The 70221-nt window shown below is 41.4% G+C and overlaps 6 protein-coding genes across 29 annotated transcripts in view; 5 read left to right on the top strand and 1 right to left on the bottom strand.

The window, feature by feature from the left end:
* Positions 1-19821, bottom strand: part of LOC111250475 (uncharacterized) — a 67087-nt gene extending 47266 nt beyond the window's left edge. Inside the window, exons 1-2 of one of the 4 annotated variants that reach the window (XM_086988997.1) lie at positions 19623-19821; positions 14737-14864 (exon numbers count right to left, since the gene is read on the bottom strand). Coding sequence is in view for 1 of the 4 variants with exons in the window: in XM_022805802.2 (XP_022661537.1) it covers positions 983-1046 (64 nt within the window). In the remaining 3 variants the exon portion in view is untranslated. Of the gene's footprint in view, positions 1-982; positions 1262-1961; positions 2439-14736; positions 14865-16109; positions 16246-19622 lie in introns of those variants that run through there. The other 3 variants (XM_086988998.1, XM_086988999.1, XM_022805802.2) reach the window with 3 other exon arrangements.
* On the top strand, positions 1442-13213 carry LOC111250476 (uncharacterized). Of its 3 annotated transcripts, none has more exons than XM_086989002.1 (5): positions 1442-1632; positions 3166-3256; positions 4675-4810; positions 11527-11668; positions 12083-13213. In XM_086989002.1, exons 2-5 carry the CDS (start codon positions 3169-3171, stop codon positions 12548-12550), a joined length of 834 nt encoding a protein of 277 aa, XP_086845128.1. In that variant the 5' UTR covers positions 1442-1632; positions 3166-3168; the 3' UTR covers positions 12551-13213. The 3 variants fall into 3 exon arrangements, with proteins under 3 accessions (XP_086845128.1, XP_022661538.1, XP_022661539.1); XM_022805803.2 differs by having other exon boundaries at positions 1448-1753; XM_022805804.2 differs by lacking the exon at positions 1442-1632 and adding an exon at positions 2685-2831.
* Positions 19397-24358, top strand: LOC111250477 (uncharacterized). Its single transcript, XM_086989004.1, has 6 exons — positions 19397-19417; positions 19679-19811; positions 21608-21658; positions 22427-22645; positions 22828-22860; positions 24072-24358. The coding sequence occupies exons 2-6, from the start codon at positions 19695-19697 to the stop codon at positions 24198-24200; spliced, it is 549 nt and encodes a 182-aa protein (XP_086845130.1). The 5' UTR covers positions 19397-19417; positions 19679-19694; the 3' UTR covers positions 24201-24358.
* A 4220-nt stretch (positions 24359-28578) lies between these two features.
* LOC111250480 (uncharacterized) lies at positions 28579-35798 on the top strand. Of its 12 annotated transcripts, none has more exons than XM_086989013.1 (8): positions 28579-28775; positions 29547-29681; positions 30056-30109; positions 30693-30827; positions 31021-31079; positions 32725-32781; positions 33125-33178; positions 34009-35798. In XM_086989013.1, exons 6-8 carry the CDS (start codon positions 32731-32733, stop codon positions 34132-34134), a joined length of 231 nt encoding a protein of 76 aa, XP_086845139.1. In that variant the 5' UTR covers positions 28579-28775; positions 29547-29681; positions 30056-30109; positions 30693-30827; positions 31021-31079; positions 32725-32730; the 3' UTR covers positions 34135-35798. The 12 variants fall into 12 exon arrangements, 5 of the variants coding, with proteins under 5 accessions (XP_086845139.1, XP_086845136.1, XP_086845138.1 ...); XR_002673390.2 differs by lacking the exon at positions 31021-31079 and having other exon boundaries at positions 28581-28775; positions 32602-32781; positions 34009-34235; positions 35134-35798; XR_015327654.1 differs by lacking the exon at positions 28579-28775 and adding an exon at positions 28823-28946.
* A 4167-nt stretch (positions 35799-39965) lies between these two features.
* On the top strand, positions 39966-43629 carry LOC111250192 (carbonic anhydrase-related protein 10-like). 5 transcript variants are annotated; one of them, XR_002673216.2, is made up of 6 exons: positions 39966-40435; positions 41030-41077; positions 41291-41709; positions 41830-42207; positions 42344-42675; positions 42913-43629. XR_002673216.2 is itself a non-coding variant. In XM_086987361.1 (6 exons), the coding sequence occupies exons 1-6, from the start codon at positions 40180-40182 to the stop codon at positions 42960-42962; spliced, it is 1077 nt and encodes a 358-aa protein (XP_086843487.1). In that variant the 5' UTR covers positions 39966-40179; the 3' UTR covers positions 42963-43629. The 5 variants fall into 5 exon arrangements, 4 of the variants coding, with proteins under 4 accessions (XP_086843487.1, XP_086843490.1, XP_022660770.1 ...); XM_086987361.1 differs by having other exon boundaries at positions 39966-40227; positions 41407-41709; positions 42426-42675; XM_086987364.1 differs by having other exon boundaries at positions 41407-41709; positions 42426-42675.
* LOC111250199 (carbonic anhydrase-related protein 10-like) lies at positions 42940-56326 on the top strand. 4 transcript variants are annotated; one of them, XM_086987359.1, is made up of 7 exons: positions 51090-52272; positions 52830-52911; positions 53132-53179; positions 53280-53701; positions 53825-54199; positions 54553-54775; positions 55056-56326. In XM_086987359.1, the coding sequence occupies exons 1-7, from the start codon at positions 52264-52266 to the stop codon at positions 55124-55126; spliced, it is 1230 nt and encodes a 409-aa protein (XP_086843485.1). In that variant the 5' UTR covers positions 51090-52263; the 3' UTR covers positions 55127-56326. The 4 variants fall into 4 exon arrangements, with proteins under 4 accessions (XP_086843486.1, XP_022660791.1, XP_086843485.1 ...); XM_086987360.1 differs by lacking the exons at positions 51090-52272; positions 52830-52911 and adding an exon at positions 42940-43072; XM_022805056.2 differs by lacking the exons at positions 51090-52272; positions 52830-52911 and adding an exon at positions 48076-48598.
* Positions 56327-70221: the final 13895 nt, after the last annotated feature.

Here is a 70221-nt window from a genome sequence, read left to right as displayed (position 1 = left end):
TAGCCAAGATCTAAACTCGATCTAACCATTACATCGAATAGTTTCATGAATGGATCACTAAAACTCAGCCAATTACACATGGCTTTGCGTTAGTTCTGCTTGGCAAATTTAAGTCCACAACCTCTCTGGCTTACGTCATTGTTTCTGTTGCCTGCCTTCTGTTCTGTTGAAGCCTATCCAGTCAGAAGTCGCGTACAGACAATTGCAGTTAAAATGTTCGTTTTACCTGCCGTAAGTTACTTAGATATGTGTACGTATATGTGTAGAAAACGTTCACCAGTGTGGCTCCCTAAAATCAGCAAATGACATGATGTATATAAAGCACACGCGGGGTTAGTTTCTGTGCCATCTTCCTTATCAGGATGTGTAATTGTTGTTATTGGCTCGATTTGCTGCGTTGTCATCATTAACACTGCTACACACGTACATACATAAAATGGCAGGTCTGAACAGGGATACTTCAACGAATTCTTTGGCATGTTTAGAAGTGGCGTTCGTGCTCGCTCAATATGGCCACTATATACGACGATTATGGCTTCGATTTGATGCCCAAACCCCACACTGGTCACTTAAAGCAATCATTTCTTCAGTCCGCAAAGTACTTGTTACTAGTAACCGTACATTAAAGCGTCAAGTGTCACTCAAAAACACGTTACATAGAAAACAATACGGATAAAATTATACCTTCGAATGATCGCAGACTAAAAGTCCTAAAGATGCAAAGGCTCAAAACGGCGAAGAGATTCAGATTGTACAAGTGCGTGGGAAGGTGTCAAGAAGACTAGCCGTTAAAACCTATTTCAGTGATCCAAATGCCAATTAATATGTTATTCTCTCGAACGGTCGTAAATTTCTGTATCAAAAACTTAGATGTATCAAAGTAGCCCCTTGAGCCATTTTGGTCGATTTTCAACAGGATTTTCTATGATAGCTTTGCGATAACAGAAACGAAATAGGCAAAATATATAGGAGATTTTCTTACTGTTCTCTGGTTCTTCGAAACAAATAGAAGATGAACTACTGGCTACTGTAGAGGTAAATGGCATCTCGATATCCCAAGCGGTTGTCGAACTGCAGGCCCAATACACACAAGCGACGGTCTATGTGACATCAATTTATGAAGCGGGGTGACTTCTGAGCTCAACCCAACGACAGCATTCATTGGCTCAAAAAAACCCTTAACAGCTCCGAATTGCAGCGACGCTGCTATGGCTCGTCGCCGGTATACACAAATATCACGGCAGTCTGCCGTCAGTCTGGCTGGCGGTTTGATCTTCAACAAAGAGAAGAACACGACGCTGTTTATATGTACGTACGTGGAGTGTTCCCCTCCTTTCTCAGTTAGGTTCTTCTTGTTTATCTAGCCATCGTTGTCGACGTATTTCTTTTCATTGAGATGGCGAACAACGGACAGGAAAGGATAGCGTGTTCGAGACGGGGGGGAATTGCTTCGCGTAAGACGAAACGATATATAAAGCGTCCCAGTATCCGTCTGTTGGACTATCTGATTGGGGTCGTCTTAACCATGAAATATCTAGCAGTCGGCACGAGTGAGTGTGCGTAAAAATATCCGCGCAGTACGTGCCGATTGCATCCAAAGGCCTGGCGCACAAACCTAGTGAAGGATTCACGGTCAGATCATTTTGATTTATTGTGTGATTTATATTTGATACATTTCGACTGGTAAACGAGTGTGAATTGCTTCGGTGCTGTGCTTTTGGATAATCGAACGTGTACGAACATCGGTCTAAAAGTAAGCCAATCAATTTCTGAAAAGACTGTAACGTTGCAACAGACATAAACCTTGCTTCACAACTTGACTCTGGGCAACCCTTATGGTTGAAATATGGAGGGGCTAGACCTCCCAATCATAAACGCGGCCATTAAATTTGCCGTCGTTTGAAAACATATTGCTTTTAGGTGCTAATAAATCAATGATATCTACATTAAATGTTTCATACCATTAAAGTCGTCGTGTCACGACACGAAAGAGTTGTTGTTGTTTGTTATTATGTTCCGTATATAACTAAGTCACTCTACTATAAGACGCCAAAGTCACTATTGAAAATTCTTCACACATCTTTCGGAACACGGAAGGGAAATAAGCGTGTAATCGTAGATTGGCTGCTAGGACGTTCCGCCTCGGCTCATCTCTGTTCCAATGATAAATAAATGATAAAATTTCTCTATTACTTTTAACATGTACAGCGTTTTTGCTAGTGACATATGTTATGCTGTGCAGCATAATCGAGGACTGACTGGTATAACAGTAAGCGTAGCTCGATATTGTGCGTTACGTTAGCGCGGAAGGCCTGGCCCGTCTTTGCCACGATAGACGCAGCTTCTAGCAGGGACATTTCATTACGTGAGCGATCGGTTGACTAGCTTGCTCATGGGCGCTTAAATAGTGACGTCAGGAAACGACGGCAGATACATAGGCTAAGGGCCGAACTACCAACTATCAAACGACACCATTTCAATTCTCATATTTAAGGCGCTAATCTAGGAGACAGTTCTAATAAGAGGCGTCAGCTAGACGCCATTAGCGATTATACTGCTTGTACAAGTTAACTGAAGTGTGATATTTGACGGTAGCTATAGGCGATCCGACTATAGAAAGAAAAGCTCAGTGTCGCATAATTCTCGGATAGTGAAAATGCGGGAAAATTCAAATTTTGCCTTTGCTTCCTTGTCAGCCGCAAGCATACGTTTGAAATCGTTGTTTACCGTGTATTGTTTGCGTGTAGTCAGCGTAACACTGATAATTTCATGTTCCCCGTTGAATTGGAGATGTCACAGAAGATAGCACATTTAGCCGTGCACGTTTATGGGTAAGCATGTATATATGTGATTCTGTGGCGTACCGTTCTCCGATGAGTCTGTATTTTATGTTTCTAGTCTACGTCATCTGTATCTCTCTAACACGACGATTGTTAGAACGCCTAGTTGTATTTAATTTATTCGTGACGTTGGCAATCGTTGATTGCTAACGTCACGAATTGCAAAAATTGATGCCTGAATCGTGGGGCGGGTCAAGCTGCGTCCGCAGTCGTAGTCCCTGCTCTTGAGACTCACTCAACAGACAAATAATTAACTGCAGAATATGTCCTCTATCTTTCTTACTAGGTAAAGTTCGTTTCACAGTTAACCTAGTAACTTTTTCAGATTATGATGGGAGCTCGGTCTCTTATTATATCATGGCTATTAGGCGTGGCTGTACTGACTAGCGCACAGGATGCTTTGCGAGCAAGACCTCGTAAGTTTTATTTGAGCTTTTTCAATTAAAATAAATTTGATTGTTTGAATTTTGTCGCATAATTATGCAAGAGTTGCAAAAACCAATGCACAGGAACGAAGCTTACCAAAATCAATATTTTATTATTATTATTATTACTGTTGTCCTTATGTATATAAAACAAGGGATCGCCCTGAAAGGATAGCAACATAACTGAATGCGACGTTCAATAATGTAAATTTTAATAATCCATAACAAGTACCACACATTTAAGCAGTTGGTTCGCCGTAGAAAACGAACATGTATTATCAGTCTATCCGAATCAATGTACAGATACAATGACACCACGCTTTGAGGCGTTCTCATCCGATACAGGTCTCACAGCGTTTAAGCCCGTGTGAGAAATCCCCTAAATAAACGTCAAGCGACCGGAGTTGGGGGAGTCTGATGGGCTTAGCACCGAAATATGGTGAACACTGGGGCGTCTAAATGCAGTTCGAGCCGAATCTACCCCCACCACCTGAACGGAATAGCTTGTAGTTATTTTTTTACTTCAGTAATTTTTTTTTTGAAATGATTTCCACTGCACTGTGCCGTTGGAAAAACGAAAGTCGATGAATTGAAGCACAAAAATCGAAGATATTCCAGCTCGGAGAAAATGTCGAGCTGACAAAAGCTTTTTTCCCGTTCCGGAAATGTGTTTTGATTTACGATTTATACTGATTCGCTGGCATTTCCCACTCACTACACAGCGGAAAGAAAAAGGTCTTCTAGGCAGAAATAGCGACAATATCAAAATTGATCAACTCTCGAAAGTTGAGGGCGAAGAGCAACCATTGAAGCTTCACAACACATCGCAGTGCTTATATGCGTCGGAGGGTGATTCAACTAGTAGTAGCAGCACGAGAAGTCCAATAAATAGCCGAGGCTACGATATGGAGACATCGATGGATTCGGTTGAGACAGAACGTAGTTGGGATTTAAGTTCTGGATCGACTAATTCGTCTGAGGGCAAGGAACTTGAAACACGAAAAGTACTGAACGGAGAAAAAAAGATTAAGCGTGGTACTACATATATAATGAAACATAATAGAACTAAAGGCCAAAAGAAAGACTAAGCTATCATTTGCAGAGAAATTTCACATGCACTGACCTTGTACTGGAGGCTGGTTCAGGCAAACTGAGATTATGCTATGTACTATAGGAGAAACGGTAGAAGACAGCGCGGATATTGCGAATTACACAGATCTCTCCTTTTTGTTACTCGAAGGAACCGTGGGGTAGTAATCGAAATGTTATACGCAATTTGAGGTCATGATTTTGGTAGATGGTCCATTTCCATATGGGCTTATATATTTAGAATTATTCTGCGCACAAAGTTATGGTGATCTAATGACTGACATAGTGCTCATTACTCTCCTGTCCTCGTCTGCTGACAGCGCGAAGATCGACTTCAACGGAACACCTGGACAAACTGAGTCGCGATGAACTGCTGCATATTTTGGGCGAAATTGAAAGCTCAGGGTCTGTAAAAAGCACGAAGACCTCGACACCTGCGAAAACTACGGATTACAGGTAGGTTGCCTTCATTCTCGTTTACTTCGCTGTACATGCGGTCGCTACAAATATAACCTTCATCAGTCTAACATTAGTCAACGCTTCTCACTCAAAAATTGTCAAGCGAAAAATGAGACGGATTCATAGTTCTTTGAATTAGATATCAAAGGCGTATATTCTGTCGTTTAATGGAAGCCAATTGAGATGTAGTAGACGAGCGATGACTACGAGCCAATCCGGCGGACTCCGGAGCTGTACATCGTTGGCAGATGAAATGTGCTCAGTAAATACTCTAGTCTCCTAGGAACTACAAGAAAAAGGAGTAGGAACTAAAAATTGGCAGAGTTTACCCCAGGAGGAGAATCTTTTTTAGCTTTTACGCATAGTCGTCAGAGTCAGACGCTCAGCGGTCCGGTCTTTGTTGCTCGAAGGTTGCAGCGGAGCGAGAGTTCATCGAAAATTAGTGAAGGCGTTGAACATGAAAGCGTGAATAGTGATAAGGTTCCAAGAGCGGAGGAATGCAGTGTCGGAGACCAGCGAGGCTCTAATTAGATGTCAGTATCCGAAGGACAAGGATATTGGTGAAGTCATAGGAACTTCTCACGAAAATAGGGTTTGGAGGCTAAGGGTTCTGTTGGCCAGAAGATGGCATTTCACATGTAACATGTTACAGAACGATAACCAAGATGCTGAAAATGCGGAAACTAAAAAAAATGCTTCCCCCATAAGTGGACTTCGGGCCGGTAGAAGCGCGTGTGGTGTATTATACATGCGGAAACTTCATGCGGTCGCTATAGAGGAAGCATGACTCAATGTGTACCGCTAATCAGAGCAGGAGCATCATCCTGGTGCGAAATACGTTCGGTGGCATTTTCGAATAGGTTCGGCAGTAAGGTGATGATAGAATCTGCAAGGGACATCAGGGACACCTGTTACTCTCAGTTACTCGCCGAAATTGAAACAGTGAATATAGCCCGCTATTTCGAGTTGGCCATTGAAAGCATACAGTCTGGCTATCTGATGACAGCGCCAGGCTTTTCTGCTATGCCTCAACTAGCTTTTGGATTGAGCAAAGTAATATCTAACGTTGGTTCCAATCCGTCTAATCTAACTCCGTCTACTAACGGGGTTTTCGATGGTTTCGAGGGCGCTTGGTTGGCAAGCATACCCCACAATAGATTTACTTCGAGAAGCGACGGATAAGGAAATTACAAGTGGGAACGCAGATGTGGCTGTCGACAAGCTGCCAGAGCGCTGTGACAGGTATGTAAAGACAGAGTACTTCCAACAATAAAAAAATCATTGTTCTAGCTCAATTAGTTCAAGATCTGTTCAGGTTTGCCTACAACAGCTTTTTAGTACAACACCGGCCATGACGGTGAGACGAGGCCGCGTGGTTTCATCAGCAGCCAATTCGAATTAATTCAATCTTCGGAATGAACTTTTGCAATAGATAAACGATCAATAAACCTGACTCGGAATTAAAGTCGAGGACATAATATTTCCCTGTGTGAAATACCCCGTGCCTACAAACTGCTCATTTCATTTCTACTCGCTTCGATAGACCACCTGTAACCCATATATCCTCCATACTATCAATGCGATAAACACATGAAACGTGAAATAACATATTAATTTTAGCCCGGAAGCTTCGCCAAGAGAAGCGAGCTCTTTATGTGTTCTAACTTATGTTTGCTCCTTTCCTTATATACGAAGCAAATATATATGCCTATTCTGCGTTGGAAACATTTTCCCTTTAAATTTAAGTTGGATTTAAAATAAGGATCTAAGTTAAGATGGTTACTCGAGATATGGTTCGAAATTGTATAAACAGTACGAAACGAATACAGCTACAGCAACAGCTACAGCTGAAAAAAGTTTAAAAATCATCGCTTATTTTTAATTTCAGCAAATAAAATTAGTTGGATGCTTTTATTGTACTTAATCGATCACTACATATGCATAGACGGCTTTCATGGCAACCTTCGACAAAAATGCCGACATGAGAACATTGTTTAACCAGATAGACCAAAACCAATAAGACCAAACATGTGCAAGTACCTTATTCGTCTACAGGCTTAAGAACCTTCACGGTAGCTCGCACATACGGTTGCAAGTTAATAAACCTTTTCGTTCAATATATCTCAGTTTCGAGTCTTACATCCGGTATCGCTGTTAGGCATTCTATGGGGCAGACGTTTGGCTGGCTGGCGTCAACAGAGACGGATGTTGCCATCCGCAGTAGCTTTTTCGAGGTCGCTTCTTTAACAAATGCCGAACCCTATTAGAACATTATAAAGAGTCTTTCGTCTCAAGCAGTTTCGAATAAATTATGCATGTACGGAAAAACATGTAATGATGTGCATGTATTTAACTGGAACTGTGGTTAGATGTTAGTCAGAATTAAAATTTCGGGCTTGGAAATGCATGACTATCACATAGTATCAAACATCAACTTGATTTATCCTGTACGCAAGATCGTAGCCTACCGATCTGATAATCACGCCTGATTTAGTCATCCTAAGGCAAGATGGCTGTCAAAGGATAGCGGGCTACGTGAAACAGAACAATTGAAGCGGCGTGATTATTGGTGTATACTGAAGGCACGTTTTTTAGGTTAAGCTAAGTGTAGCAGTAACAAATAAGATTAGTAAAATAAACGGCAAAAGGGGTGCGGAGCATGACCCCTGAGTCAGGCTAGCCTATTTATCTATATGCCGAACCTATACTACTACTACTAATTTTCCGTCCGTCCGTCCGTCCGTCCGTCCGTCCGTCCGTCCGTCCGTCCGTCCGTCCGTCCGTCCGTCCGTCCGTCCGTCCGTCCGTCCGTCCGTCCGTCCGTCCGTCCGTCCGTCCGTCCGTCCGTCCGTCCGTCCGTCCGTCCGTCCGTCTGTCTGTCTGTCTGTCTGTCTGTCTGTCTGTCTGTCTGTCTGTCTGTCTGTCTGTCTGTCTGTCTGTCTGTCTGTCTGTCTGTCTGTCTGTCTGTCTGTCTGTCTGTCTGTCTGTCCATCGGACCCCCGATATCCCCGTCGAAATGGATCGCTTTGAGTTGGTTATCCTCCTTACCTATACATCCTTATATCGGAACTAGGATCCATGTCTGGGGAACTGCATCTGCGGTTGAACTGATTGGCCAAACGCTTTTCCAGCGTATAATTTCTCTCATAAGACGAAATAGAAATTTTGGCAATTGGACTTTTTATAGCAATTCAATCCACTTAGGGTTTTGCCCTTTGTTACATCCGTCCTAATGTTGCCAATGGCCCGTACCAAACTGTACATATCCCGCTGCTTGAAGAAGCAGTAGCCACGATTTTTTCCTGTTTTTAAAACTTTTCAGGTGCCACAATGTCGACACCTAATTTGACCTAGACGGCAAATTTGGACTTTTGGCATTTTTCTAGCTTACGGATATAAATTCTCAACTTTGCCGAAATTGCTGAGAATCGATAAATGTGTAATAGAATAAAAGACATGTCAGTGTGGTAATTCGGGAACAGATAAAAATAGTTGCACGGGCGTTAATGCGACATAGTATCGGGATTACGAGCGCGTTTCATCGGGAGAGCGGGAACAACTGTAACAGTGTATTTGACTAACGTAAAGCGTCAAACTGGCGCCGTATGTAGGGGTTGCAGTCAACTTTACGTACGTAAGTAGAAATAGAGTAACATTTGTTTGGTTCATACTGGCTCTTTTGAGGTCGAGGTCAATTATTTCTTTAAACAACTTATGATACGTGCAATGTGTACTAACAATACAATCGCGGAGAGAGGCAAACATAAGTAGGACAAAAAAGATAGCACTGATTAATGTCAGTCGAAGAACACGATCATTGGTACAGTGTAGCTGTAATAGAGCTGCAGGTTGTGACCGCAGGATGCAGCCGGTCACTCGAGCAATGTAATAGGGAAATAGAAAATAGACACTGGAAGTGACAGAACATACACTGATTAGTTAAATCAGGAGTGAGACGAGAGCGAAGCGAAGGACACAAGTCAGTCTGGTAGCCTTACTGAAATGTTCAGCGATGATTGTCTGGTGCTGAAATAGGGTGACAACACTACCTGCGTGGGTAGCCCTGGGCCGGGCTTCAATAGTAAGATCTTGCTTATTGTTTAATTTTGAGCAAGTTTAATCATCTCTTAGGCGCTTCACACAGAAAGCCCACGTGCAAAACTGATACACACAACGTTGTGGATTCAGGAATGAGGCGTTTTTTTTTCAACTTATGCTTTATAGGAGGTCATGGACATTTCTGAGAAAACGTTTAAAATTAATGAAATATGCGGATGCGATGTTTTTTTTTAGCTCTAAAAATACAGTAAAATGCTTGTAATAGGGAACCGAAATTATGGAAAGTACGGAAGCAGGCAAGCGAAAATAACTATAATAGCGCAGTTAAGTGATGTTTCAGAATAGAATCATGTGTAAGGAGGTTAACTTACATAACTTCCGTAAGTTGATACTGGACGTTTGAAAGTTGAAACCAGTAACTTTCAAGTAAGAGGGTACATGCGGCATGGCAATTAGTTATTGCGTCCGGGTGACGCCCGAGGGTGAAGCGACGCTGGTGTCATAGTTTGCCGGCTGTGTATAAGGCACATCCTTGAACCTACACATCCGCGTGAAAAAAATTAATGACGTTCTTTTTTGAAAAGAAAGATCCTTGTTATCGTGAGAAGCGAGGACCGTTATTTGCGATCTTGTATCCTCAGATGAAGGCTAAAAACCGGTATTGGGCCCTTTTAGGATAGTTATGTTATTTTCGACTAGGGCTACGTAAGGATCATTCACTCCGTCACTATAGAAAACTAAGACCCAGTCACTAAGGCGCAAAGCGCCGGTTTTTGAAGAAAGCAATGTAAGTGCTAAAATCCCTAAAAAGCGAGTGTAATTGTAGCCTAGGTTTCGGTCAACACGTTACAGTGCCCAAGAGACAAAATGCGACAACATACCCTCGCAGTCCCACTAGGCGAACCTTAGCATCTTGAAATGTTTGATTCGACTGAGTTTGGCTCCAGTCGCTGGTCCGCGAGCGATTCTCTCCTCAACCCGTTGGCAACCTGCAGGGCCCGATCCCATCTGGCCAGAGTTTGACTCACTACATATTATTAAGGATTCTATTGGAAAGAGAATAGAACCACTTTTGTTTATTGTAGTGAGACTGGTGGCTCCGAGCGTTCTGGCGACCTTAAGGACGGGGCTGCTCCTAATCCTGTAGCGAATGTACGAAGCTCACTTGCGACGGAGGTTGTGACTTCTAGAAGATGGTAGAGGGGTGGCGATGTCGCATTTCGCGACCCTTAGACAGGTTTGTAACAGTTCGTACCGAAACTTCGTGTTTCGTGCCCTTCTTGGTTTTTAAAGTTTTCAGCCCTAAAAAAGGTTTTACCCTTTTGGCAACGTTGTACATGATCTTTTTAGCGGCCTTGTAGCTATAACAACAGCACTCAACTATCTGTCGTTGTGGCCGAAAGGTTTTCTTCAATAACTTTTCGAGCGAAAATCTTCCTGCCACACAAGCGGTGGAGAGCACTGACACAGATAGCGCGTACAGGACTGACTCTGGCCGCAAGGGCTTTAACTTGACAGCGAATCTGTCAACCGCACGCTTTTTTTTAGCCCTACACGTTTACGGTGTCATGTTTGCAGAAAAGTCGCCACAGGGCCACCCGCATCCACAATCTGTCTGCAGAACTTTGCTATGACATTATTCACGTCCTTATTTATAACAGATCACACGTCAACAGAAGCTTTCCTCGATAGTAACTCTCGCCTAGCTAGTGCAAGCGGTTCTATTATATGGTCTTCGATCACTGGCCCAGTTCGTATAGGCCGGTATCTTCTTTGCTGTTCCGATGTTCAGCTACGCCCATCTAAGCTTTGATTTAATGCAAATTAATGCCTGTACTATTGTTTTCCTAGGCAAACCAGCTTCTGTTCTAGTCTTGAGATGCGATGGACAAACAAGTGGCTCTAATGCTGTCTTGAAGGTGAAATAGCCCACAAAATGATTGTCAAGAATTTTAATTTTGCACGAATATTTGAAATCGTTTTTTCTTGATTTAAACCAAGAATTTAAACTTGTTGGAGATTACAAGACCTTTTGCATTGAAAGGCACTATTCAGTCTGCAAGTGTTAGAATGAAGTTCGCATTTGGATCACGAGTGGCAAAAGGACGACGAATCTTAATTGGAGGCATTATATCCACTTTCTATTCAAATAGACACTCCACAGTCTCACTCAACTATTGTAAAAGCAGTACAGCTTGCCACAGAGCTGTCCTGTTGCCCAACTTCAAGGCTGCGCTTTCTAAACAAGTGTTTGCATGACGAGAATAAAACTTCAGCCCCACTACGACAGTTGGTTAGCTTCACATTTAAATCGAAAAAATTCAATTATATATTAAATACGCTTAGCAACGGTTGTTTTGAATACCATCAGTTAACTACAAAGTAAAGGTAAGAGCTTCGTCGAATTGAAAGACGACATAGTTCCTTTCTAGGTACAGTAGCACCTTTCATGGTCCTGCAATTATATATAGAAACAGACGTTTTTAATTGAATCCTCGGTGAAGAACCGAAGTAAATGTTGCTCGTTTCCGTGTTTCTCCATGGCACAAAACAATAAATAGCAATATTTATTCCAAGCTAAAACGTGACATAAGTTATCTAAGCAGTAGGTTCTGTGGGAGATGGCTTAAAATAATCTCATGTATTTTCTGCAGTACCTATCCCTCTGTAACAGCACCGCCGCGCAGGGCATATACCACTCCTCAGCCAAGCGCTCCGCGGTATTTTACGACACTAAAGCCTGTGCCCAGCTCATCAGATATTGATGACCTCATTAATAAATACAAGAACCGAAAGGTAAGTAGGTATAAAATAAAATTGCCATAAGATTTAATGTAACTATGTGCAGAACTACTGCTGCTGCTGCTTATTATATTGCAGTGTTATCCGTAACTAAGTCGTTATTGGCAGGTACATATGTCTAAGGACATACAGCTAAGGACTTTTCAGATATATTAGGTTCTTCAGTATATTAACTTCTTATTCTTAATTTATATTAACACAGCAATATTTTGCAAAGCTTACTATAAGTGTCGCGACATATATATTGCTCAAACATAAAAGGTATATCATGTTTTTTAAACGTTCGACGAATAATTCGATCTCACTACCCAACTCAGTTAATGCCAATATTCGACTCTACGTTTTTATTCCCCATAAGAACTGACCTTTACTTTATTGATACACATAATCATGCCGGTAATATTTTAGAATCAATCAGGATCAACGACGGTCGAGGACCTGCTGCGTCGTCTGCGGAATAGTAATCGCTATGCACCTTCAGCACCATCGTCCACATTCAACTTCCCAGGGCCAAACTACGCTTCAAGATATCCCGCATCATCCTCTGGATCTTCTTCTTCTTCGTCTTCACGAGGTTCACTCCCGTATCCCACTTCGTACAATCCAGCTCTCTACCCGACACAGCCCTCCTCTTATCCCCCATACCCGTCGTCGTATGGAAGCTCGTATCCGATCCCGCACGGAACTTTTGGAAGCAGTTCTTCCAGAGGTACATTCTACACTACACAACCGAGCTCCCGGTTATACCCGTCACTTCCTAGCAATATTCACTCAGATGGTTATTCCCCTTCGGGTACTTTTGGAGGCTCTGCGCCAAAATATGTGACTACAACTAAAAAGCCCAAAAAGAATTTCTTCAGCAAGATCTTTGGTTAAAGTAGTGATGTACGTTTTTTTCAAATGCCCGCTTTATGAACCAGCGAAAAGTGTTTAACCTGGGAGAACCGTCGAAGGGATAAACCAGGCGTTAAAAAGTTGATTATTGATACCATATTGAACTCATATCACAACACAACGAAGTGGAAAAAACTATGCAATCATATTAGCAGCCTATACTCTAGCAACACAACCTAGTGTCCTACCCATTTAGGCGTCACGACTCAAGTCCAACTTCTAGCTAAACGTAAATAAAAAGTAAGCGGATGAATATTTTCGCCCGAGGCGGCCTGCGTGCCTGATTTTACTTTGGCAGGGTATAATTTTATGGCGTGATGATGACAGTAAGATTGAAATGGCAGTCGTACGATCGATGCAAAAACTAATCGTATGTTTCAGTTGAGCTGGCCAATACAAAGTTAAGGCTTAAAAATAATTACTCATTGAATAAACTGCCGTAACAATTGATAGAATGTTGATCTTAGATACTTGAAAAGTCTAAAAATTGACTATGGCTCGAAAGAAGCACTAATTTTCCATTTGCTATATAGAAGTGAGGCGACGGATGACAGTGTAGCGAAGACGGTTTTTTTTTTCTATTTTTTTTTTGTGTAACATTTTATCGTCATTTTGTGGCCTTAAATAAACGAAATTTGTAAAAGACACGTTTTCGTATTACATTGATTTAACAAAAAGATAGTTAAGGCCGAATCAAATCTCAGATGTTACGTCCACCTACCGTTTACCTCCACCATTTTACTCAAACTTACAATAACAATTATCATGCTATTAGTAGTCAATTTTTTTTTTTTTTTGGTTTATTATGCTACGTATGCTACTGAAAGTAGTTCCTATACAATCGTAGCATTATTACAGATTTTTCAAGAAAACTGTTGACAAACAGGCTTGCACGTCCAGGCTTGCATAGACTGACTCAGAGCAAATAAGGCTCGTCACAGCAAAAAAAGTAGCTTTAAAGGTGGCGGAGCAAAGGAAAGCCAACCTGGTGGGCTGACCTGGATGTTCAACGAGTTACAGTTACTTCTCCACCACTCGCCACCACCGCCCATTTCCCCTCTCTTTCCTTCAAAGTGTAACCCCCTCATCGTCCGCCCAGTACCCCTGTAATTAGCTAATTCGCCGAAGGATTCTGTTTTTTTTGTTCGCGAATAGTAGTGGGAGATTTCTCTTCCTTCCTTACTGCTCGGAATACGCTTGGCGTTTCGTACGCGCCGTTAAAATTTGTTCATTAGCTAATTGTGATCGTTCTCTCGGTTTTAACAATCCGTGCCTGATTCGACGGGTGTGTACAGGCAGATATCCGCTTCTCGTAACGGAAGCTGCAATGAATGCAACATCAAGCACTAGCACAAGTGGGGTGCTCACATGGCAGGAGCGGGCCAATTGTCTCAATTTAGTTAATCGCTAACTGTCACGGTACGCATAAGGCATTTCCAATCCACGCTTTGGTTAATATATATATATATATATATATGTCTACATAGAATCAGTCTGTGTAATATCTATAATAACATCTAGTGCCATAAAAACATCTCCTTATAGCGGTTGAGTTGCTTTGAGTGACTCTTCGTGTTTCATCACATTACAGCTTGTTTAAGATCAGAGCAACGCTAATTCGAAAATCATACTCTACATTTCGATGGTTGTACTCAAACTCATTTAGTAATAATAAAAAACACTCTGCATAGGTTATACAGGCAGCCCTCAAGCAACACAGTAGTATCTTTGTCTTTCTTCAAATGGCTAGGATGTAGGAACAGGAAAAATAAAACGTGGGGAAGGCGTCAGGCCAAACTGATCGAATAAGACACAGTAGCGGGGGCAATAGTGAATAACGGACGGGTGAGGAAAATGCGATTGTGATGAAACGGAAGCAAGTGGAAGAAAACGCGTGTGGATGTAACAGCAGCTGATTAAAACAAATTTAAAGCTTAATTAACAATGCAAAGTGTCCACCCTCGGTGGAGAGCGCACCGCTCAGCCGGGAGAAGGCTCGTTTTGGCTTGCGCGCAGGCAATAGCACTGCCCTACTTTAGCAGGCGGATAGGAAGACGGCCAGGGCTGCGGGGGACGCTTGGCAAGGTCTGAAGAACTAATAAATGAGCTAACTCAGTCAAACGATGCTTGTTTAGTAGTTACATTCGGGCATCAGTCGATTTACTTACCGAACGCTGTCGGCTGTTTTGGCGGCCGGGTGCTCGACGATGAGATGGGGCTGGAAGGCGGCCGACGCTAGCCCGTCTCTCCATTCGGGTTGTTCAGAAACGCAAAAGGCCGACCGAGCTTCGACAAGCTGAAAGAGTTGAAAGACCATTGAAACGCCGTCGAATATATTATCGTTATTAGTCTTTGAAGTTCGAACAAATACAGGGGTAAGTACAATGCAAGTTGGCCGTTCCGGAGGCGGCATAGGCGGAGAGCAGAAAGTGTAGGGGAGTCCGAGAGAAGATCCTGATTAAGCGAGCGCTGTGCTACAGTCGTCTATATACACAAACACAGACAAACGCACACCTGTGTATAGAATAGGTGCCACCCATGGCACCTGCCCAAGAGTAAGCCGGTCAACAGTTAGTAAGGCTAATTTAGCAAAAATTAATATATTCATTGTATGAATACTCGAGAATATGAGTAGATTCGGGTATGGACTCCGGGCGAGCTCATTGTAGATTTGAATAAAAAAAATGTCACACAGGAATAACGCAGCAACGTATGTATACATTTAAAGTTCTACTATTTAGCTGTTTGGAAAAAAAAACCGTAAAAAGCCATGTACCGTATACCTTCACGTACCTAAATGATATAACAAGTGGAAAAATCAAAGTTTTATTGAAAAACAGAAAAAAAAACAACGATAACAGAATGAACCAAGCGGGACAGGTTAACGTCCGACGTATTGAATGTAATTGTATTCCCTCATCGAGGTTATGAAATCTTATGAAGGTTATGAAAAGACAAATATTCTGCTTTTGAAATGACAAATATCAAATATATGAGTAAAGATTTTTCTTAATAAGAATGCTGAGTAAGAGAGATTAAGAGAATGCTCTTTAATACCCATTTCAATAAGCCTTTGGCTTTTTTTAAATTTTTTTTTTTGATATTTTTATTTGATAAGTTACTAACGTGCATGGTTCGGGTGAAGACGACAGTTCATCCGTTTCCTGCGTCACGCTGCTCAACATTTTCCAGCTAACTGTTTATTATACAATACCCGTGAACAAAGTGTATTGCCTGGTGTTCCCACCTTGTGGTATGGTCTACATAGAGCATTATTCCAACACACATAGACCTCGATATGTATATGGCAGTAGAAATTTACACCTGCTCGAGCTAACGTAAGCCTGTAGCTAATTAAAGTTAACTAGACTTAAGCACTATTGCCCAGCTAGTGTACAGGAGCGCTCACAACTTTATACTTTGTCCTGCACAAATATAGCGCCAATGATTTTCATAGTTATCTATATGTAGCTACTCTTACCATTTAATCAAAAAAAATGTATGTCATCTATAGAATTTTACATTTTATAAGTTATAATACCGATTCTGCAGTATCAATATTGTCGAGTGACATCTGGTGGTCCGATATCGAGCGAAATCCTAATGACGTTAACCGCGAACGAGGTAGCTTCGAAAGGCCGAAGGAACGCGGTGCATCAGGGCTTATCCAGACACGTCCACTTACTCTTTGACCTGCTTCGTCCAGCAACGCTATGCCAATCATATATTCACAATCAACTATTTACGCATATATTTACATTCAGCAGGTGATACAATTGTTCGCCTCACTGTCTTTATGTAAAGCAGCAGCAAGCACAAGGAACCACTTTCGATCCCGCTCCGAGCTTCGACGAAGGCGTTTCGCGCACGCATAGCAAAAGGGTGACATCCTGCACATTTTCAGGCCAAGCAGGAACCGAATAAAGAATCGTTGGGGGGGGAGTGGGGTCAACAACACTAGCATCATTTGGCCCCCTCTCCTCTTATGGCTTCGATATGCTCGTTTCTATCCGCCGTTGCAGTCGCGTGTACTTCGACCCCCCCCATTGAGAATGGTAGTTGCGACAAGACAGCTGTATAGGGAAATAAACGCTATCTGCAAGTTCACATATGCTAAGTAATACTTGCATGTATTTGTAGAAAAAGATAAAGACATTCACACACGCACCGACATGTATAGCTTTTGAAGTCTTCTGGTGTAGGGTATCAAACCTATATACGAATGAAGAACTTGGTATCACTTCTTTTTTGTGGTTTAAAATTTAGCGGCTTTAAACACACAAGGCTCGATCCTTTGAGCCGTATCTCAAGACCAGATATCGTCACTTTTAAAAAATGCAATAGTGCATTGCACCAAACACTGTGTCATAGGCTGGAAGCACTGATCAAGCTATTACGAGACGCTAAAAGGCAGCGCTTCAGAGTATGGTCAAGTTCACGTGGTCAGCTTTATATTGCGTCGAGCAAAATCGGTACGTGGTGTCTTTTCAAATACAGTATCTTCACTAAATTTAGCTTATTATTATTATTATTATTATTGAGTATAGCAAACTCTTTATCATTACCGTTTTCTAACTTTGTCAGATACACGAAAAAACACTTAATGAATTAATGCAGCCATCTCTGCAGAGAAGCCAGAACAGTCGTATCGTCACATTCACCATTTATTCTTCCGTCGACGCAAACGTGTCGGCACTACGCTTCCAGGAAATCTTATTGGACAGCAGCTTTGCATAGCTGATTACAGATGGTCGAGGCGATGGCGCAGAACTGTGAAAGGAACAAGCCAATGCTGAATGGTAAATCGTGTCAACTCCAATTGAATGAGTGTCAACCTTTGCTTGCTGCCTTCGATTGTTCCGTTACCTCAGTCTTTTTATTCCTTTGTTTTATCGGGTATATTTCTGTCCGCTGCTCCGTCGCAGTCATTCCCACGAGATCAGCAATCCTCGTACGAAGTCGTGCGTTAACTTCTCTAAGACAATGACGTTGATGATAGATTACGTTAAATTAAGTCAAATCATTCAATGTTTGTACAGCTAATCGTTCGTGTTAAGCATGAGTTTAACACTTACGTCTGCGTAAAACTTATTCAATAGGTTTTGTATTATTTACAGTTGATTTGCGATAGATCTAGCCATAGACGTTGCGTACAAGTATCGGCTTGTTAGAAAATCTATGCGATCTAGCGATTTGGCACGAAACGTCTAATCAGTCACTGGTAAAGTTCTCTGAATTAGAAGGCTACGCTTCTCTTTTAACCAGATTCTACCTTTTGATCGTTCAGCCATGAGATAATGGCTGATTTTTCGAACGGTTTTCGCTAACGAGACTTCTCGCTCGCTTCTTCACATATTAACCACAGCGCAAACTCTAAACTAATTCGGTTTAAGCTTGTTCTTCGGCAATATCTAGCAACAAATTGAATCCTTTCGATTCAATGTTTTACCAGACAACACCTCTAACAAATCGTTTCAGCTTCATGCAGCTTCAGTGCAGATGCGCTGGGTCTTTTAAAATACATCTATGATTACTTCCGCGCCGAACGGCCTGAATCTACTCAAGCCAAGATCTGTTCATGTCTAGTCGTTGCCCCTAAGCCAGACCTATCGCAAGTTACTATGTTTCGTTCCTATGATAGTAGAAGCACATATTGGGCTGACCTTAGCCCTTTCAGCACACTTTTGAATGTGCACCTTTTATTTTCGCCTGAACACTAGTTAGTACTATATACAGTTATCGCTCAAGTGTTAAGCCATACAGACGTTTCTTGAAGACGCCTTAGTACAAATCATCCCTGTGAAATCTGGTACATCACAAATCATCTTAGATTTAAGTCTGTTTCCTTATATATTCCTATATATAACGTTCTCAATATCAATTATATTTCAAATAATATCGGATAGATAGGCCACCATGCTCATTAGATCAGCTACACAGGTTCTTTAAATAATCTAAGAACGGTAGTAAGATCGACAACATTCGTCAGTGCGCCCGTTAACTTTCTAAAATGTTTCAAAGGACTTAATAAAATAAAGGTATGCATGTCATATTTTGTGTATCTAGTAGAAAATTATTTTGATTTCTCACGGCCTCTTCGGATCGCATCGCCGGCTAGTTTGTGAACACAAATCGGCCAACGATGCTATCAAACGGTAAAGTCCGCCTTGAATTATTAGCGTACATTGTGATTAAAACTATATATCAATTGAACGGTAACCGCACGGTCAATAGGCAGAATTCATTGATATTTTTTTTTAATTTATTTCAGGGCGTAAATAACTTGGGCTGAGACAAATACGCAAGCAGAAAGTAATTCCGAAAACTATTTTGCTTCTCAAACGAAATTCGACATCTACGTAGCACCCCCAAAAAGCTTTCTCTAGCACAACATTGTGGAACGAAGATCGTTCGGCTAAAGTTACAAGCCCAAATTACTCATTGTTTTACTTATACACAATACATCTCCATAGGATACCATGTTACGTTAATATGAACCAGTCAGAGTGTAAACGGTCGAATAAAGGCAGGATTGCACCTGCATGGCGCCTTAAATTGTATTTTGCGCTTGAATTTTTTAGTCGAATTGTCCAAAAGTTCATGCTGAAATAAGGCCCTAATCGCTCATAAAAAAAAAGAACTGCAAATACATTTTTGTTTTGGCTCTGGCAACTTAGAGAAGTGAAGTTAATACCTAACGAACCGCAACGTCTCACAAAGTAAATGAGTCAATTTATCTCGAAAACGATGCATATTCCTGGGTAAATCCCATAGGTTTAGAGGAGCCATATTGTCACAAGTAGAGTGTACGCATAGAATTTCACGGTTTGTTTCAACTTGCCTACATATGTACATATGCATTACTTTGGCTGAATTTTATGACCTAAGCTGCCCCCAACCATATTCCGACTTTTTAGCGTCTTTTTCGCAGGTCATTTTAGCTCTGATTGAATTAGTAACATATTCTTCGTATACGACGAGATTTTATCCATGTGTAGTTTCAATAGCAGCAGCAGCAGCAGAGAACTTAACGAAGTTTTCAGAAAAGACTTACCGTAGTCTGTTAAAAAAGGAAGAGCGTGCGATGTGTGTTCTTGCTTGTCATTTCAGTAATCTGCACTCAACAATGATTCGTCGATTGTTGATTGCCCTGGCATTTATTGGCGCAGCGTTTTCCTTTCAAAGGGGTGACCCACATGTTGCATGTTATACGAACGACCAGGAATCCGAATTCATCGAATGGGCAAGTTCTGTCAAACTTCCTTAACGAGTTTTGATTTTTCATACAGATACTTGCTGTTGCAGCCAGTATAGATTAGGTCGTGCTTGCACCTGTGTGCACGCAGTTATTTGTAGCTAGGCATAGTTCATAGCACAACCTGCTTAAGATTGCTAGATTTGGTCACGAATTTTGCGAGCGTGAGTGTATCCGTTCTTAATGTAGGGATTTGATTCGCATCTTGGGATTGTCGCCGATCCAAGTGAGCCATAGAAACATCGTTTCCACTGCAAAGCACCAGCAGACAATATTTACAAACGTTAAGACTGCCGGCTTTTCCAAAAAGGGAAGAGCGTTTTGTCCGCTACCTAAATTCTTGCCTCTACTAAAGCCGACCGTATCGGACGATTCTAATTAGTCGCTTAAATTACCAGCCGAAGCTTCAACCGAATGTTCAATACTAGTGGGTTGACAGAGGTAAAATAATATCTCGTGTAAGTTTTACCCGGGGCGTTTTCTGCTTTCGTTAAACATCAGTCTTATTGGAAGAAGACGGAGCACATACGAATAAATATCATAGCCTGGATAGTGCTCATTTGATTCTCAGCAATAGTTCAGTGACGTGGTTCGGTAGATTTCCAAAGGGAGGATTCTTACCTGCACAACTGGACATGCAGAGAATCACGAGTGCGATAACTTGTTGTTAAGTTAGAGGAAAGTAGAAGAACAGGTTCTGCTCAACCTCAACTTCAGCAAGAACTTGCTGGTCAGTTGCAAGTTGTAGCTGACAGAACATTTTGCATCATCTTTACAGATGCCTGAAAAGTGGTTTGCTCATAAGCTTCATGACCAGGGGACGACAGGCACAATCTTAGGCATCAGATTTTTATATACCAAATACCATACTCCGATCCTGGGCAAGCAAAAAACGGTAAAGACGTCCTTGCGGGACTCGTGAGCTTTGTTTTTTAATGAGTTTTTGCGAAAATAGCGCTTCTTACAGGGTTTATCTGCCAGGTCCCAAGCTCCCAGGTTATTGCTTGTTTAGATCGATTCCGAATCTCTTAGCTAAAATGGGGTTTCGAAATTTCGAATTCAAATGGAGCCTGTAACTTAAAACAAACGAATTACGCCAGTCTGAAACACGTCGAAAATCACTAATTATTTTTTATTATAGCTTTTAACCAAATTTGTATCTCTATCCACGGATCGATAGGTCCACAGATCTATAGGATCACAAAAGTTCGTTCAAGTAATCGTCCGTACATACGAGCAACACGCGCATTGCTAATGAAATGGCAGCAGAATATTTGATAGGAAAGGTTGATACTATAAGAAAATGGAACTGGAAGGGTTTCATATAGTACATCCTGTTCTTTATAAATGTTATATACCATTAGAAAATGTTTGTTACGCATCCCCAGTGGAACTGACTTTTATCCCTTGTAAGGACATCCAGATTCTGAGGTAATATTCTGTCGAACCTATAAATTTATCCCAGAATAGAAAATGTTTTGTACTAGATGTTGCATCGAGTCTTGCAGCGTCCTGCATCGATGGCGTAGCTCGATTAGGCCACACATAGATCAGTTGAAGACTTGCTACAGGCAAGAAGACTTGACTTGCTACAGGCAAGAAGACTTGACTTGCTATAGGCAAGAAGACGTTATAGGTAATCAAAAGTAGTTGTTTCACGTCATTTTGTGTGTAAACAACTACACTATAGTAGTAGAAAGTTGAGAATCGTATTGCCACTTCCTATTGTTATACGATAATAACATTTGTAATAATAACTATTGTTCGTTGTTATTCATTTTTAGTGGAATGAGTGCACAGCTCTGTGCAGCTCGACAACAGCTCCGTATAACCTGGTAAGTTTCTTTACTTTATGATCCCTTCATACCTGACGGCGTTTTTAGCAAAATCCGTTCGATCAGGTTGATTTAGGTATATAAATATTAGGAAATGCCCCCAGTAACATAAAATAATAATAATAAAATAATGATCTTCGAACTAAGGAACGTACTATGCTCAAATCTTCTGAAATTTCGATCAATCGATTATATACGGTATAATTAGCACATCGTCAGTGTTTGACGTTAGAGAAAATATGGATACGAAAGCAACGTTCGAATAGTCATCTGCCATAAAGAGTTCCCACATTGGGAGCCTGAAGAAAAGGCGAGATGGTTTTAATTTGAATAAAAGGATAACGGAGTTGGAGATGGAGAGAAAGAACCTTTGTGACAGTGTACAACATTTGTCAGCCATCAGCAAATGAAAAACGTAGAAAGAATTCTAAACGATAAACGTTTTCTGAAGAACATAATAACATTTGCGTGTATTACTGTGTTTGGTATATTGGCCTCTAGAGCTCGTGAACAAGCACCATGTTTGTGACAGCCATAGACGTAGACATAAATTTCGGAAGCCTAACATCGGTATAGGAAAATACACTGCATAGATCTATCTAGCTGCATCTATCTAGCCCCCGATTAGATGCTCGCAATGCCGATGAAGCTGTCTGCATTACGGGTCTCGTTGCGAAAAACCCTTAATAGCTTAGGTCAGTTGATTTTGGATGGAGTAATATATAATAACAGTATCTTTAATCCGCCTTGAACACAACGGGATCTTAGACACGCGTAGTGATAGAAGGTGCCACGTGTGGCCCCACTGAGCTATTCAAGTGCCGGGTAGCTACGGAGGACCCCGTACAGGATAAAGTTGAATTGTTGGGTGGTCAGGGGGAGTGTGTCTACGAAGGTACCGAACCAACGAAAAGTTGGATTCAGAAACAGTATAGCCCAGTCATCACCTGTTTCGAAGCGACCTCGATCGACTCATTCGCTGGTTGGGTACGTGGCCTACATCATATGTAGGCATATCACCATATAGGAGTGAGCGTATTCTCTACGTACACATATACGAAAATAGTTGTTGAAAAATTTTTCATAATATGTTTATGTTATTGAATTTTAGCAGTACAATATACTTCTTTTCTCTAAATGAACAGTATTGTTTGAAATTGAATTTACAGGTGAACGAGTGTACAGTGAACTGCTCTGTAAAAGTATGTAATTCGGATTCTTTGCATGTGATGGTTGCAAATGGTAACGATGAATGCACCCTTATATTGTGACCTATAGGATCAATGACGACCTAATGCAACAAACGGCGTTATCGATCCGATCTGGCCGCCTTACCTAAAATGCATGTTAATTGTTAGCTGTTCCAACACTATTTTTTTGCCTATTGCAAAACTCGTCCAAAAGATAGCGATCAATGCAGTCAGTTCCGATGGCCGAAGTCCGGCCCAAGGCAACAGCTTGCTCCTATTGCTCAATTAAAGAGATTCGCAAGGGTTACGACCGCATTTCTTTGTCACAGAGTTGTATAAATTGTCTTACGAATGCTTCTGTTAGAGGCATGTTTCGACCACAACTAAACGTAGTCCCCACTTTCCATCTGGTAAGTTATCAAGCTAGCTAGTGAGTGGATGATACCTAATCTCGCTCTTCCGATAATTACGTTACGGAGTAACGATCCTGCGTGGTGGAGCCTTGGTTTGCAAGTTGGAGCGAACGAATGTGATTTCGTTAACGCTAGAAATCCTTATTGCGCGAAACGGATTTTGCCAACAGAAGTTGTTTTCCGAGAAAAACCGACGAAATATTGCCGGGGCTTTTCATGGTCTTCTTGAAGGTTCGGGCAACATGCGGCTGAGCAGAGCGCCTCAGTCGTATGATTTGCTTCTTTCTCTTACTTCACTTAAGTCGCTTGCCATCCAAACCGATGCCACCTGGATCTGACCAGGCGTAGTTCGAGAAAGCAACATCTGAGCGTTCCTTATCGACAACTTATGGGAATCTTCAGAATCACTAAACCGATTGGTTGTGGTAAATCGAATTATGAGTCTTTACTGGCCTGTTTTACGTAAGAGTTGTCGTAAAACATCTCCGTACAAGCTCTGTGAGCGAAGATGATCTCTCCTAGTCATTAGAACTGCTAATCAGAGGCAAAGTAATTAGCTTTAGTCTCAAAGAGTTCATTGCTATCAATCACCATTGGCAGAATCGTCTGTAGAGAGCAGAATCGTGTGCTTGCATGTCTGTAGAGAGTAGAACCAGCTTGTACGGACTGACACCAGCTGCATACGGACTGACACCAGCTGCAAACCTATCAAATCTTGCATATTTGTCATCAATCGTGCATAGATAACCCGTCGTTTTTTTATCTGTCGCAGCGATATCTATAATTATTAATTTCATCATGAATATTTAGGGTCTCTCTGAGCTTGTCGTGCAAACTGGCAAGCCATGTGGTAAGAAAAGGAATCTGTTCGGCCATATGAAAGGAAGGTGCAGGACGACTTCTACCGACGAAGGATCTATTGGAAGCTGTAGCTGCTAATGCCAGTAGCAACCGACCCTCTTGAGCGAGATTTTCGGGACCCATAACAACTGTTTTCAACGGTTCTTTATTATACTAATGATTACGTGTACAGCTTCGCTGACGATATTTGTCTATTCACACTTACTCTGACCTAGTAATAAACTTTGCTATGGCCAGTTCTGCGTCGCTTTACTTTCTATACTTTTTAGTACAAAGAACTCGACATAGATTCGTGGTCCTTCATCTATCTTTGTAGTAAAAATATCTACGCTGCTATCGAGGTACAAAGATTGAGCATCTCATTAGCGTTGTGGCTTGGATATCCTACAGCCTTATGAAAACCATATTGTTCGTTTCCCGCACGAGCACCAAACGACGCTCTGTGTATAAAAATTACAATTTTGGGTTCTTAGGTACCACGTTACATTATTTATCGTAGACTGTAAAGATGATAACGTATATCGGTTATCTTATACTCCGTACGTTCTCGATGAGCAGATCTTAAAACCTAACTAACTATGGTTAAATCTATAGTGACTCAGTTGAATAGTTAGTTAGGTTTTAAGATCTGCTAATCGAGAACGTACGAAGTATAAGATAACCGATATACGTTATCATCTTTACAGTCTACGATAATATTATGCCCTGTTTGTATCTAAGAACCCAAAATTGTAATTTTTATACACAGAGCGTCGTTTGGTGCTCGTGCGGGAAACGAACAATATGGTTTTCATAAGGCTGTAGGATATCCAAGCCACAACGCTGATGAGATGCTCAATCTTTGTAGAAAAAATAGTAGAAAAAATTGTTAGCTAACATCAGTGCAACTTTACCTGCTGTGCACGATCAATCGAGTCAGATCGAATATGCATGAATTGCGGACATGAGCTGCGTCATCTACGTATATTACAGTTTTACTCTGCTAACGGTATGGGGGATACGAAGACACCAACCGAAATCTGTTTCACGGCTATCGGTCACGCTCACTTTACACCTGATAGAATGTTGAACGCGTTTGATTTTTTACCCATGATCCAGGCATAATTGGTGTCTTGTCGTTTTTTACACACCGTATCACTTTCGACGGATCTTCCCGTGTTTAGGAAAGACATTGAAATTTACTGATTGTTCCACATCAGTCTATCGTAGACTGTGTTGAAATCTAGGCAACGTTGTGTAGCTAACTGAAATAAATGCTGTTCGCGGTATTTCAGCGACTGAGCAACGGAATAGCAGAGTAGTTCGAGTGACTTCGAAATGACTCAGGGTGTCATAAAATAGAAATTTGTTAAGGTCTTTTACAGGCATTGGCTTAATGCACAAAGGGATTCGAGGTTAGCGTAGCTCACAGGATGTGGGCTATTTTTGCTTGAAACGTGCAATGTTACCAAGTGATCTGAGTCCCGAAACATTCGAGGAGGTATCATTCTTGTCGATTGTTGTGTGCCGAGACGAAGTTAAGTCCATTTGTCGAATTGAAGTGGGCAGTTCCCGACTGCACTTCTATGCTTCATTAGTAATCCGGAACTAGAAAGTGAATGTAGCACCGTTATCGCGCATCGTGTCTGGTACTGTACAATTGAGTACAGACTCCACATGGCACACAGAGGCTTGCAGAGAATGTTTACGGGTTTAACTGACAGAACAAGAATGTGACACGAAATCATTAATGTGTTTAAGCTTACACAATACACAGCTCCGTTTGTCGTTTCCAAGTTGTTATGATAAAAGACCTTCCGCAGGATGCATCACACAAAGATTTCGGGATCGACTGTCCTGAAAATCCACGTGCGGTGCAATCCTCATAATAGTCGAATAGGACCGATAAAGAGAGCCTCTGTGTGCCTGCAGAACAAAATTTCTATTTAACCAATTCCAAGTTAATTGCACAGATTGCAAATGATATTTTCCGGACTGGATAAATATCAAAGCGATTGAATTGTTTTTATATATATATATAAACGACACGACGTTTACTGATACAAATGCCCAATAAGTCAGTTGCAAAAGACTTAGATACAATAGCAGAGGTTACAGTAAGGAGATATGCCAAAGAAGTTCAATATGATTCGGCTTTCGCGAAGAAAGCTCAATACTCTCCACTAGCTACTGGACAAACAGATCTGAACGTAAGTACAACAAAAGCCGAGACCATTTACTCGCAGTCTTCTTACTTGTTCAATATGTAGTTAACAGTCTACCGTGGCGGATCACTCTCAACAAATTCAGATAAGGGAATGTTCCTAGTAAATTTTGTTCCAATTTTTTTTTAAAGGTATAGGCTAATCGACTGCGATGGATTCGACCATCTGAGGTGACCGCTGGAGACATATGGGATTCTGTCTTAGGGACGCTTTTGCAGAGTTTCGCCTGTGACGAAAACAAAAGGCCTACGAGAAGATTACAACTTAGCAGTATATGCGAACGGCCTGGCTATCGTCGTTCAGGTGCAGACGGTAAAGAAAGCACAATATCCAGCTAACAACACATTAGCAAAAGTAGACAGAAGGAAAGTCATATCGGCTGTAGCTGCATTGCAGTTGGAGTTATGCTATGGAGCGTCAGGAGCACGATAAAACGATTCTGAGGAGTGCGGGCGATTCTCGAATGTAAGAACTACACAGAATTGCATAAGGATCGGTACGACCGCCTTGTTAATCCCTGCTACAACAGTTCCATGGTCTAGAGGCAGAGAAGAGATTGGCTATGGTGGGGCGAACTAGAATTAACAAAAAAGAAGTACAGAGAAACCCGATTGGAAAATGGCGTGTGGAATGGGACTCGCTCAAGAAAAACAACTAGGGTGGAAAACTCAAAAACCAATTCCCAGTATTTGTAAGTGTTACGAAAGGAAGACAAGAGTGTTCACTAATTATTTAACACAGTTCCTTACATGGAGTTAACAGAAGTTCCAACATAGAATTAAGGCTCTATCGCCTGCTTCTAACCAGTGTACCGAACGAATAGAGGTCACACTTTTACTCACATATTTTTAAATTGTACTGCCCTCCTAAAACAACAGGTGGGAGAGAAAAAAAAAACATGGACAAATCTGACTTGCAAGCAAAAATAGCCAATAAAACATGTATAAAAGGCTTTTTGCAGTGCATATAAATCTGCTATAATTCTGGGCAGCTGAGGCAAGATACGATACGCGCAGGAGAAATAATTTCCGTTTGGGACGAAGTTGGTCTAGAGGCGTGGAAGAGGAATCTACCAAGACTGCCTACGCTGATTGAATATGGTTGCGCATGCCATTTCATCTTACCAGCCCGTCATATGGTAAAGTGACATAGCGATGATACTGGTTTAGGCGGAATCAAACCCAACCGCCGAAACTGAACTCCACACTCGGCCTGCCAAACATAGATTTACTTTATGATATCCGGCTAAAATATCTAAAATGTATTACTCAAACCTTTTTTACAGAAAGACGGCGCTTTACCTAAATGCGGTCAATTAGTGGCATACCTATTCAGACTCTATTATGTTTTGCCCGATTAATGCTATGCATTGTCTATAATATTAAAAAAAAAAATCATAGTCTTACACTGGGCCAAGAAGATGTTAACTTCTTAGCTATTGAATCCTATCTTGTTTTCAATGTAGTCATATATAAGGGATCCTGTAAATGCTTGTCCAGCTTTTTAGCGAAAGCACTTGATAGTCCATTTGGTTTATTAGACGGCGTCAACATGTAAAGCGAGCCGTAAACGGAGAGCCGCTTCCTATTCTATTAGTATTAGCTAAGCTGTCTTAACGAAATTATATTCTGCGCTACTTAGCATCATTAAGAAGATGACCGCTGATTAAAAAGTTGAGAAACTAATGCGTGTTAAACCTGCGCTCCAAATCTTTAGTCGTCATGTACCGCCGCATTAGAAACCATCACCTAAAAACCGGGAATTGCCATACGTCACCATTTACATGATCTTCGGGGCAGAAGCCCGTTACGGCTGTTTCAAATTTTGCTCGAGGTTGAAAAGCTTTCACACCTAGGTGATATGTTGTCACGTGATCGCTGTTGCAGTGGGCTCAGCTTCAGCCCTACGATGTTCTAATATTATTAAGTTATAAGATGATGTTCAGCTCACCCGTTAAAGTGCGTGGAATTATTAAAATAATCAACATAATTTAAATCAAAAGATTTTCAGCCATTTCCGTCGGCTAGCATACATCGAATTTTTGCAGCCAACACACCTGACAACGATCAGAGTCTGACAGGAAAATCGGCAGACTCTACGACAGGTACGTCGATAACAATAACAGAGCCCCGAAGCTGGGTTTGCTTTACTGGCGCTACCATTCAATTTAAGATGTCTGAATTCCACTTAGCCCGTTTTCCCTTTTCTTTGTTAACGAAGATAGGCGAGCAGCGTGTCGAAAGCTATGTGGATGGCGCCTAAACCAATACCGCACTAGCGAAGTGACTGGAAGCGAACTATACTGTCTTCCATTCCGTGTACGTTGGAAGGCAGCTAGTAAAATATAGGATGTTTTGCTTTGCGACGGACAAAGTCTCAGTGATCAGACAACAGTATAACTGATACTCAAGAAAACGAAGCAAAATACTCAAGTACCAAGCACGACTCTGTAAGATCAGGAACAAAACGATACGACGACCTGCGTTATCGTTGTAACTTAACTGAATTTTTTTTTTCTGATTTTGCATTCTTTGTAATGTTTCGTAGAACAGACGGGGTATTTGTTGGCCGATCCGAAATCCGTTAATCATTAATGCTACATGGCGCAGTCAGCCTTCTAGTAAGTGTAACAGGAGGTCACTTAGGCGAAAGACGGTGGAACATGAGCCGAGAGGCGTCCTCGCCAGTGTAGAATAAGATACTATTTAAATACGATGAGCAGCAAAAATATAGGTGCTGAATATTGTAAACGAGAAAATGAGGCTCGAATCATTCAAGAGATAAAAGCTATACGATAGCTTGCGCGATTCGTACGAATCTAACATTGAAAAATCCTACAGCAGGTAACTACGTGTTAACCGCTCTTCTAGACAACTAAACTAGGTGAAAGGTCCGTAGTGGATTGTTCTATTGTATTATCGAGGTCATTGATATGTTTCGCTTAGGACCACGTCTACCTATTTTGGTAGCATGAACGTGCTGGAATGAAGCCTGATTCTAGAGTATCTGAAGCACACGAGCAGTGCCAGAATAAGTGTGTGATATTTCGATTAGAAATAAATTGGCGGCGCCGTCTTGCATATACAATTAACCATTATATCGGCCATTATTATTAACCACTATATTTCAATTAGCTTTATATATAATAATTAAAGCAACCTGAGGAGTCGTTAATATTTAAGGTGATTTTTAGTGCTATTGATTACCTTGTTGCTTTCAGAAATCTTCAGTTCAATCAGCAATGATCTGTCGTTTGCTGCTCATTTTGTTCGTAATGAACTGCAGTACCGTTTTCTGTGCGTTGTACGACGAGCGCCACGTTTGTGGTTTTCCAATTGGAAGATTCGTAGAATGGGTATGTACTTGATCATATGGCGTCATTTAAAGTCCAGCATTAAATGACTAGTTCAACAGAATATATAAATGCTAACGTAGATAGATGTAGGCTGATCAGGAATACTGGAATCATTTCGACGATCAACGTCAGATCATGTAAATCTACTGGGGCCAAACCTCCTTTTCTTCGATCAGAATCCCATGTAAGCGCCAGGTCTAGTGTTTACTGTTCCGCTTGAGTAGAACCTGTTGCTTTTTATGAAGCTTACCTGAGACACAAATGATTGAGTATTACTTAGAATACAATGAAGCGCCACCACTTCACGGTACACACTCGACCTATTATATTGAATAGAACGAAGTCTAAATAGAGAATCTTGTTGGGCTCATTAGTTTGATGAGTGCACCGCTGTATGCAGAACATGGACGGATTTGGACCGCCAATGGGTACGTTTTTTTTGATACATCTATATTTAATTTCACTTTTTCACAGAAATATTCCAACTGACAAGTTAAATTGCTTTTCTCTCATTACATAGACCACGAAAATTTCCAGTCGAGAGATCAAACAGAATCTGATCACATTCTGAAGCGTACCGTTATTGAATCATCAGCTACGACATATGTTATTTCGTCTTTGTCTGAAGTCTGAAAAAAATGTTACTTTAAGTTATTAGTCAACAACGTCGGTGCAAAGGGAGACAGACGGTGGTTTCGTACGCTTCGGATATAAGGTACATCTGGCAATTTTTTCATTGGCGTATTGCCTCACGGTCGGAAGGTTCTGGTTTTAAAAATTTTAGCTATTAACACTGTAGATGGAGTGAGAAGAAGGTTACATTTTCAACCCATCAAGTCCGTTTCGTTGGGAGTCCAAGGTCCCACGCGAGGAAGTAGTAGGGCCAAACGAGATCAAGATGGCTCTTGATCTCCTTGTCCTGACCACTTATGCGTGAAATGTCAGCATCTCTTTAAACAAGCGTCGAATTACTAATGGAGTCGGAATTATCAGAAGCTACTTTGATTTCAGTTTGACCACCGCGTTACGGCTGTTGGCAAGCCCTGCGGACTCAACAAGGCGGGCAGGTGCCAAGATCGTTTGACAGATTACGTGGACTATTTTGAAATGGGTGGAAGATGTGCGCTTGCTTAACGAAGGACACATGTAAGCAAAGCGTAATTATACGAAAGGCTTTAGTAAGGACTCCATTGTCGGCAGAGTAGACAGCCACAAATAATTGGCTTTGCAAAAACTGCTATTAAACTTAGCCAAACTCATCTAATTTGCTGTACCCATAGGAATCGAACGTATTTAACATTGACGCTTTAGGGCAAAGTAATATCCTCTCCATTTCCAGATGATCGTTGTAACCTGAAAGTGCTACGTGGGTTGCTTTAGAAAACTGATGCGGCCGTCGTTAGTAGATATATCAGCAATTTTCGTGGAAGCAACTACATTGTGAACGTTCCCTTAGTCCCCCCCCCCTCCCCTCCTACCCCTCTAAGCGCTAGTATTTATTTAGGTGGAAACAAGTTAAACTAGAATTGTCATTGAAAAAAGTTACTGAACCTTGTGTAAATCATGTATATCGGATATCACTAGGTAATATTCGATAAAAACGAAATATAATTACTTCACGTACACCTTTACGTCTATTATCTGTAATGATGGGAAAATGAGACGAAAGAAGAGGCGGCCACTCCACGTTTGATCTCCAGCTGAGACAGGTATTGTTCTGTTTTTCATCGACCTTCCCATCATACGATCAATTTTATAGCCCAGTCGGTTATGTTCAATTCAAATATTAGTTATTCAGGTTAACTGATCGCAGAAGTGTCAAAGATGCGCTTTGGGGCCGAAATACCAAGTCACAGCTGTTAAGGTTAGGAGAAAACAAAGTAAACGAGATATATTAGATCTGCAGTAAGTGTTCCGTCTATTCTACTTGAGTGAGCGTTTTTGGCACAACGTATATCAGTAATACAGGTAAACCTGTATTGTCGTACGCGTAATGCTCCCATAGGAAAGTATAATCTATTATGATTTACTGAACACCGATCCGACGTAGCAGCAAACTACTTCCGACGACCGGAGATGATTCTTCTACAGTTGAATTCTATGTAGTGTGTGGGAGGCACCGGTCTCGAGATCAGTGATCGGTCAATCGAAGGTGATACCCAATGTGCCACTACTAACCATTCAGACCGAACGGCTCACTGCATTAGTTATGCGGTCAAACTATAACTGTTACGTGAAATAAGTTAGATCTACGTTGAGGGTGTGTCCTCTAACTTGTTGAAACTTTGTTTTGAGTTGAAAAAAAAAGTTTCTAAATAGTCAACAGGTGCAAATAGGTTCTGAACGTCTTATGGTTATTCCGAATCCGCAAGCAATGTAATTAGTCGCTTTGGTGCGCAAGTCAGTTCGTTATCTTAGTGGAAGAGAGAGACTGGGTGCCTAGGTCTATCGGTGGACGTACAATTAAAAAAATATCGTTTTTAACTTAGTCCCCGGTATTGATCTGCACAAATATCTAACAAGCAACCATACGATAAGCTTTCAGTTCAAATGTAGGTTTTTTTTCAAGAGGTTAAAGGAAAAGGACAACGCAAAAGTATCCATTGTAGATATCCCTTGTGCGCTAATGGCGTCGCTGAAAACGTACACCGTTTGTATCGATTGGCGCGTCACTGCTGCCGTGCTGTTATGCCTGTTTGTAGAATAACACACGTGCGTGCACTTATCCTGTGCTTAGACCTATATATGGCTTGCAATTCGAAATGTAATTTTGACTGCCCAATATCAAGTAATAGTATACGACATATGCTTAGGTTCGTCTACAGGCTCACGTAGTCATACGGAGTACATTTGATCCTCCTGGCTAAATAAGTGTACGTACATCTGAACCTAAAATAAAAAACATCGAATTTTCCCACAGCACGTAACTACGTTTCCCGTTTGCGTTATTTCCGCGCAGTTTTGGAACATACTCATATACACAATGACTCGTCACTTTATTGTGGCGTTTATTTTTATCTGTGTCGTTCTGGGTGGCCCACAGTTGCGCATGGACGAGGATTACGTTTGTAACCCGCCACACGGCATCTTCATTGAATGGGTATGCTATATTATTATTATTGTTGTTATATCTACGTGCCTGCCAACCAAGCGAGTTACTCGGTCGGTTTATCAATCATTGACCTATTGTGATGAAGTAAGCTTTTGTAGAGGAAGTCACCAAAGAGTTTAGCTGCACCAAAAAATGCTTCTTTTCAAGATCCATACTCCAGGCCACTGGCATAATTATATATATATATATATATATATATATATAGAACTGACACAGTCGTCAGGTCGATGTTGATAAATCAAGCTACAAACGACGGTAGGCTTTCAGCGCCTCTCTCGCGATGGAATAGCTATAGAGCAAATAATAATCGATCTTTTTTTCTCATTTACAGGAAGATTCATGCACTGCAGTCTGTCAAAAATGGTTTGATAGAATTGGGCTTTGGGTATGATTCTTTATACATTTTTTTACAATACGATATGTATTTCCATGCAAAGTTTTCATATACTTGTTTCTTGCACCAAACTACTTAAATCAAAATGCCATGAGTGTGGAAAAGCACCATCGATTATAGGAATCGGTATCGAGCGCTCGTGTGCGGTACGAACGTAGTTCCTGCCTTTCGAACCGAAATTCAGTGGCGGCTAACTTACATATGGCCTCTTGGATGGATGCAAACAAGTGTTCACTAAATGTAACACAGAACAGAGCTGGGCGAGTTAGATCGATCATGTACTTCTTGCGCCCACTATTCCATTTATCACATAAAATATTTATCTTAACAGATATTCTTACACGTGGGTACTACAGGTACCTGCTTCCGGGCCTACAATATTTTCGCGCTCGAGACATGCATAGTTCTACCGGTGGTTAGGTTGCATCCGAAGCATTATCGCTGAAGCCCATAGCAATTACATGAAAGTGCCAAATATAGGAATCGTTTTACTATCATATATATAGCGTATAGCTATACTATCCGCGTACGTTACAAACAAAAGGTCCAGTACGACCTTGCTAGAATATTGTTGATTGCCCTTTATGAACCCTTGAGCGATAAAATAGAACAGATGGACTTTTCAGGTTTTTGTGCTATAACGCTATCTAGTAGCTTTTGTGACTAATAAAAGATATTGTTCGAGGCAATTTTAAACATTAAACAGATTACGGCAGTGGCTTGAAGGCGACTGCTGGCAGGTTATACAAATATGCATATAAAGGAGGTTTCATCGTTTTTACAAGTATTCCTCTTGCTAAATGGGCTCGTTCCTATTTCAGCTATATACAAGGGAAGTAGCTGTAGGAAAAGCATGTGGTCCTCGAAATCGCGGTAGATGTCGAAGGGTTACTCGGTTTGAGGAAGAGCTTGCTTTCGGACGACCAGGAGAGTGTTTTGAAAAATAGCGCGATTACAATATGAATACACGTAACTCCTAAAAATGGGCCTTGCTACTCTACTGTTGCTACAATTCCATTAGCATCAATACCTATATCAGGCCAATATGGTTAGCTAAAAAAGATGTTTGTTTCTCAGTTTTTCGCATGTTATCGATTAGCAAACGTTTGAAGAACACAATTATTTATGATATGAAATTTATATGAAAATCACTTGATTCTCTGTTACTTTGTTAGAAAATACCTGTCCCTAAATCAAATCAAATATAATTCATGTGGCGCATATAGTTGATATTCGGGATGCGAAACATCGACGAACGGTGTAACTAGAACATGTCCTGCAGTAGCCTAATGTCAAGTCAGGACGGACGTCCTGGATAGAATCGAAATTTGTAATGTTTTCTTTAAGAAAACTGTTTAAACAAGAGCAGAAGTATCTCTATAGATTTCCTTGCATTTACTTAATACTTCCTGACACTGAATTTCCATTGAATTTAGTTTCATCGTTCACCTGGACTCGAGCTTTGACTAAGGACCTACTACTAGGACCTACTAAGGAACTACTCACTAGTTATTATCAAAATATTCCTTCTCTTTCAACGGTAGCAAATAGTCTCCGTAGAAATTTAAATATATTCGGACTGATAGAGAGCCAAACGTTCTAAAAGTACGAGAAGTCAAAATGGCCAAAAAGTCTACAAATGCAGAAAGCGGAAAATTTGTGGCCGTTGGAGATTGTACGGAGAAGCCAATTGCTAATGGGTATTCGTCTTTTAAGAACAGTCGCTATATTCTCTGAGAAAATAAGTTTTTAAGCACTTTCTGGTCGTTAAACCGAATCTGTATTCATTAAACATATCATGTGATGTCCCATAAAAATCTTCTCGGGATTTATCTCGCGTGAAGAAATTGGTGGTCTTCGCGCAAATTGCGGAAACAACGACGTGTCTTACGCCATAATCAGTTTGCAGCGGTGGCCTTGACAGAATTGGCCTCCCTTAATTTCAGGCGCAACAGATGAACGAACGACGAGTACGGCGAACCTATTGTAATTTAGACGGCATATCCTGTACGCATATCGTTTAGCCCTGTTGATACGCGTCATTCACGAACGTGGCTAAACAATATCCCAGTCACATTCTTTATACTGTATTTTTTGCTATTCATTTATTAGTTATCTGTCTGCAGCAAATATCAATAAAGGCGATGTTAACTTATAGCTAAACAAGAAAGTACGATACGTTTTCTATTTGTTTAAGTTCTATATACATAGCCATTTTCTGTCGCGAACATCTTTAGGGACAATGCACCGGGCAGTGCTGAATCGATGGCTACGGCGGCTCGACCACAACCTGTAGTGGAACAGGTAACTGCCGTAAACACGTTGCACAGAAAAAAAAAACTATCAGCACTTACGGCCTTAATAGTGCTGCAACGACCAGGGCTTAAGTGCGCGACGTTGCCATGGCGTGCGTGTCTTGTCGCTTCACGTGCACAGATGCACACACACACACGCACGCACGCACGCACGCACGCACGCACGTGCTCCATTATTATTCGTCCAATTACTGGCCACCGAATGACGAATATACCAGTAAATTCAATTCTGCTTACTAAAGAGCTGGTTATTCAACCGATAGCCAGGCCCTCCACTCCTCAGCCCCTGCCTACGAGCCAGCGTACTCCAGTGTGGATCAATATTCTTCCTGTCTTTTTTATCGTTATTATTATGTTTCTTTTATTCTTATTTTGTTATTATTTGGTTGTTTTGACTGATCCCTTGATTAGCCTTTGGTGCTTTTCCTGACCCTTCGCCTCGCCGGCTACGTCTCATACATAATGACAGTAATCATGGCCTACGCTGAAAGTAAAAGCAGATACGCATAATAATGTAATACGTTGAAACTTCTACTGCGACATCGTGATCGCGTCGACTGCACGGGCTATATGACGATGTTCCCTATTCTTTCTCTTCATCTGATCAAAATTTTCAGACTGAGATCATTTTCCCATTGATAACTTGATGTTATCTAATTATCACGCACAATGTTGACCCCGCATTATCTCGTAGAACCGATGATATCTTTGTTTAAAATATTGTAAATACGTAATTAGTCAAGTGTTATATATGTATCAGTGGAAACTTCGCGATGCGATAAATGAAAACGTATTATAGACCTAGAGCAAAAAGTGGACGATTCTAACCAACCTGGATGAAAAGCAAAAAAAAAAATATTTTTTATCTTGCGAAAAAATATTTTTTATATTGCAGACTGCTGATATCACTGACATTTACTTAAAAGGTAGTAACGTTTGTACACCCGCAATACATATTTCTGCTGTAAATAGTAAAAAAATATCAAATTCCGTATTAACTATTCGATCGATAGTAAATGATCTGTGGTAGAATTTTCTTTCTTTAATCGCAAAAATTCTATCATAACCGCTTTCTAGAATGCATGGATAATTAAGATTAATGTTTTTAATAACATTTTTACAAGCGGGTTTCATTAAATACATTTCTAGCACTGTCTAATCGAAATGTATGTATGTATAAATAGATATTTATATATATAAAGTATTGATTGTTGTTTCAGCTAAAAAAACTTAATACAGGTTGCGTCGGTTCGACGTTGCTGAATCATTTGGTTCGGGTTGGGCTGAGTCGACGGCAGTAAATGTGCTAACGTTGTTGAAATGTCTTTCTGAGATGAGAGATCTGGGGAGTCTCTGTAAAAGTTGGCTATATTGTAATTTTATTACGATAAAAGCACAAATGCTACCTATGCCCATAAAATGCCCAAAAAATGATTGGGATGAGAACTGTTGGAAGAAACTACCAAAAATAGTTGAGTTGTAAATTTCGATGTGGAAGATGGTTCTCGGAACTATAACGGAAGAGATCAAATTGTTATCACTACTAACGGGGACGAGACTCTTGCGGAAGAAACTTCAGGAAAATCGATACGTCTTTTAGGAATTAAATCAAACGGTGGTTTTAAAGAAGACAAATGTTCGATAGTTGGGTGCGTGCCGCACGAACTGACGTCATATCACCCGCTTAATCGTATTTTCAGCTGGGAAGCTTTACTTTATCTGTGCAATATTAAGCCACTTGATACACACGAAAAGTGAGCCATTACAACAATAATGTGCAAATAAAAAAAATGTTCCACAACCTGCGATAGAGCTCGGGCTGACGTCAAAGAAGGTAGTACAATGTTTTCACCCCTCACCCCCCTCCTCGTCTCCTCCCCTGTAAAGCAACTGATTCCGACCAATAACCAACAAGGTTCGATGCTAGTGAACAGAAAAAGTGAGAAAAACGCCTCATAGGTAATTTGCTAGAAAGCGACATACGCATATTGTTCTTGTTGCAGGCCATTAAACGAATCAACGTTTATCTTTTGCGTGGTGCAATCAAATAAGAGGAGATGTATACATCTGCTCTGTGACACCATACGTTGGCGAAACGCTACGACACATGGTATCGATGCGCCTCGTTGCCGAATTTCAGTTGTTCACCTTTGTCCTTTTATACGTCCACTTGATTCGGCTTTGGTAGGGCGGCCGTGGGAGAGGCTGGTCGTGAAAACCTAGGGCACAAGGAAATGGGCGAGCAATTACAACAACAGGTCGTTGGGAAAATGAGATAGAAGGGGCCTCGACCCGCGCCCTCCGCCAGTACCCACTTTCCAGAGCCCGTGGAACTACCCTCCGAAAGTGGGTTATGGTCGCCGTATGTCGCTTCGCGCCCGAGACACGATATAGGATCGACTGGCTCAGGTTAGCACTGTCACGACAGGCCCGTTTCGTCTCGGGGGACCGCAATGGCCGTAGTAGAAGAACGAACAAGCTGGCTGGAGAATGGTGGGGTCTAACTACGAAAGAGCGGAACCCACACTGGCACGTAGAGAACACAGACCGACCGAACAGGTGTAATACAACAAGGATTTAAATTGACTTGAAATTGCCTCTGTCCCTATTCGCTCCTGTGGACTGTTTCTCGCACCCTCCCTCGTTTCTCCCGTTTCGATTTTTCCCCAAAGACAGAAACAGCATCAGTGGCGGCGACGGTGACCGGAGCGGGAGCGGCGGCGGCAGCAGCAGATTGGAGTGGTTGTAGGGCGATTGGTCGCATGAGACTGACAGTGACACCAGCAGCCGCAGCAGTCGCTGCCCTGTCGCAGCGACGACAAACGACGTTCAAGTGTGCGAGCGCGCGCTTGCGCACCGCAAGACAGGCCATGCTTCAACTCTGTACGGACTATATGGCTGCGGCTGAGCCCACTTGGCTTTGGGATATTTACTGGTATGTATTAACTGGATGTAAAAGGAAATTGCGATAAGGATTTGATTTACCTCGGGCAACGTAAAGATCGAGCTTGGGAAATTCTTTGTGGGTCTCTTGAAGGTAGTAGACGCTAAGCACGTGCTTATATGCTCTGCTTTTAGCAAGTGCGTCGATTCCTATCTGAAATAGAGGAGTTAGGACATGCCGTAGTGCAGGAGAGGATATGAGGGTAACTTCTTTCTTCTAACTTACTGAAATTCAGCTGGAAAATTTTTTATGTATCTAACCTGCATATAAGAAATTTATGGGCAGGCTCTGTGTCCAGGTTTTTCAGCTCGCCACTGCGACAGCCACTTATAATAGCTGCCGGTCCAATCTCCAGCAATAATAATATGAAAGAGCAGCGAAGTAGCTAGTCGTCAGTGTATATATATTAGGAATTTAACAAAACGACTGAACAGTCAGTCACTACACCTAGACATCGTCTTTTATTGACTTATACATTTACTCGAACGTGAAAATTGTCTAAACGTTTTGAGAAAACATAGCTCATTTTATTACAGGTGATAAACCCATACTAACGGTAGCAATTAGTTGTCTTTAAACTATTACGAAGACCACATGTTTCGAGGCGCATATTGTGCAGATGATTAACGACACGTTACTACCTAGCGGTTCTGTTCTAGTGGTGTAGAAATACCCTACATACTTTATGCCACAATGTTATAGCAACCTAAGTATGCATCAATTAATTACGACGCCTTTTCGGTAACTTGATTTACTGCAGCCCCACCGAAATCCTACTTCAGATTCGAACGGACAAACATCGTACGCTTATGCTTAGTGATAGTTGTATGATAAACGCAAAAATCTCTTTTGTATGAATATCCAGTACTTCCCATGAGGGCTTTGTTGCAGATGAACGGTCATCGTGGACTGACACTGTCGTTTAGACAATTGGCACACTGTACAAGAACAAAGCTGAATCTAATTAATAGATACTATCGTACTGGCGATGTCTTTACCGCCGGAGCTAAATCGATATAACGGCGCCGGGGCAACATGTTTGCTTCGTTTCGTGGTGGGAACCAGCCCGTCTGAAGTGTGTTTAGCGGCAATACCGAGCGCAAAACTGGATATAGTTGTTTTAGGTGGACAACGGAGATCGCGGCTTGAACCTTCAGATGAAGCAATCCTTCTTTTACATGAAAGCACGATTGCATTACGTCCCAATCTAGTCTTCAGTGTATTGCAGCAATGTTCTTCTAATCACTTTTTGCAAGCGCATACATGTTGCTAGCGCCTTCCCTTGTCTACTAGAAGCAAGCTATTCTTTGCATCTTCTTGTGATAAACTATGTAAAGGCTAGCGTTGAAATGTCTAGTTACCGTCCAGGTAGCTTACCACTGGACTTGCATGATTGGGAAAGAGAGCCCTCGTATGGAATCAGTCGGGGAGGGCTCGCCCGCCCGCCCTCGATATGGGAGAGGGTATCACTGAGGCGGGCCACTCCAGCAAGGTGGAACTCGAAACGTCGTCTTCAAGCGGCACTCGTGTATGCGTCGACTAGAGACATGGAATGCCCCTCTATGAAGCCCCCGCGGATAACTCTAGGATTCACTCGTTTCAATCAGGCAGCCAGAGCGCTAAAAGGAGTTTTGTAACTGAAGTTGGAACAAAGTGCAGGACTTGCCAACTCAACAAATACGATCTTTCCTTGTTAATGTCTCTGTTAGGGTTTTAGCAGTGTGAAGAAGAAGATGCGTTACGAACGAATCAGTTATAGTTCAATGCACAGTAATAGAACGGTAGGCTTTCCGATGAAAATGTGAGGAAAATATCACAGATGCGTGACGTTTTGTCGTTGGTAGTCTATCAGTCATGTGGATCGCCTCTGGTGTGAACGTTACACGCGCAAAAGAATCATAGTAGTGACAAGCGGATTCGGCACAATGACCTCTATAATAATGGCTCGAAAAGTAACATGTGCATATATTCTGCTCTTTTGTATAAATGGTATGATACCTTTTAATATAGGGAGTGGCAATAGACAATATAGTAACAATAATAACAGGCACGCTCTAGATGACGTGATATTCTGTGCTTCAAATTTACCTATAAATGCTTATGGGGTATGGATATTGAAAGTGTACGACTGTAAAACTCTGGCATGTCACTCTTTTAATTAACGATTTATCGTTACAAAGTTAAAAAGGATTAAAGCTCATCTATTTTTTTAAAGTTTTTTTTTTTTTTTTTTTTTCAATCAGCTTATGACTACCTTTAGCGACCCTTAGTCTACAGAGAGCTATCTGCGACACACTTTTAATAATACTAAAAAAATATGGGAAAATGTGGAAAAAAAGTCAGCCCATAGCGATCAGTTTCATTAAACTCTAGTGGAGAGCATTCGGAGTCCACAATTTGGAAAAGGTAGATTTTGTAGCATATGAGTTCTTCTCCGTTGTCTCCGATAAATTAATCATGACGCGCAGATGGGACTTTTGCCAAAAAAGCCTCTGGCGGAGTAGATCGATAATTCTAGGAAAAAATCTAGACCACGATGTATAGAAATAATTTGTGATAAGAAGCGGCCGTTTGCTATTTCAGGCTCGCTGGCCAACTGGAATGACTGGTGGACGTATGAGGGAATATCAGGTAATAGTCGACCGGTGCAAAAAAAAAATTAAAATATTTTATTTAAGTTTATTCGAGTAGACATTTTCTAGATTCAACGGAAACACTTCAATACGCTTTTATATTCTGTTAAGAGCCAACAGGTCTTGCTTCTTAATTTTTCAATAAACAACGTTGTTCAGTAAACAACTAGATGACATACGACAATTCTCACTTTTATTGCGATTTTTGTAGGTCCAGATTTTTGGGGTCGTCTGAACCCAGGACTATGGGGGCTCTGCAGTACGGGTCGCCGCCAATCTCCGATTAATATTGAACCACAAAGGCTCTTGTTCGACCCTCAATTGCAGGGCCTACAAGTAGGCAAGGCACGAGTTCGGGGCGTCCTGCGTAACACCGGACAGGGAGTTGTATTTCGTGTCGAGACACCGGGTACGTTAGCTACTGATAGTCTCGGCCTTCAGTCAGACACTTCAGGCCACATGGCTGAACATGGAATTGGCAGCGCTCCAAGGATTGAGCTTCCATCGGTAAATATCAGTGGAGGCCCGCTTTCATATTCATATCGCGTCTACGAGATTCAACTCCATTTCGGCCGGACTGACCATCAAGGATCGGAACACCTTCTCGCTGGATTTGCGTTTCCGGCAGAGGTAGGAAACAATTGCAGCTGTTTGACTTTGTTGTTGAATATTTAATTCCAACGCATATTTATTATGATCGGTCATTGGAAGGTCGATTTCCCACCAAGAGATGCTGACTTTGCTTCACAGGTACAGATCTATGCATATAATAGTGTATTATATGCGAACTCGAGCGAAGCTCGAAATCGAGCTTACGGTATAGCTGCAGTATCGATCTTTGTCAAGGTGACTAGAAAGGATGCTCAGACCCGTGGCAATGGGCAGGATGGCTTTCTAAAAGAATCCAAGATGACTAAACCGAACCTAGATTTGAAAATGTTGACGGATCAACTACAGTACATTACGTATAAGGGAGACAGCGTTCCCTTGAAGGCTTTATCAATCTACGAGCTACTTCCAGCTACCGCTGCGCTGATCACATATGAAGGATCGCTGACGACTCCTGGCTGTGAGGAAACGGCCACGTGGATCGTACTTAACAGGCCTCTGTACATGTCACCCTCGCAGGTAATTAGAACTAACATGTGTGTTAAAATAAACAGCAGTACGATAGACAAAGCGATCTTCGGTGGAAGTGTTGCATGGTATAGCCTAACTGAGATACTCTGCTTCAACGTTTCTGAGATTTCCATCTGTTTTTCAGTCGATATTGGCAGTTGGGTTGGCAAGCTGCTGGCACCAAATGTTGACACGACTTTGTCTAGCTCATTTTCTCGTCATTACAGCTGGCCGCGCTGCGGAAACTGAAACAGGGAGAGCCCGCATCTCCAATAGCTCCCCTCGGGAACAACTTTCGTTTTCCACAGCCTCTTCATCAGAGAGCTATCAGGACAAACATCGACCTAGTGCATCCGGATCGAGGAAGAGAAACGGCCACGCCGACCGCCGCATCAACAAACAGTGGGGAAGAAGGTGAAAGTGAGGATGCGTTTTCGAACGCAATGTCGTCACACTGCCCCAAAAAGTTCTATCAAGGTACTAACAAAGATAGACACCTGTGGCTAAATAGGACGATTCTAGAAATAGAGAACTGCAACAGTAAACCATGGGTAGCATCTCAATAATAACGTGTAACGCTGTCAAAACACTTCCGGTCAGCGAAATCGTTGGCTGACAGTTCTGTCGAATCTTTTCAAAGGCATTCTGGCAAAGGATCTAAAAAAAACCAACAGATCATTACAACTAACGCTATGCTATTTTATGCAATTTCAGTGTCTCCAGAACATTTGGCGGTCAATGCGAACTTTCTTGACTCCCGATAGATAAATCCATACTAAATATTTTGTATAAATATTTTTTTGTACACTATCCAGTTTGAATTCAGTCTGGTTTCGCGTTTGAACATTGAAGTTCAGCTTGGAACTCTGCGGTGGTAAGTAGCATATGGATCGGAAGATTAGTCAAGCATTATCTAATCATTAATGAACGTAGTGGTTCTTGCGGATTCTGAAGAGATTTTGAGCTACTAAGCTATATGTATGCCACCAGTAGGATAGTTTAATCGGGGACTTTAACGTTCACTAATTGAGTCAGTGTATATACACGTCAACAATACGGAAGTGTTATACTTCAGTAGCGCGTACACACCCGCACCTGTATACAGTCGTTCTCTTAAAACTATTGACTTTAGTAAGCACGAATGTTCAACGATTAGCTAGAATGATTGAATTGCTCATTGCTAGGAACAACATGTTCGGCATCCCGCGTGAGGTGCAATGTAACTCTTTCTGTACAAAATGGCTTCCACAGTTCTTGAGGGAAAGTTCAAACGGATTAGACATCCTAAAGCTTTAATGTACGTTCAGCAAAAATAGCATATCCGAATTTCGTTAGGATAGTTTATCAAAAAACTGAAGTTCTCTATGAATTTTGCTTCTTCTAAACGAGCCCTTTTAAGAAAAATAAAGCTGCCTTTTACAGAACATACAAGACGATATGTTTTTATTTCCCACGTTTTGCCTAAACTTGGCCTCTCTTTATAGCGATGTTCTTCGTCCATACAAGTTTCTACAACGGCTGAGAAGCCTGGAAGCTATTCTCTGGGGTGGCTACGCAGCCTCTGAGCTCAACTAGAGTGGGCATAAAGTACGATAATACCAGCTTTCATTTTAGGTAATATTTCATAGAGAGTATAACGCCAAACCCGCAGAATCTCCCTGGAGACTTTTAATGAAAAAAAAAAAAGTAAAGTGAGCTTGAAAGATTAGAGAAAAGTGAAATCGATGCACACTGAGAAAACAGAAATAGTACATATTGCCTTCAAATGACAAAGGTATCATTACGAACTTAACAAACTTACGAACGAAGTTTAACTAAACACTAATTACCCTAACTAGCACTATCGACATAATAGCATTCTGACTATACCTACTTAAGCGTCTGAGGCGAACCTAAAAGGTGCAAAAATAACGTTAGTTCAACGACCATGGACTTCGACGTGTTTCTGCCTAATCGGAATTTGTCACTAATGGAAGTAGCGAGTGCTAAGTTCAACATGAACGCGTTAAATTTTAGCTGTTACAGAGGTACGTCAGGAACTTAGAAAGAGGCAAGTGTTGTTAATGGCTGTTAGATTACAGCTGGCAAAGCGCCTTTCGTGTTACTTCTAGCTCCATTGCATTCTCTTCGATGCCGCCACAGCCGTCTTCTGTTTATTTGTTTATCTATTATACATTACACCGCTTGGCCTGATGACTGGTCCGGCCGCATACGAATTGCTTTTGTTTATTTCTGCTTTATGGTAAAAATCATGGGTTTTCCATTGATTGATGATAATTTTTCCGTTTAACGAGAATAAATCATCGGTGCTAATATGAAACTGAAGCTCTTCATATAGCTATCAAAAGGATCCTTATCCTGGATAAGGTCCTTTAAAGACAGACTGCAGGTCGTTATGATATGACCTAAAGGTTACGTCGATTCAACACGATCGAAAGTTTACATATCATCAATTGAAACTGCCAAAAGAAACTATTTACTGGATGAAAAATGCAATAATTATTCGCCCAGTGAATTATGTTTAATTTTAGCTCAGAATCCTTAATATTATAATTATAACCAAACGACATTTGAGAAACCGGCTCGTCGAAGAGCTTGTGCTACACGAAATACCTGCTAAATACAGGAAACTGCCAAAGGGACGGGGGTCGCCGTGGATGAATGAGTGGGTCATCGAAATAGTAAACATTTTTTGTACTTTAAAACAATATCACCTGATATCCCTAAACGAAGTATGCACCATTTCAACTGATGATATTCAGCAATTTTTCTGGTAACACAATAAGCCCATACCCGCGAATCTTTTATAGCTTCTGTGACATCGTTCCATTAAATCTAGATTAACCCCATTAGGGAGTTCTGGGCTACATGGTAATTGCATGAAAATCTCCCACCCAAGTTGTCTCAATTTGTACTGGATAGCTGAGAATGTACGTGGTCCGGCGGTATCAGCTAGTTCCGATCTATCTGTTTCAGTGGCTTATTAAATTGGCAAAGTTGTTATCTATTCTTGTACTCTTTGAATTATTCTTGTATCCTTCTATGTTTCGACTGGTATCACCGTCGATATGTTTTATGGGCTCGGACCTCGACCACAACACGTCCCTAGAATTGGCAAGCAAACACATTATCTATGAAGCTACGACGGGCACTACCCAGCTCGTTTTGAGCTGTTTTTGACCAGAGTTTGAAACTGTTTGGCAGTAAATGTTTAGTCCTTTGGCGATAGGATGGCTGTTCATCTTTCTCATATCTTACAACAATTTCACCTTTTTCTTTTTGTCGTAATTGGTCGACTGTTCGATTGTGCTTTTATCGTAAGATTGTAAAATATAGGGAATAATTGCCTCATTTCTCTATTCATCCTCAAAGCGCTCAATCTTATATCTGGATAAAGATACTTCAACGATGTTAGCACATTTGCTGCTCTCAAACCTCTCAGACACAACCTATGTTACCTTATCTATATGCCTTTGAAGCGATCTAGCTAGAAAGACGGTCAATACTTTCCCCACACGTGGTGCATTGGGTTGCGACTCCATTTTGTCGACTAGTAAATAAGTTGCACCCTGTCGCTTGAGTTTGCCTCAACCGCTTCACTGAGATGTTCTTCAACGAAACGGGACAGGGCAAGATATTTGCTACACGAAACAAATTTTTCTGGGATCTTATAATAGAGGTAACGCATCAACGGGGATAGTTCGCAAATTCCAATCTATGCATCTATACGGATAATCACTGAGCTTTTCCACTCGTCCCGATTTCTAATGGTGATATTAGATCATACGATATTTTGACGATGGCTTAGACTTTAAAGAATTGAATTATTACTTATACTTGACAGAACTTCGCGGAAGACCTATATTATTATCTTTATGTGGTAGATCAGTCGCGGTATCGTATAACATAACCTACTATAGAAACATTAGATCGTTGTTTCGGTGATCACTGTTATACTACAGGTTACAAGACGACTTCGAGTCTTGACTTCCACGTACCTTGTCAAGACAGAACGTTTGCATCGAGTAGCCGCGTACCAGTGAAGGGAGACCTGCGACTTGCGCTACACATCACAGTAATTGTCTAGTCTCTCTCGCTTTGCATTGGCTACCAAAAGGGCTGTGCATTTGGCTGAAAATTCGCTAGGAAGCCTTCTCTTCGCCAGGTTCTAGGCTACCATCACATCCTGATTCGCGCTAATTAGTAGTTTTCCGATCAACCTGGCGTTCAACTCTGCCAACCCTTTCGTCGCTGTTACCGTTTGACGATCTATCGGAAAAGTCTCACATTGTCATAAACGGAGACAAAAATCGGTGAATACGATTCCTTCTTTGCTCTTAAGCTTGTGGCTGTGAAGCCGCAGCCACTGGCACAACGCGTTGGAATAAAGCGTTCCATCTTAGCTTAGGGTGCCGAAACCTAAATACATTCATTGCAGGTAAGTTTTCAACGCGTTTCAATTGAAGGTCACTGCAGGAAGCCCACAGCGATGATTGACCTAATCAGTATGAGGATTTTTATATGCCGAATTATACTAAAGGACCCGCCGTAAAATTATGTTCTTCTTCTTCTTATTTGTAGTTGTGCGCTTGTGGTGCCTATTGGTCGGCCTATTGGTCCCAACCAGCGACCTTTTGTAGATCTATTATATGTAGTTGCTTACGAATGAATATAATTATGATGATTTGTTTTCGCGTTTGTTTGACTACACTATAGTCAGTGTTAAATGCCTCACGATAGAGTGCATCATGGCTAATGTTTTGTCATCGGGAATCATCACTGGATCCTTCGATTCATTTCTCACGCCGATGTGCAGGGAAATATGGCGAGGCCCAACCAACTCCCAGTAGACAGATAGCATAATTTTAGTTCACAATCTTTCTTTTTATTTCTTCTATTGTACCTATATACGTGTTATTTCTACACACACGAAGCCTTCTTCATGCAAACAGCTATGTAGCTTCGCTGAACAGAATGTTCAGGTGCCTTACTGTCAATGATCGCAGTATGGGGTTAAAAACGGTTGAAATGATGTTTTCATAGGACAGTTTATAGCAGAGAAGTTGCTCACAGCTTTCAGTTTGCCAGCGTGCGATCTGCACAAAAATCCAGAGATATGATATATTCGTCGCACATTTCTTTCCTTCACTTTTAACCTCAGAGTTTTCTGCGTTTCTATAGAAAATTATTTCAACCACTTATTTGTCCTGATCAGTCACTGTTTCTAATCGCCCCGATCGTCCATCCGATTTCGTATAAATATTTCGTTATAAACTTAAATGTCCCAAATCAAAATCCTCTTGGTATTTATGATTTTTGCTGCATTTTTTCCCCTTTTACAGTTTCATAGCGGATTTCTTATACCTGCTGACATGTCGACCAGTAAATAGAGGGGTCCATAAGGAGTAATGATCCCAGTGGCTAATAGCGCCACTATGTCAAACGGAATTTTGGCAAACAGCCAAATTTGGCCTCGATCAAAAAAAAGGAACATTACGTAAGGTAATGCGACAACGGATGGACCGCAACTAATTGAACTTACGAGCAACTAATTGAACTTATTGAGCAATAAGACATATCTAGCTCGTAACTAGGTAGCTTAGATAGTACGACGGATTTTGTTCAGTAATAGAAATGTTCAACTATAAAAGATTTTAATAGCTAAAGTTAGAACTTGTCGACTCTAACTAGGGCATTTCATTACGTTAGACAAGTCGTACTCGAATTTGCTGCCAGCACCACAGCAATTGGCTTAAAAAAGTGTTCTAATTTTGCAAGCTAAATAGTCGAGCTCGTTTTTTTATCTGAATGTTCTCTGATGGTGATGTTTCAGTATTTCAAGTTTAGAAGAATAAAACTAAAAAATCACTTGTTTTTTTTTGTCCATAGGAAGCAACATAAACAAACCCATCTCAAGCAGCCATTGGTTCTGTTCCATCCACTAACAAAACTCCGGAGGCCATGGTCTAAGGTTGAAACAGCTCTAAAAGAGCATATATATATGAACAGAGTAGGAAAGTACCGTAACAAATTGGACGGCCATTGCTATATGCTGGCACATGCGGACTGATGTGTATCTTTGTAATAACAAAGCGGAGAACAAATTGTTCGTTGTGCAGTTGTTTCCGATAGCTGCTGGTCATTCGGGTCAAGTGTTTGCGCAGAACTTAAGTGTGTCCACCTTCCCATTGACGCGGATTACGGTTGGTTACGCAAACCCTCATGGCTATAGCGACGGAAGGATAAGAACAGAGAATCATACTACATATCTGATGATCGCTTTACTCTCGAGCGTAGTTTCGGTGATGCAGTGGGACAAGATCGTTTTTGTTCTCCGATCGTGCACGTTATGACCTAATACATTAGATCAGGACATGATCAGCGGATGCGAATTGAACAGGTAGCCTTAAACAGTTAAACAATGGACAACGGTAGTGCTTAAATAATGTGTTGGCTACAGTCTATTATTACCCTTTCTAAGCTTGAGGTAACACGTAAATTATTAAAATTTACGTATTACCTCAAGCTTTTTCCGTGCTGTAAAATCGCATTAGCATAATCTTAGTCGTTTTCGCCGTACTATATATATATACATCAGCAATCATCAGAAAAACGAGGTAAATAGGTAGGTAAATATTATAATTGCTTCAGAGTTGTGTAACAAGCCTCGCTAAAATGCAGAAATGTGAGGCGACATAGAAAAACAGGGTTTTATGGCCTGTACGAAAATGCTAGTATGACAAAGATCTTCGAATCTGAAAACATCTCGTTTATGATAACTCGTAAACATAATAGGCACTGCAAATACAATACTGAGCATCCGCTTTGTCTAGGTTTCGCGAAGCAACTGAGGAAAGGTGAACTATTGTTACCGAAGAGTAGAAGACAAGCCTAAACGCACAATGCAATCCCGAATCTTCAATCGTCGTACTTTGGTAAATTTCATGAGCCTAACTGAAAAGGTAATTCTGCGCCTTCTTTATTTTGCTAACCAGTGGCAAAATAAAGAAGGCGCAGAAATTGCAGTGAAATGAAGAAATATGTCAGTTTCTGTTTTTGAAACTGCTCGTATTTTCATAAGGCACATCGTGGCATTGCAGTTGCGGAAGTAAAAGCTGTCGAAGCCTTTATCTAGGCCTTAGAGCGGATTAGTCCAGGCAATGGCACCGAAGAACAATATATGTATATATATATATACTTCGGACATTAAGGAGCTCTGTGAATCCCAACTGGCAGCTCTGTTAGCATCGGGACGTTTCTAGCACAGCCTGATATTGCACGTGTATCGGGTGAAGCTTAGGTCGAGTGAGTCGAACGTTTACGCGACTATGACGTACATCATTCTCTACGATCTCCGCCCCACTAGTGCATCTGCTAAATGTTGTCGCTCAACACCGCCATGTTTCCGTTCGATGATTTCAAACGTCGCATTGAGATGCGTTAAGAGGCCCGACATACTGGTGATGAAAATAACGATGATGACGAGCCGTAAAGCTTACTGTACCATTTCTACCACTACATCCATTTATTCTATCGTGTTGACAAAAACACGCAGTTTGAATAGGATACTTGACATGGCAATAAGGGCCCAGTGAAGCGAATAATTTTAATATATTGCTTCCAGCATGTTACAAGCTCGCCCTGCTTATCCCTGGCGGCAGGAGAACGTCGTCTAGCCACTTCGGGTAATTTACGAAAGCACTAATGGTGGACGATCCAAAAAGAGATTCTTTTTATTATCCATTCTCATTGCTAATTTAACGTTACAGCCTTCGTTAGGGCATCGTATAGGCTTCCGTTCTCGCCTTCCTTCAGCAACATCACACTGGAGTTATCCTCTACTTGATATAGATCTATACGACCCCCCGCTCCCGTCTTTTTTTTTGAACATATATCAAAGTAACAACCTCTTATCAGTTATGTGTTATATTTCTGTCTTGCTTATGCACTGTGGAGCTAGCAAGCAGAACTGCTGACAGGCACTGTATTATCTCTACAAAATTCAAACGACACTTATAATTGATAAGATTTTGTTAGAGTTGCGGTAAAATAGCATTAATCTCAATGTAAACATCTTCCCAAACCGTTAATCCGAATACTCCGAACTCAGGCAGTAGCAGCAACTGTCGAGGAAGGCCTAGTTGTAGCAAAATTGTGTGTGAATATTAAATTTTATTTGATCTATCGATCCATCCGTGTTTACCCAAAAATACACAGCAAAAATTCGATAACAAACAATAGATTTTTTATTGTAACCAACTAAACCATATCCTTAAGGCAACCACTTTATTTTGAGAAATTTTTCTTTTTGTAGTAAAAGAAGCTCTTCTTTGTTGACTTTGCTGCGCTGATTTTCAAATCTGTAAGAACGCCCACGTTAATGTTGGTGCTAAATCAGGAGGTCTCCTTTTTTAAAACGCGGGAGCTACTTTTGAACTGCAGGTTTTACAATTGACGATCACTTGTTTGCTCGACAACTGTCCTTTTTTTTTTAGAAACAAAAACATATATATATATATATATATATATATATATAGAGAGAGAGAGAGAGAGAGAGAGAGGGGGGGGGGCTGTCTTTTTTCAGTGTATTCAGCTCATATTCGGACAAATTCAACCCCACCGACTAACTATGATTTAATTATAAGCGCACGTTGTATGTGCAGTTCTGCCAGGTAAAGCATTCTTTTAAAAGGCTTCCTCAACTTAGGGAAAAAAACTTACAAGCATTGCTGACTACATTTGTTTTATGAAAAAGATAGAAACAAGACCCTTATAAGGTGCTCTCTATGTTTCCATGATTGATATGTTCGTCGTGCAGTAGAGAGAAGCAGCTTGTCTGTCAAGAGGTAATTTAGCATCGTTTTAAGAGGGAAGCCAACTAATCTTGGTCAGTTAGCTTCTAGTTGTGCGCAGCTGTCTTTCCGACCTCGCAAGGAGCGCACGCAGCCTACAGGCCATACAGGAAGTACAGGATGTATACGACGACACTTCTCGTTTGAGTGTCAACGAGGCGTAACTTTCCAGAGGACCGCTGAGGTCACATAAGAAACTCAACGAAGCGAACAGTGCTTGGACCATCCACAAATCACGTTCTCGAGTTTCCCATACCGTGACATCTTCAAGGCTGCCGGCAAAGGCTTTGTCGGGTGACTCCAAAGGGGTGTTCGAGGACCTAAAGAGTGTTCACCTTAGAATAACTATTAGCTCACGTCAAAGTTAGCCCTAAACTGAGCCTTGCAAGTCTCATGATATTCGAATCTGACTGGCCAGCGATTATATGTCTAGCATGAAATGTTTGCAGGATGCAGGACGGAAGCTCAATTAATCGAATTCAATATACGTGCTACTTTTTATAGGTGCGCTCTGTATGTAACGAACGCTCAAAGCGATGTACAGTGAGTTAGACAAGGTCTAGATTCAGACTTGTCCAGCAGTTCGTTCGTCGTCTGATTCCAGCTAGGAAAAGGAGCTAGGGTCAGGCAGGCCCGCCTCTTGACTGAGGGCTACTGAGGGTGAGGGCACATCCGAGGCGGGTCTAGAACAGGGACACTGGGAAACATCACCAAAGCACTGCACGCAGACAAATGTCGGATACAGGAAAAGGCGGCCATATTACGCTAATGGCAACAACAACAACCATAACAACAACAACGTAACGATGTTATTGGCCCGATTCTATTAATCGTTATTATAACTAACCTGTCACAGTGGTGAAGTGTGCGGAAACTAGTGCTTTTTATGGATGTAAAGCTTAGAAACGACCGTACACGGGAAAAAAGGAAAAACTCAGTAACGACTTCCCAGCTGCCTCAAGATAAAGCACTCGTACTGATGATTATCAATTATCATGTGTGAATTAGCATGTCCATCTATCAAATTAAATTTCCTTGATGATTTTACTATACTTAACCGTTAACCTCCGTACGAGTAGTTGACACTGTTTGTTGATCTTCAGTGACAGTTCTGGAGAGTACATATTTGATAATTCATTTTTCCGGCTGGTAGCAACAATGAGGAAGGCAATGATTACTCCTGTCGTGTTACAAATAATTTTACTAGTACTTCATGTTAATGGTAGGTTGTGCATGAAAGCTACTCGCAGAACATATCATATATTAGTTACTTTAGGCACGGATAGGGTAGTCCTTCTTGCTGTGCCAACTCCTCTTGTTATCATTCGTATCTGTTCTGAGTAGAAATGAAAGACCTAACCGTAGTGTTTACATAGTAAAATTTGTATAAATATTGATTTTCAAAGGAGTGCAGAACGTTCGATATGCTAAAGACCTTATTCAAAGGTCGTATTGTCACTGATCTTGGCATTTTTTTCAAGCATAACCCAGTCTATTACTATGCACATAGTTTTCGGACCAAAGGATTTCAGAAGATTCGTTGAGCTATACGCTTGTCACTCGACGGTTCAGCTGATGGCCTGATAACTGGTCGGTGGAATGGCTGAAATCTTTCCACTATTTCCGTTCAGTGAATTTGACTTAAACAGCCCTGATTTGTTTCAAATGGTGCGTACGTTTCGTACGATGAGATACCAATGGACGTTCTGTATATTTTTGCGCCGTCGATATGAACGACAGGAACTGTAACTATCTTTCTGATTATGTCGGTGCAATTAGCTCAGCGATACGACCGCACGAGTATTATTTGCGAAAAATTCACGGTACTCACTCTCAGAAGCTGCTTTGGTGGTAACAAAAGGTACGAATTAGCTGCTCTGCGTGTGCTAACTTATAAATCGGAACAAAATCAGGGAAAAGAGTGAAATCTATTATCGTCTTAGCTGGGAGCATACGTCTGGAACTCGTACTATTGTAGCTGATGTAGTTTACACGTTAGTTGATCTGGTAGAGGATATACATTGAAGAAGAATAGATATAACTTGTTTTCCGAAACCATAATACATCCTGGAATATTGCAGATACGATGGCAAACTGGAATGACTGGTGGACGTACGAGGGGATTTCAGGTAAGAAAAAGGAGGAGCACAGCGTACAATCATGTACGTACAAAGATATGATTATTGACACAGGCGATATGATAAACTAAATTATTTTTTTCTGTTCAAGGTCCAGACTTTTGGGGCCGACTCAATCCAGGCCTCTGGGGTTTATGCAGCACGGGGCGGCGCCAATCACCCATCAATATAGAACCGCAGAGGCTTCTGTTTGACCCCCAACTGTTGGACCTGCAAGTTGGAAAAGCTCGTGTTCATGGCATTCTTCACAACACTGGACAAGGAGTTGTGTTTCGTTTGGAAACAACTGAAACCCCAATAAATGACATTTCAAGCCCCTCAAAACCCGATACCGCCGGCCATGTGGCAGAATATGGCCAGACAAGTACTACGAGGACTAAGGTTCCAACAGTGAATATCACTGGAGGACCGTTATCATATGCGTATCGTGTCTACGAAATCCAGTTGCATTTTGGCAGGCAGGATCATCAGGGATCAGAACATCTTCTCGCTGGTTTTTCTTTCCCAGCTGAGGTGAGCTGAACGGGACCAACTTTTCTGCATTTTTCTCTCGCATGATAACAGACTACAATTACAGGACGGTGCCTTGTTAACATTGGGAGCGCTATGGGTTTGATCCATAATTGATATTTACAGGTTCAAATCTACGCGTATAATAGTGAGCTTTACGAAAACGCCACTGAGGCGCGAAGCCGAGCTTATGGCATTGCCGCCGTCTCGATGTTTGTTAAAGTTGCTAATGCTAAAGAGGCTTTGCCTAAGACCGGACAACACTTCCTGAAAGAATCGAACCTGTCTAAACCAAATCTGGAACTGAAAATGTTAACGGATCAATTGCAACACATAATCTACAAAGGCGATAGCGTCGTCCTCAAGGCGTTGTCGGTTCATGAGCTTCTTCCAAATACTTCAGCACTGATCACGTATGAAGGCTCGCTTACAGCTCCAGGATGTGAGGAGACGGCCACTTGGATACTTCTCAATAGGCCGCTCTATGTCTCGTCACAACAGGTACAAATCTATTGCTGAGCGTGTGCTAACTTAGAATGCTATTCAGCTGAATCAAAAACCAGTCTTGTGCTGCCAAAGGAAAGTCTGGAAACATTGATTCTGTTACCCAAAATGTGGACTTTGGCAATCGATTTACCGACGTTCCATCACAATCCGGTAGTAGAGCGTGCCTTTCATTACTAGAGTACGTAACATTTCTTGAAAATCCGACATTGAAATAGATTTAATGACACACAATTCCTTTACAATTTCAAAATAAATCGCTACCCTTTATAAGTTAGGCATACATGGCTAATCAGATGATTACCTCCCTGTTAACTATTAAGTGCTTATTTGCCCAATCCTTCCTTTAGCTATTAGCAATGCGTAAGCTGAAGCAAGGTGAGTTGACTTTACCAGTGGCGCCTTTGGGGAACAACTTCCGTCCTCCACAGCCTCTGCACCAAAGAGCTATCCGGACAAATATTGATCTCTATCCCGATCGTAATATCAGAAACCAAAAATATCTAGACGATGGAACCACTGAAGGATTAGCAACCACCTGCCCTTCGATGCAGGTGCAAAAATTTTACCAAGGTAAGCAGGACATGCAATACAGTATTACACATGCTTAATTTTCGACAGAAAATGTTTTTTGAAAACAGTTGTTTAAAAAATTAAGCAATTAGAACGAAAGGTCGATTCGTCCCAACTACGCATGTCATGTACATCACCGTAAGACTGTTAAGGGTTACTTATATAAGAAGAGCAGTCTAGCTGCGCCATTTTCGCTTTAATTTCTTCGTCGCCTCGTGGAAGAAGTAACAAACGTTTTTTTTTTATTATCGGCACATCCTAATAATGTACTCTTTTTCAGTATCTTCTGAACACGTCGCGATAACTTCCAGATTTAGCGTTACCACGAAACTGGATAACGAAAATATATAAAGGACTTTTCGAGGAATAGGCGTTGGATGGATGTACATATCAATATTAAGTTAACAATACACTTCATTGTGCTGCGTAAATGTGTATGTGTATAATGAGCTCGTACTGAGAGACCAGTGACTAAATACTCAACGAAAGAATACTAGTACATATGTATTGTACTTTTTTTACTGAAGTTCGTCAATGGTGTTACGGAACCGAAAACCTAATAAAAAAAACGTCGCGATCCAGGCACGGCAGTTACGGATCGTAATACATTAGCGGAAATATAGAGAACATTCAACTGTCAATAAAAGTCAATTATTATGGTTTGGTGGTGACAGAGTTGTTACAGAAGATTTTCTTATCTTTACGTCTGTGCTTTGGATTGTAATAAAGTAACTACTAATACTTTTTTTTTCTTTATCAGATCGGTGTTCAAGCTTGTGAGTTGTTTTAAGTCAGTTCATATACAAACAAGCAGAACTGGGTGATGAGTTGATATTGGAAGAAGGATGTTTGACCTCTTAAGAAAGGATGCTAGCAACATTACTGTAGTTGAATTATACTCTTATTTCGATAGAAGACGGTTTAGGTGACCGTAGATTACAGCCGAGAGCCCGTTTCCTAATAGAGCGTGAAGTGCAGAAACCAGTGCGCCCGTGTGGAGACAGATGAGCTGGAACAGTTAAATTTTGAGCTTCGCCCCCACAACATGTGCTTTCTTACGAGCATGTGAGAATTTTTCTTAAAGTGATCGCAGGACGCGTGAAAATCATCCAGTATTCAGGCCATAACACTGCATTAGTTAACATCCACCAAATACCGGCAGCCGTATTTTATGGGATTCTGTAATATATATGCATATAGAAAAAACTTGCATATTCTGTATCAGTATGAATATTTCGTTCTCGGTAGGTGGGGTACGCATTGAATTGTTTTTTTGGGCCAGACTCACGAAATAGGCGTGTTTTGCTAAATCAAGAATCGTTTGCCTACTTTTTGAAAATTCGTTATTTTTATGGATAAGCACTACCGATAGAAAGAACCAACGGAACAATCAATTGATATAACAGCCTCGATAAAGGCAAATTACAACAACTCTATGTTCTATTCTCGTGATATGTCTTGCTTGTTGAAAGAGGTTGTGTATTCTAAATTAACTGGCACCTGGATACTGCTGGCTAATAAAACATGGTCTACTATACCCTACTGTACAAAGTTGTTTTGCTTCTGATTCTTATTTATTGTAACGCCCATTTGAATAGGTGATTGTTGATGATTTGAATTTTATCTACATAAAGTTTCTCTTTGATTTATGCTTGACCCTTCCTTACAACATAAAACTCATCGTAACTCGTATATTATCAAGCACTAACAAGCAAGTGTGCAATAATCATTTTTATCTATTTGCTTACTACGCACTATAAGCTAGGGGTACTGCAAGTAGCCTCAGCTAACTAACCCATCTGAATCCCCATTCATTATATACTCGCATATCATTCTTGCTATGATTGGAATATAGAGCAGGGCGAGCGTTCGGTGACATTGAACAGAAAAAAATGAATGAAAGACTAAAGGAAAATCAGCTAGAAGACCATATTTTTCAGTAGCATATGAAAAAGTTTAAGGTCCTTTTAGGCAATCCGCAAACCTTTGCGACCTAATCCTCTAACTTAATTCTCACTTTTCGATTCAAATCGCCGACTCACACAATGCAGATAAAGTGTTTTGTTTATTCAGCAAGTTGTTTCATTGCTTTTATTTAAAAAAAAAAACATGCCAGTTATTTGTCAATATCATATAAACAACCTATAGTGATGAAAGCTGTGCCTTATTCTAACGAATGGGACCTGTCTATTATTCGTGATCATTTATAACATTCACGCATATACGTACATCTGTGTATGTGTGTAAAAAGCGTAAACTATATATATATATATATATATATATATATATATATATAATACCAACAGTTTAAAGAGGTTGGCTCGCTTGACTGAGTACGATTTCAAAAGTAGATTAGTAATAATAATAATAATAATATTTCATATATCGGCCACAATCACTATACATACGTGTTGCACGTATTTTCCTGTTGAAACTTTTGATATTTTTAAACTTCCAAGTTTTTTGCAAGGAACAATAGATAATCGTAGACGGCTAATCTATTTCGAACTAGAAATGATTGTCAAGTGTAAGCGAAACTACAGCTCCATTTGTAGTTATCATCTGTTATTACGCTCACAGTTACGAAAAGTCTTTACATAAGTAACTTTACGTAAATAACAAAAATTGTTTCATTTGATTTAATTGTATTTTAGTTATTATAGTTTAGATCAAAACGTAGAACTTTTACCGACTTTGAACCGAAAAATTTCCAGTAATCAGATTGCTTTCAAACGGTGAGGTTTTTTCATTTCAGCAGCCGTCGAGATTTCGCGCGGCGGAAAGATGAACTTACGATTAGCGGCGTCAGCGCTTAATGATCATCACCGTTTCCACCATCAGCATACTCAGCATGTATGACGAAGTTAGACCCCACAAGCAAGCAGTAAGCTGTTGACGAAGCTCCGCTATAATTTACTCGCTCATGTCGAGCAACACCAAAAGGTGTCATAAAAGGTAGGCCCTTTCGCGAACTCACTGCCAACAACCAGCGACCTCATTTTTGCTCTGGCTTACACTCTCGTCTACGACCACATGGCACTGACCACCTTGATTTCATCTGCGTTTACAAGTGCGTGTATATTGACAGAAAGTTTCAAGGTTCGGTAGTGCATATGTCTAACGACGTTTGTGCCTACGCGTGCATGTGGAAGTCCGTTGTTCTGTGTGCGTGTGTGTGTGTGTGTGTGTGCGTGTGTGTGTGTGTGTGTGTGTATGTGTGTATGTGTGTATCTGTTTGTGTGCTGTGGGATCAACAAAGCGAAGAAAATACTGTTTTTTAGAAGGAATCAGATTCCTTTTAATCTTAATAACCGTACCGACTGGCTTTCATCCTAAGCGATGGCAAGTATTTTCTTCGTGGTCCTCTTTTGGTGCTCTCACCTCCTTTCTTCAAGAAGGAGCAGGCGATCGCCCTTCAAAATGTATCCTCCCAAACGCGCCTTTTGGGGAGGGGAGGGGGGGGGGTAGTCGATGAGAACAAGTGTGGGAAAGCAAGTGTGTCGCTCTCTGGCCCTCCTTTACCATGGGCCAACAACGACCGAATCCGTTTGCAGGCCGTCGGACTCGCCACCGCCATCGTTTGCTTGGTTTATGTAAACTTTTCTTTTCTATCTCTCCCACTTCCCCCTGCTATCCTTTGTGCTAGGGGCAACAGTGGACAGCAAGAAATTTTCGGGACCAACAGCTTGTCTCGGCCCCTAAGGCCCTTCGTTTTACTTCTCCCTACCGGGTCACTCCACTTAGGCGGAGGAGGCGAAGTGGGGCGCATAAGGAAAAGAGTCTGCTTTTCAGCCGCGCACAAGTCAAAGAAAAGAATAACGCAGACGGGTGACTAGGCCGTGCAAGGTAAGTTTCTTCCCTCATCAATATGCATTATATTATAGAGGCAAGAGGATGCCACTCACCTAGTTTCATGGTTTCGACGACTTACCGCACAGGCCCACACCGACAATCGGACAGAGACTGGACAGCGAAACTCGGGAAGAGCTTAAGATAAAAATTTTCCTGGGATTCTTTCTGCCTGCCTGCCTGCCTGCCCGCTCGCCCGTCCGCACGCACTCGTTATGGCAGCCCGTAGCTGAAGTGGCGACTAAGGCGTCAGCAGTTGCACAGCGCTAGATGGTCTGACAGAAAAGGTATAATAACAATAATAGCACGAGTGCGCATGGACACTGCTGATAGCGGCGGGTGAAGCTTGGATGAAGGTATTATTCTTTGAGAAGGAAAGGCTTTCTCCTAGTGATTTACGCGCCTGGCCTTGCGCGAAATGAGCCGCAAAGTACAAAGAATTTTGAAACAAATTCTGGTAGAAATACATTTCATAGGAAAAGGTTCGGCTATTCAATTCGTTGCGTTAGCTGAATTAATTAAAGTACAGGATAGAAGATGCCGCCTCGAAACGATCTAGGCGTAGAAAACGATCAGATAATTTTTAATTTCATGCGGCTGTGTAGTCGATCTAAGGAGATGAAATTTCTACAGAATAAGTTTACCCCTATGCCTAGAAGCACTCATACGTATGTATTTCCGATAGGCGCTTTAGAAGGGCTACAACTTTATCTGCAAGATCATCGCGTTGCATTATTTCCTCGAGTTTCAACATGTAGTTCTGAGCACTGGGTGTGGTCTACCTTTAAGCCTTGCTCCTCTCTTAATCTTCATGCCCCCGTGCAAAGGAAAAAAAAAACTATGGAGACCCCATAAATTTACTTCCTAACCCCATTTCGACTTAATCGAAATTCTTCGCATATTTCGCGAGGTTCGCGTTAACGTCTTCCGAAGAGAAAAAACCGTGACGATATTCTACTCAAACTATTGTACCCTTTAAGAATATCCGATAAGTGGCATATTATAAGAGTAATAGTCTTCTTGAGGTCTCTGCCGTTAAGCTTGCACTTTATTGAGACTTACTGGCCCGAGAGGCTTACGCATTTCGCCTTCGGTCGAAGTGGCAGCAAACATTTACATCAATTTCTACTATGGTTGCATTTAGAATAGCCTCTAAAAAGTTTGAATTCAAGAGAGACAGCGTGCTTTGGTTCACATATTATATACCGGTCAGGTACAAACTACAGAAGCGCTATTATCAAGTACGACAGATACAATACGAGTACGAGCAAATTCTAATTGTTGACAACAAGAGCCGTAGTCAAGGATAAAGAAGAGGAGAAAGGCTCGTGTTCCTTGGCAGCTTCTGCAAGAGTGCTTAACTGTACCAAATACATATACCTCATTTTCTTTCAGGTTTCACCGCTCATTAGCCAAATCGATACCCTGATTCCAAACAAGCCTTCATTCTCGAAGAGATGGATCGCACGGGCTAAACTGCCGCTGAGTTCACTCAGGCGAGGGAACCTGTCTTAAATGGCTCTGATGAGGAGTGGCTATAGCGAGGAGGGCTTTGATGAAGATAGACTTGAAAGGGGAAAAGGATTTAGGCACCTCAGACGGTGGATCTAACGATGCTTTCTCCACCAGCGATGTTTGCAGACACCAGCAAACACGGTGGCCAGACACATCTTGATTCACTGACACCTACCATGCGCCCCTACTATTATTATCATTATTATACAAGCAATCAAAGGTGTCCATGTTAGTACGCATTGTCGAATACACATAAAGTCACTTCGGTGTGTACGATCCAGCTAAAGTTAATAAGAGCAGTCCGTCGTAGGTGTTACTGAGAATAAAAAAAGAAATTGTATTTTTTTTTTTTTATCTATTTATGAATTACAGATAAGACAAATTTCAAATTCGAACCATAATAAAAACAATGCTTCACGAACGACGTAACAGAAGTAATTTATACGAAAAATCAAGTCAAATAGAGCCAAGTATATCGGTGGAAATTTTACGGCTCATTAAAGCTGGCACGATGACCGTGATGACAGTTAGACATTAAAACCGGGCAATTCGTGTGGCGCATTAACGAAGAAAAACAAAAGCCAAACACCAACGCTTCGGCCCAAACGTAAAAATAAGGAACTGCGGGCACGCGAAACTATTACTTATTCCATATTTATGATTTTTCACGGTCTCAAACGATCCAGCTTTACGTCGATTCGTCCTCAGCTCTCAGTGGATGGTACTCAGATGAATATTCAGTTGTCTGTGTATTCTGCCTGTGCTAACGCTGTCGAAACACAAGACATATCCAAATGTTAGGAAAGGATTGCAGCGTCCTGTGCATTTACTTTGGAACCCAGTAGCGATCTTCTTAACACTCAGCGGCAATAGGTAGAGTAATATCAAGTAGTTTGAGCAGAATAGGTCCTCCGACTATGACATGGCGAAACACGACGGAATAGATAATACAACAAAAATAATTGCATCGAATTTTATTCTATTTATATCTGGATTCGGGAATTATTGATCATGGATGAAGATTTCCATAGTTATTCTGATGTTTGTATCGTGTTTACACCTGCCTGAAGGCGTACTTAGGCGACTCTAAGGTTTAGGATCGTTCGCATTAAATTGGCAACGAAAGACGACGACCGTCGCCGTATATTGTACGTAGAGTGGTAAAGCAGGGTATTCACAAGTGGTAATTTCCATTGATGTATATACATATAGATCGAAGGAGAAAGCCGTCATATAAGAACGGAGCCTGAACGAGCTCGAATGCGTTTTACCCGCGCGACGTATATAGTTATCTGATCGATTAAGCTGATTATGAACTCGGACCTCTAATGAATCTCATGTATTTATGAAGGGGGTGCAGCGTTAAGGGTTCATTTAATCGAGATTAATTGCATCCTCCGCTATTTGCGCACAACAACACACGCTTCGCATACGTATAGTATGCGAAGCCCGAATACGAAAAAGCCTATATCAATATATTGCATGTAAGCGGGCTTTCTAATAAACAAATAAATAATAAAACATAGGCAGGCACTTTTTGTCAATACCAAAAGAACATTAGCAGCAAGTTAACACTTAATTTTGTAACTTAGCTAACAAGTTAAGAAAGACATCGGAGGGCCTGGCCGTGGGAAACAGAACGTACATGTAATTGGTTAGTAAATCAATTGTGAAGTGGGGTATTGTTTTTGCAGCTCGCAGTACTACTCCGAAATGAGTTCAGCTTGAAACACGACTATTGCCTCCTGCGTTTTGTTCGTATGTACTCATATGTATACCCTTCGTTTTCGTTCTTATCAAATTCGATGGTTTCCATTCATCGTATTGCTTCAGCTGTTGCGGCCAGCAGTGTTTGCCCTTTACCTGATTGCGACGAATTGTGCTCAGAGAAGGCGGTGCATTCTCATACGCGGTTGTTGTTCCTAGACGTGACCTTTTTGTGTCAGAGGCGACCGCGGACAGTAGATGATGATATCTCCTTCTACCCCTGAGCCCCTCGGGCAGCCAGGCCACCTGCAACGACACTGTCGCTCTCGTCAGGTTGCACATTCTGACCACGTCGAAATTGGATAGACAGCCGCCGTTAGAAGATAAACTTTTCCTGAAAGAATTAATCATGAGAATGTGTAGGTCCTGAATTCGTACGAAAAAAGGACTTGACGATGGACTTGTAACCTTCGTTTTTCAGAGTAAACATAATCATCTTCTTCATGTACTAATGATTTAGAGACTGGCGATAATGTTAGCTATGTGCATCCTTAGAAATAAATTTAAATACTCCATAAATTCGAATAGCGAATTAACACAGGCAGTTGAATATGCCACAGATATTTTTTTTGCTCGCTTTGTTGCGTTCTGCTACTCTATTTACTACCAACTGTTAGAAAAGCTCGAAAGTACCATATCGGGAACATAGGTAATGCCGACTCTCTATGCGTGTAATTATAACAAAATTGGGCATTAGTTTGGCCCAAATCGAATTGAGATCAGACAAGAAGAGAGGCTCCTTAGCGCCGTCGGAACGCAGCTTTACCTTCACTAGCTGACCACTGATTCGAACTTTAAATTCAGTTGACAACAAGCGATTAGACAGCTGTTGCTATATCCGATAATAAAAGGTAGAATATATTTATTATCGACTCAATTTTCTGGCACGCTTCTAGCAGCGGGGTCCGACACATGCTATCCTATATTGTATCGTACACATACAATGGCCGATGACGGGCAACAACGGCAGTGAAAAATACAATTGAAAAGAAATTTTCAACGAAAACATCTCTTGACGGTGGCTAGATAGACGCTAGTAGAAGCGGTGCTTAGTAGCATCGCCGACCAAGAAGCGGTGTAGCTTTTCTTTTGGTCATCGCTAGTCTTCGTGTGCAAGAAGCCAAGCTGAGGTCTCATCTTCAACTGGCAATAACAAAACAACAAAATCAACCAGGCGGATGATGATAGTGATGAGTAGCAGCATCAGTGCGAAGGCCAGAACGCACCGAGCATTACGCTGCCAGGCCAGTTCTTCGCGTTGTTGCGACCACTCGTGGCAGAGCCTGTCTTTCTTGTCTTCTTTCTGCCTAACCTATCTATATGCACGTTCATGAGCTAAGTGGAAATGACGGAGCCATTTCGACAGAAGGGATTGCGAAGCGAGGATGCTAGAGGGGGAAAATGCTGCAGCTCAAAGAGCGAAGTAGTTATAAGCCACTGGTCGTCCCCGCAGTCGCCACCGTCATCGTCTAACGTCAGAAGTGCTGCTGCGAACTGCACGAAGGGCGAAGCGCCGCAGGCGTCATAGGGCTACTGCAGAACGCCAACCGAAGGCATCCTAAGCAGCAGGCATCACACAGCGCGCCAGACGAGGACGACGTACGAAGAACATCACCGCTGCGGGTGCACTGACGCATCTCTGACCGACTGAGAGTACAGTTCATTGCGCTGCTTATTACCTTATATAATTAATTTGCAACGCGAAGGGATGCGAGCGCATACACTGAGTAACACTTTTAGGAAACGGGTTACACGGGGGGGGGGGGGGGGGTCAAGTGGCAGACGAAAGCATCGATTGTGTATAATAATTGCATGGAGCTAAATAGTGCACCCCTCTCATATGATTTAGCCAAATATTTACAGTATGCATTAGCGGTACGTTAGTTGAAGTGGATCTGTGTTGAATTGAGCAAATCGTCCTGCTAATGATCTGGTCATATTTATATGCGGATACAATCAGATTTGTAAACGGCAAGGAAAAAGAGGAACGTTGCTGTAAGTATCATTCATATCAAACACAGCCTCACTCATGTCAGGACAATATACTATCTTGTGAAAGCTGAACTACATATGTTCTACACATGATTCTGGCCATGGAAACGCAACAGTGGTCTTTTGGAGTATGCCCTAAGCCACTGGATTTGTGGTCGAACTCTACGGCGATCATTTAGCATACAGCTGGAGCAGCCATCAAGCATAACCCCCCGCACATGGGTGTTCCACCTAGCGAACGCAATTATTCACACCCCTTATATACCAACTTCGACCGTACACAACTCTAAAGCCCCTGCATATATAACATAATGTGGGCAATGATTTCAGCGAGTCATACTAGACAGAACTTAATGTGTCTCGACAAGAGAGCAACAGGGGTCTCATTATGCCTCATAGTGGGCTTAATGTCTGATGGCATCGAATGACGCAAGTCATCAGCTAGTTATTAGGACGGTAATATTTTTCGTTTCAATTAGTTTTTTTCTATTTTTCCCGGTTTCAAATTAGCCATTCTTTCTTTATAGAGCTTTACAACTCCATACGGATACAAACTCTACGCAAATGTGCGACCCACTTCGTACTAAGCAAAAGAGGATTTCCTGTAACAATAGCAATCGTTCAAATAAGTGGCAACGATTTTGTTCATTGACTGTAAAAAATCAAACGCCAATGGCGTATCGCCAGCTGCTACGCTGTGTACAACGGTACCAACGACGCCTACAAAGGGGTTAGAGGGCTGCTTACAATGCAGCATTAAACCCCGCTGCCATCGTCTGCGCATTGCCCGCAGGGCCTTGCCCACCAGATAAAAACACCAAGGAACATTGCCGCTAACTGCTAACAACGCTCTTGCCGGTTGCTACGGCGAAACCAATCGGTGTTTGGCATGTATGCCTCCGCTTTTGAGCTTCACGGATCAGAAGGCGCGACGATGAGTTTACCATAGACGGTTCGCTAAAGACTGACAATCATAGGACATGCAAGGCGGTAGATATCTACTTCTGGGCGCTGTACGAGATGGATTAACAAGGAAAATTATTAGGAGGTATTTTTAAAGGGTAGATCATCAGGTCAACGATTGCCGGAAGCTATATTTTATAGGACAGTGCTGGCCTAGGACAATTTGCTGACACACCATGTTTCATTAAATGCTGAAAAACTGTATCTGGCTCTTTTATGTAATATTAACTATGACCTCTCACTGCGCCATTTTTTAATGATAGAACCGAATATTGCGGGATAAGAGATTAAAGCGTATGCTATTCATACCTCTTCGACAACACAGATATACGTATGATTCATAAAATTCTAATATCTGTTTAATTTTTTTTGCAGTATTTTCGCATAAACTGCTTTTCTCCTATCCTATCCTATCCTATCCTATCCCTGTCGCAGACATCGGTAACATAAGAAAATGGTAATGTGTTATCACGCCGAATGACACACTCGTATAAGGATTATTGATAAAATACCTGTTAACTATAGTAATAATAATAATAACATGCGAAATTAGTAATCTGACCTATACTGTCTATACAAATTCGTTCTTGAAATGATACATGCGATGTTTGCTTGGGCCACACACTTTTAACCCGCTTGTAAAGCTGTTTGTATACAAATAGCCACTTTCTTGCCAATCAGGGAGCTCTAGGGAGCCTGTATCGATATCCGAGACGATGTCGGTCGTGATTCAGGCGCTGCTGTCTCAGTCGATTGCCGAGTCCAGCTGAATGAGCTAGCCCGATTTCGCCACTCCTCCACTGTGCCCTTACTATCAGTAATGGCCTAACGCATCCCCCCTGATAATTCTGGCGGCTGAATTGAGCAGCAGTGCAGCCAGCTCCGTTGTGGGTCCATCGGATGACGTAGGAGAAGGAAGCGGGATCGGGATTGCCGCTCTTACGCCGCCGGCTGCTGTAAGAAGACAAAATAGCGAAGTTAAGAGGTTAATGACGGGTAACAAAGTAGATGAGGAGGCAACTTTCAAAAGGAGACAACGAACCCATTCCCCCATCAGGTGGCGTTTAGAGCTAATGGAATTACTCTTTGCATGAAATAAATGCTTCCCTCTAAATCATCGTAAAATTTACCCACTCACATTTATGACGCCAACTAGCAGTCGACTAACGTTTGCTTACGAAATAAATAGTTTCTTTATTTATCGTTGACCCAAAAGCAGAACGTCCATATTCATCTACTGCTACCAGTTTAGTCACAGGCACCGGCGAACACTGTTGCAGTGGCTTTAGCCTAAAGAAAGTATGGAAAATATCACCTGGCACTGGTCGTAATTTCAAATACTGCGGTTCGTAAGGGCTGCCTACGACGCTGATAGCTACAAGATGTTATTTACGTTGTTATTATATGGATGAGCGCGACGGCGATGTTTGTGTTTGTCAAAAATAACTACTTGATTATCATAACTCAAGTATTTAGTACGGCGTACTTTCCTTGTTTGCTTGCCATGCATAAAGGGGGTGTTAAAAACTTTCTTTCTGTTTTTAGTCCACTATGCCAGTTTCCCATTGGAGAGAATCATAAGTATGAATACTAACGGCATGAAACTATCCATTGAAGCAGCGAACATAGCGGTAGTGAGTTTGTGCATGTTATAGTCGATCTCAGGTATTGCAAAATGCGTAGGCAAATATATTTGTTTACAAGGGGCGTTTCTAGGTCTAGAGACGAAAGGCACGTCTCAACTCCATTAGTTCTGTGCACTACAGACGCTACGAACCAAATAAATACGCAAGTCGGGAATATAAAAGCACATAGAGAACCAGCTTCAGCCTTTTTTCCTCTTTTGTAATGTAGTAAGACCTTTCCTTTTCGAAGATCTCAGTCGGTACTTACTCGATAGGGAGAGATCTCGTCTACGAACTGGGGCTAAAAAACACGTACAATGTTCGATTCTATTACGATCAGACCGAACAGCTAAAGTCTGTCGTTCCCGGTAGAAGCAGCGATAGCGTTCAACCTGATTAGCCGCGTCTTCCAAACAAGCGACCATTTGACTGCCAGCGCTGTCCTAGAAAGCCGCTAACGTAACAAAGTATGCAGCTCGCACCGCAGAAGAATAGAGGCAAACTGCAGTTAGACATGTGGAAAGCATCGAGATCATATCGAACTCATATCAAAATTAGATTATCTTTAATTGTTAGGATTTTGAAGAAGTGCACTTAATATAAAACAAACGAACCCTAAATGCAGAGCCCTTCAGAGAAGCGGACAGGCAAATGCCCATGTTAAACAGCTAAGGAAACAGAATCCCTAGGAAGTCCTTCCCATCCGAGGTTATAAGGGTGCATGATTTTCGTAGGTGGAATGATCTGCTCTGAACAGCTTTTCTTCCTACACTTCTTTTTTTCTTAGCACTTAAGCTTTTAAAAATAGGATAGAAAAAAATTGACGGTATTTACTTGTAAAGTTAAAAAACATGCATAATAATAATAATAATAATTCTTCTTTCTGTGTATGAAACATTTGAACACGACCAGCGTAAAGGAAAAACAGAATGTGCTTATAAAAATTACAAGTAACTGCTCGAAACTTTTTATTAACAGCAAAAGTTATGTGTCGATCGTTGGGTTTCGAAGGTATTCAAAGTTGAAGCCTCCGCTTCACTATGAACACCACCGATTGTTAATTCAATCGATGCGTACTGTTTCAAGAAGCTGATCGACAATGGATGATATTAATGAATAGGGCGATACTTGATCCTCAAGGCACAGGGACCATTGTGCAAAGTATTGACTCAAGTGTAGAAAAGCAATAATAATGTTTAAACAGTTTAACATCAGTTTTTCGAAGCAAGAATTGGCTTGAGTTCCGTTTTGTTGTGCTACATTACAGATTCTATCGTTATATGGTTCATTTTTAAGCGGTCTTTGGCGTTGATGCACCCTTTTGAAATCCAGGCTTAATAGAAACCAGGTGCTCGGAAAACTGCCTAGAGACCTTTACCTTTTCACGAGCCAAACTTAGGTCCCAATGTATGGTAACTGCTATTCGGGGTTACAGGTTAAGTCGGTTCTTCGTTGCATACTTTTATCGTATAAGGGATGAGCTGCTATCCTATATAATCAAGTGTCTCTAGCAGCCGCACCTTTCTTTGATGAAAAGACAAGTTGAAAAGCGACAAAAGTTAACGAAAGGTGTATATTCGATCGTTAGTTCACCATCGGCAACAGGTCTTAGTTATATAGGGGGTTTGTGGGGTAATGGTGCGAAGCCACAGGATACAATATCTCGCCTTCAGGTTTTCATATAATTAGCTACGCTTGCCCTTAACGAAGTAGAAGCGTTAAACGAAATCCGATAGAGGTTTTCCTCAACTTCGCTTACTGCTCGTAAGTCTAACTAAGGCTATCCTAAAAAAGGTTGATAGCTCAAAACTCCGGTGAAAACAAATAGCCACTTGCCTAAAAGCTCAATTCCGGAAGATGTCATTGTTCAGTACAGTATTTGTTAATTATTATTATTATTTTAAATAATTCTTTACCGTAGTATGAATTACTTTAGTCGGACAATAAAACAGTAAAGCGGTCCTGTTCAAGAAGTTCTAAGCAAGTCAAATATTATTATCTGCATAAGTTTCGCCTGTCGTACGGTATGCTTCATTGTAATAATCACCGACTCAGTTTCGACCTGCAGTATGACAGCTTTTTCCCTTCTTCTGCCATTCACGATCATCAAATGAAGCCATAACGAATACACAGACAAGGGACGATGGTAAGCCAGCCACGCCTGTTGTGTTTGTTGTTCCCATTCAACTGTCAATAGAAATTGGTTCAAACCACATACATCTGTACATATATATATACATATATATATATATATACGAATACATCGTTGGGGAGCACAGTGGGGGTTCATTGGGGTACCCACCTGCTGCCCCACGTGTCTGTGCGGCTGGGTGTATGTGTGTAGGCTATATCCATCTGGCTGTGTATTCAACCATTTCCCAATGGAAGCGCCTCGGGCTATCAAACACAACAGCCTCAGTATTAGTGTATATCGAAGCACACACGACACACGGAATGTGGACGATGTTACACATCGAGCTAAACCGAACAATGACGAGCCCTGGTGATGGCGGGGCGAAAGAAGAACTCCAAAAGATGATGCAAGCAAATGAAAAATTATTCGGCCCCCCCAGGGGACTGCACACCTATATAGGCATTTAAGAAAAATCAATGCTTTAACAAACTATACAATCCCAATGGATATATAGCCTTGTCTATATATATATAGACAAGGCGTCAGTATCTCTATTAAACAGTGGAAGGGTTACAGTCATGCAAATGTATCAGTCGGCACGAATCCTATCTGCTTTCTGATGCTGGCTTGAAGCTGACGCCTCATGCAAAACCTGACACACCCAGCCAAACATGTGTCACGGACCATGCAAAACACGCCAGCTGCCTGTCATCACGTAGTAACCTCCAAAAAACATCAGGGGTGGCCTTTAGCGCAGTCATTGTAACCCAATCGTCCTTTTCTTCCTGCTCGTTTTACTTCGCCTGATTTTCGTGGTTATCTTTTAGCGTTGTCACACCGCTACATAAGCCTCGCTTCCCATTCCAAAGGTCTTTCCTACTTCGGCCTTGTTTCGTCCTGTAGGTGCTCCTAAGTGTCGACACAAACGCCTCGCCGTGGAGAGCAGCAAATGATGACATACACTACCGCTATTAGCAGCCATTGTCAGGGGCCGGGTGCTCCACGGGTTGCCGCTAACAGAAGCTGCATAGCCTCACGCGCTCGTTTGCAAGATGGTCGTCAGGGACGCAGCTGTAGGAAGGACAACGAAAAAAGAGGTGAGGTACGTAGCTGCAATTGAAGGGAGGGTCGATACGGACGTTCGTTTATGAAAAAATAGGGAGAAAAGGCTATCGTGACAAGGGGTAGAAGACTAGAAGAAATATAAAACACAATAGCACATTTGTATCGAAATGAGTAGAAGGACAAATTGTGATGATAACATTAATCATTAAAACAGTGATAATTGTGGTGATAAAAACATACACGTAAAACCTAGTTCAATTGTAACTGCATAGAGGTGTACTGCCGGAGGGTGGCTAAAGAAGACAATATACAATATGGACCACAGAACGGAAAGACGGATACGCCAAGTGTAGGTATGTTGCGCGACGTATTTATCACTCAAAGAAACTCTCTAAATATTATTTATGTTGTAAGTGAAAAATCCTCTAGCGTGTCTGCACGATCAATGATGAAATAACGCAGTCTTCTACGGACGCACTTCTCGTATTTGTCTCGCCTGCTATATACCCAGTAACTTTTGAAATGTATAGTCGACA

This window comes from Varroa destructor, unplaced genomic scaffold, assembly GCF_002443255.2.
Source record: "Varroa destructor unplaced genomic scaffold, Vdes_3.0 BEIS01000004.1, whole genome shotgun sequence".
NCBI classification, from domain to species: Eukaryota; Metazoa; Arthropoda; class Arachnida; order Mesostigmata; family Varroidae; genus Varroa; species Varroa destructor.
This window is presented reverse-complemented; position numbering and strand designations above follow the sequence as displayed.

Coding starts and splice junctions, on each gene's coding strand:
- LOC111250476 (XM_086989002.1), top strand. CDS start 3,169: ATGATGGGAGCTCGGTCTCTTATTATATCATGGCTATTAGGCGTGGCT. Junction 3,257..4,674: donor TGCTTTGCGAGCAAGACCTC/GTAAGTTTTATT, acceptor GTCTGCTGACAG/CGCGAAGATCGACTTCAACG. Junction 11,669..12,082: donor ATAAATACAAGAACCGAAAG/GTAAGTAGGTAT, acceptor GTAATATTTTAG/AATCAATCAGGATCAACGAC.
- LOC111250477 (XM_086989004.1), top strand. CDS start 19,695: ATGATTCGTCGATTGTTGATTGCCCTGGCATTTATTGGCGCAGCGTTT. Junction 19,812..21,607: donor AATCCGAATTCATCGAATGG/GCAAGTTCTGTC, acceptor ATTCATTTTTAG/TGGAATGAGTGCACAGCTCT. Junction 21,659..22,426: donor CAACAGCTCCGTATAACCTG/GTAAGTTTCTTT, acceptor ACGGGATCTTAG/ACACGCGTAGTGATAGAAGG.
- LOC111250480 (XM_086989010.1), top strand. CDS start 32,665: ATGACTCGTCACTTTATTGTGGCGTTTATTTTTATCTGTGTCGTTCTG. Junction 32,782..33,124: donor ACGGCATCTTCATTGAATGG/GTATGCTATATT, acceptor TCTCATTTACAG/GAAGATTCATGCACTGCAGT. Junction 33,179..34,008: donor TTGATAGAATTGGGCTTTGG/GTATGATTCTTT, acceptor TTCCTATTTCAG/CTATATACAAGGGAAGTAGC.
- LOC111250192 (XM_022805035.2), top strand. CDS start 40,372: ATGACCTCTATAATAATGGCTCGAAAAGTAACATGTGCATATATTCTG. Junction 41,710..41,829: donor GATTTGCGTTTCCGGCAGAG/GTAGGAAACAAT, acceptor TTTGCTTCACAG/GTACAGATCTATGCATATAA. Junction 42,208..42,425: donor TGTACATGTCACCCTCGCAG/GTAATTAGAACT, acceptor TCGTCATTACAG/CTGGCCGCGCTGCGGAAACT.
- LOC111250199 (XM_086987359.1), top strand. Junction 54,200..54,552: donor TCTATGTCTCGTCACAACAG/GTACAAATCTAT, acceptor TCCTTCCTTTAG/CTATTAGCAATGCGTAAGCT. Junction 54,776..55,055: donor GGTGCAAAAATTTTACCAAG/GTAAGCAGGACA, acceptor ACTCTTTTTCAG/TATCTTCTGAACACGTCGCG.